Genomic DNA, 67,568 nt, shown 5'->3' with positions numbered 1-67,568 from the left:
TTTCCCCATAAAAAGGTAACTGCGAAGGTGCGCTGCTCATTCACTTGTTCCATCTTCTTCCTTTCACCAACAACAAACCGTCGTCGACACTCGCATCAATCTGGTTCGACCTTAGAGCTCTCCTTCTTCCCGAGCCCTGGATGGCGCCCAAGGAAGCCGCTGCGAAGGGGAAGAAGGCGGCTAAGCCGCTCGACCCCAAGGCAGAGCAGAAGAAGAGGGAGTTGGAGGAACTAGAGAAATGACAGAATGAGAACGTTGTCTTCACTCCGCCCACCTTGATCACCAACACTTTGATTGAGAGGTACGCCTACATGTGGGGGAAAGAGATTGATGGCCATAGAGCTCTCCCTTTTGGCCCCATGACCCCGAGCAACTCTTACCCCTTTTTCTGTGCATACTTTTATTGCGGATTGGTGCCGCCATTTTCAGATTTCTCCCTTGAGCTGATGGCAACTTATGGATTCTGGTTGCTCGACTTCATTCCAAATGTCATGACGTGCATGGCGGTTTTTGCACACTTTTGTGAGAACTTTGTTGGAGTCATACCCAATGTTGATCTGTTCCGCCACTACTTTGTCCCGCGGGTTGAGAATGATGCGTTGTCTGGAAGCGTAACATTGTTCTCGAGGGGAAAGAAGAACCAAAGAGACTACATTCTCGGGGATCTCCACAACAAGTGGGAGGAATGGAGGGGAACTTGGTGCTAGATTTAGGAGGATAACTTCCCGGCATTCTGCTTGTTGCGAACGAGGAAGATTGACTAGGATGATAACTGGCATAAGCTTGGTGCCAGCAAGAAGAAGCTTCGTCCGATTTTGAACAGGTTTGCCCGCCTGCGGGATGCCGGCCTGACTGTAGAGATGTTTGGAGCTGACTTCTTGTGACGCCTCATCGCCCCGCTACAATAGAGAGATATGCCAACTTGGCTGTATCAAAATGTCGGGGACATAATGTGGTTGTACCCAGGCCATGGCTACAAATTGATAGTGCTGGGCCACTCCTAGCTCTGCCAGTAGTTGTTTCACAAATTGGGCACTTTCCACTTGCCGGCCACGGTTGTCCCATTGCACATAAACAAAGAGAGGAGTGACATCTTGGTGTGGATGCCAGACTGCTCTGCTGCTGGGGTCAAAGAAAGCTAGGAACTGCCCTCTTTGTCAGATGATAAGAGGTGGGCTTCTGAGCTAGTGGAGAAGGTCGAGCGAGAGGAGCGCGGCCCGGTCAAGGAAACCACAGAAGAGGAGCAGGCATACATCGCCAGAAGAGTCGCAGAGGCCCCCAGGCTTGCACCTGCAAAGCCTACGGTCCTTGCTAAGGACACTGAAGAAGATGCAGAGGAGGAAGAAGATGATGAAGACGAGGATGACAATGAGGAGCCCGTTGAAGAGGGACGGGAAGGGCCCATCCAGGATGAGGCTGCCGGGGAGGAAATGACAGAGACACCAGAAGATGAAGACTTCTAGGTCAGCAAGCTGCCGTGCCACCTCCGCAGTAGGGGGAGCCAAGAGAGCGTTGAGACGTCCATTTTGCATCATGTTTTCTTACTATTACTTATAATGTTTTTATCCATAATAATTCTTTTTGGAGTAATTCTAATGCGTTTTCTCTCATAATTTGCAAGGAACACACCAAGAGGGAGAATTCCGGTAGCTGGAAATCTGGACCTGAAAAAGCTACGTCATGCTACCTATTATGCACAACTCCAAATAAGTTGAAACTTCACAGAGACTTTTTATGGAATATTTAAGAAATACTGGAGCCAATAACCACCAGAGGGGGGCCACCAGGTGGGCACAACCCACCTAGGTGCGCCAGGCCCCCCAGGCGCGCCCTGGTGGGTTGTGGCCTCCTCGGCCCACCTCCGATGCCCATCTTCTGGTATATAAGTGGTTTTGATCTAGAAAAATAAGGAGATGACTTTCGGGATGGAGCGTCGCCGCCTCGAGGCGGAACTTGGGCAGGAGCACTTTTGCCCTCGGACGGAGCGATTCTTTCGCCTGGGGAACTTCCCTCCTGAAGGGGGAAACCATCATCATCATCACCAACAACTCTCCCATCTTGGGAAGGGCAATCTCCATCAACATCTTCAACAGAACCATCTCCTCTCAAACCCTAGTTCATCTCTTGTCTTCAATCTTGTTACCGGAACTATAGATTGGTGCTTGTGGGTGACTAGTAGTGTTGATTATATCTTGTAGTTGATTACTATATGGTTTATTTGGTGGAATATTATATGTTCAGATTTGTTATGCTATTTAATACCCCTCTGATCTTGAGCATGATTATTATTTGTGAGTAGTTACCTTTGTTCTTGAGATCATGGGAGAAATCATGTTGCAAGTAATCATGTGAACTTGGTATGTGTTCGATATTGTGATAGTATGTATGTTGTTATTCCCTTAGTGGTGTCATGTGAAGATCGACTACATGACACTTCACCATATTTGGGCCTAAGGGAATGCATTGTGGAGTAGCAATTAGATGGTGGGTTGCGAGAATGACAGAAGCTTAAATCCCAGTTTATGCGCTAATCCATAAGGGACCGATTGGATCCAAAAGTTTAATGCTATGGTTAGAATGTATTCCTAATACTTTTCTCGTAGTTGTTGATGCTTGCGGGAGGGTTAATCATAAGTAGGAGGTTTGTTCAAGTAAGAACAGCAACTAAGCACTGGTCCACTCACATACCAAATTATCAAAGTAGCGAACACAAATCGAACCAACATGATGAAAGTGACTAAATGAAATTCCCATGTACCCTCAAGAACGCTTTGCTTATCATAAGAGACCGTTTTGGCCTGTCCTTTGCCTCATAAGGATTGGGCTACCTTGCTGCACTTTTGTTACTATTATCGTTACTTGCTCATTACAAATTATCTTGCTATCAAACTACTTCGCTACTTACAATTTCAGCACTTACAAACAATACCTTACCGAAAACTACTTGTCATTTTCTTCTGCTCCTCGTTGGGTTCGACACTCTTACTTATCGAAAAGAGCTACAATTGATCCCCTATACTTGTGGGATATCAAGGCTATTTTCTGGCGCCGTTGCTGGGGAGTGAAGCGCCTTTGGTAAGTGGAATTTGGTAAGGAAACATTTATATAGTGTGCTGAAATTTATTATCACTTGGTACTATGGAAAACAATCCTTTGAGTGGTTTGTTCAGGGTATCTTCACCTGGTCTGGAACCACAATTAGCCACCCCTCAACCTACTACACCTACTGAAAATATTGAATATGAAATTCCTTAGGGTATGATAGAACAACTGCTAGCTAAGCCTTATGCAGGAGATGGAACCGAACATCCTGATATGCACTTGATATATGTGGAACAAATTTGTGGATTGTTTAAGCTTGCAGGTTTACCCAGGGATGAAGTGATGAAAAGGGTTTTCCCTTTATCTTTGAAGGGAAAACGCATTGTCATGGTATATGCTATGTGATGATATTGGATCATGGAATTGGAATCGTTTGAAATTGGAGTTCCACCCAAAAAATTATCCTGTGCATCTAGTTCATCATGATCGGAATTATATATATAATTTTTGGCCTCATGAAGGAGAAAGTATCACTCTAGCTTGGGGAGGCTTAAGTGAATGTTATATTCATGCCCCAATCATGAGATCTCAAGAGAAATTATTATTTAGATTTTTTATGCTCAACTTTCTCGTAATGATCAAACCATGCTTGATACTTCTTGTGTTGGTTCATTTATGAAGAAGACTATTGAATTCCGGTGGGATATTTTGGCAAGAATTAAATGCAACTCTGAAGATTGGGAACTTGACGAAGGTAAAGAGTTAGGTATTAAAATTAAATATGATTGTGTTAAATCTTTTATGGATATCGATGCTTTTCAAAAGTTTAGCACTAAATACGAACTTGACTCTGAGATAGTAACCTCCTTTTGTGAATCATTTGCTACTCATGTTGAACTCCCTAAGGAGAAGTAGTTTAAATATCACCCACCTATTAAAGAAGAAATTAAAAACCCAGTGCCAGTTAAAGAAGAAACTATACTTTATAATGTTGATCCAGTTCTTCCCTAAACCTGATGAACAAATTAAAGTTGAACCTAGTATTGCTATGGTTAAAGATCTCTTAGAAGAAGATATGGATGGGCATGTTATTTACTTCTGTGAAGAAGCTGCTAGAATTGCTAAATCTGACAAAAGAGATAAACATAGACCTGTGGTTGGCATGCCTGTTATTTCAGTTAAAATAGGAGATCACTGTTATCATGGTTTATGTGACATGGGTGCTAGTGTGAGTGCTATTCCTTACACTTTATATGAAGAAATCATGAAAGACATAGCACCTGCTGAGATAGAAGAAATAGATATTACTATTAAACTTGCCAATAGAGACACCATATCACAAATTGGGATTGTTCGAGATGTTGAAGTCTTGTGTGGGAAAATTAAATACCCTACTGATTTTCTTTTTCTTGGTTCCCCACAAGATGACTTTTGTCCCATTATCTTTGGTAGACCTTTCTTTAACATAGTTAATGCTAAGATAGATTGTAAGAAACAAATTGTTGGTGTTAGCTTTGGTGACGAGTCTCATGAGTTTAATTTTTCCAAGTTTAGTAGAATTCATCATGAAAAAGAATTGCCTAGTAAGGATGAATTAATTGTTCTTGCTTCTGTTGTTGTTCCAGCTACTGATCCTTTAGAACAATATTTGCTAGACCATGAAAATGATTCACATATGCATGAAAGAAATAAAATAGATAAGATTTTCTTTGAACAACGTCCTCTACTTAAACACAATTTGCATATTGAAACTCTAGGAGGTCCTCCTCCACCTAAAGGTGATCTTGTGTTTGAATTAAAACAATTGCCAGACACTTTGAAATATGCTTATCTTGATGAAAAGGAAATATATCATGTTATTATTAGTGCTAACCTTTCACAACATGAAGAAGAAATATTATTAAAAGTTCTAAGGAAGCACCGAGCTGCTATTGGATATACTCTTGATGATTTAAAGGGCATTAGTCCCACTCTATGTCAGCACAAGATTAATATGGAGCCTGATGCTAAACTCGCTGTTGATCACCAACATCGGCTAAATCCGAAGATGAAAGAAGTGGTAAGAATGGAAATATTAAAACTTTTGGAAGAAGGTATAAATGGAAGTAGATGGGTAAGTCCTATTCATTGTGTCCCTAAGAAAGGAGGTATAACTATTGTTCCTAATGATAAGAATGAACTTATTCCACAAAGAATTGTTACAAGTTATAGAATGGTAATTGATTATAGAAAAATAAATAAAGCAACTAGGAAAGATCATTACCCTTTGCCTTTTATTGATCAAATGCTTGAAAGATTATCTAAGCACACACACTTTTTCTTCCTTGATGGATATTCTGGCTTTCCACAAATACCTGTTTCTCAACCTGATCAAGAAAAGACTACTTTTACTTGTTCCTTTGGAACTTATGCTTATAGACGTATGCCTTTTAGTTTATGTAATGCACCTACTACCTTTCAAAGATGTATGACTGCTATATTCTATGATTTTTGTGAAAATATTGTTGAAGTTTTCATGGATGACTTTTTTGTTTATGGGAAGTCTTTTGATGGTTGTTTAAGCAATCTTGAGCGAGTTTTGCAGAGATGTGAACAAACAAATCTTGTCTTGAATTGGGAGCAGTGCCACTTTATGGTTAATGAAGGTATTGTCTTGGGTCATAAAATTTCTGAAAGAGGTATTGAAGTGACCAAGCTAAGGTTGATGCAATTGAGAAAATGCCATGTCCTAAAGATATCAAAGGTATTCGTAGTTTCCTAGGTCATGCTGGTTTCTATAGGAGATTTATCAAAGACTTATCTAAAATTTCTAGGCCTCTTACAAATCTTTTGCAAAAGGATATTCCTTTTGTTTTTTATGATGATTGTCTTGAAGCCTTTGAAACACTCAAAAAATCCTTAATATCTGCACCTATTGTTCAACCACCTGATTGGAACTTGCCTTTTGAAATTATGTGTGGTGCTAGTGATTATGCTGTTGGTGCTATTCTAGGACAAAGAGTTGATAAGAAACTTAATGTTATTCATTATGCTAGTAAAACTTTAGACAATGCTCAAAGAAACTATGCTACTACTGAAAAAGAATTCTTAGCATTGGTGTTTGCTTGTGATAAATTTAGACCTTATATTGTTGATTCCAAAGTAACTATTCACACAGACCATGCTGCTATTAAATATCTTATGGAAAAGAAAGATGCTAAACCTAGACTTATCCGTTGGGTTCTCTTGTTACAAGAATTTTATTTACACATTATTGATAGAAAAGGAGCCGAGGACCCAGTAGTTGATAACTTGTCTAGGCTTGAAAATGTGCTTGATGACCCACTACCTATTGATGATAGTTTCCTGATGAGCAGTTAGCTGCAATAAATGTTGCTAATAATACTCCTTGGTATGCTGACTATGCTAATTACATTGTTGCTAAATATTTACCACCTAGCTTTACATACCATCAAAAGAAAAAATTCTTCTATGATTTAAGACATTACTTTTGGGACCCACATCTTTATAAAGAAGGAGTAGATGGTATTATTAGAAGTTGTGTACTTGAGCATGAACAGGGTCAAATCCTACGGAAATGTCACTCCGAGGCTTATGGAGGGCATCATGCTGGATATAGAACTGCTCACAAGGTATTGCAATATGGATTTTACTGGCCTACTCTCTTCAAGGATGCCCGTAAGTTTGTCTCTTCTTGTGATGAATGTCAAAGAATAGGTAATATCGGTAAGCGTCAAGAAATGCCTATGAATTATTCACTTGTTGTTGAACCATTTGATGTTTGGGGATTTGATTACATGGGACTTTTTCCTTCCTCTAATGGGTATACACATATTTTGGTTGGTGTTGATTATGTTACTAAATGGGTAGTAGCCATTCCAACCAGTAGTGTTGGTCACAACACCTCTATTAAAACGCTTAAGGAAGTTATTTTTCCAAGGTTTGGAGTCCCTAGATATTTAATGACTGATGGTGGTTCACACTTTCTTCATGGTGCTTTCCGTAAAATGCTTGCCAGGTATGATGTTAACCATAGAATTGCATCACCCTATCATCCTCAGTCTAGTGGTCAAGTTGAACTTAACAATAGAGAAATAAAATTAATTTTGCAAAAGACTGTCAATAGGTCCAGGAAGAACTAGTCTAAGAAATTAGATGATGCACTTTGGGCTTATAGAACAGCTTATAAAAATCCTATGGGTATGTCTCCTTATAAAATGGTTTATGGAAAAGCTTGTCATTTGCCTCTTGAGTTAGAACATAAAGCATATTGGGCAATCAAAGAACTCAATTATGATTTCAAACTTGTTGGTGAAAAGAGGTTATTTAATATTAGCTCTTTAGGGGTGTGTTTTCTTGGAGTCATCAAGTGGAATGGAATAGGTCCGACCCGTCCCTGGGCCTCATTCCCGTGTTTGGTGGGCAGCTAGTACCCGGAACCCACTCATTCCCAAAAAATGAATATTCGGCCCAGATCCGGAACACACCCATACCTCCGATTCAGTGGAATCACGCGGAACCGCTCGCTCTCGGTCGCGAAACGCTATCGTCTCTCCCTCTGTCAAACTACGCCGCTTCTCCCTTGTCTCTCCCTCCATTGATCTGCACCGAATCAACAACGCAGGAGATGGTTGAGCGGCTGCAGGGTAGAGGGCTTGCATCGGGGCAACCCCACACGGTGGCGGCTCACGAAACAAGACGCCGCGGCAATGCACCTCACACGGCGGCGGAAGGAACCGAGCTCGCCTCAAGCGGCAACGAAAGGGGAAGCACCCGATCGTGGCTAGTCCTTGCCGACGGCGGCGTCCAATTTTGCAGGCAGTTTGACCTGTTCCAAATTGTTTGTGCTGCTATGCTAGGTGATGCGATACTATCCTGGCGGCCCAAACTTTATAGATCCATATACGTTCAGTTTATGCATAGTGTTCATGTGGTGAAGCATGAACTAGAGGGGAAGAATTTATTTTGTCATGCTTCACATTGTCAAATTGTTTGTGTTCCAAAGTTTACCGATTACATCTCTTCAGTTCGTTCTTGTGACACTGTCAAATTTTTGTCATTCAGTTCATGCTTGTGACACTATCAAATTTAGAAGGGGATAATTTATTTTCCATTCAGTTCATGATTGTGACACTGTCAAATTCGGTTGTCATTCAGTTTATGCATAGTGTCATAGTTTATGTGCTGATGCATTGACAAATTTACCGATTCCATCTCTTCAACCAAACGCAGGAACAAAACCATCCGTTCCAGCTTTTGACACCAACCAAACACATGATCGGAATCGACCCATTCCACTGGAATGGAACGGAATGGAACCATTCCATTCCACTTGGCTCCTCAACCAAACACACCCTAGATGAATGGATAACCCAAGATTATGAAAATGTAAAGTTATTCAAAGAAAAAGTTAAAAGATGGCATGACAAAAGAATCCAAAAGCATGAGTTTAAAGTCGGAGAATATGTTCTTTTGTACAACTCTCGTTTTAGATTTTTTGTAGGAAAGCTCCTCTCAAAATGGGAAGGCCCATATGTCATCGAGGAGGTTTACCGGTCTGGAGCCATCAAAATAAATAACCCTAAAGGTACTGACCCGAATGTTGTCAATGAGCATCGAATAAAGCATTATATCTCAGGTACTCCTATTAATTTTGAAAGTAGTATTATCCAAACCATGACACCGGAAGAACACATAAAAGAGTCCTTCCAGAACACTCCAGAATCGTGAAAATAAGGAGGTACGTGACACGGTAAGTAAATGGACTCCGAAAATTCTGCAAAAATATTTTTCATCGGTTTTGGAATATTTTAGAATTTTGGAAATAAATAAAATTCTAGGAAGCATCCCCTGGTGGGCACAAGACACCATGGCGCGCCAGGCCTGGCGCGCCCAGGTGGGTTGTGCCCACCTGGGACACCTTCCGTACTCCCTTTTTCTACCATATACTTGTCATCCAAGATAAAAAAATATTTATATACTTCCCGAACCTGTTGATCACCGTATCGCGAAGAAATCCCCTGTTCTCTTTTCTTGTTGCTTTCTGCGTAGATCTAAAAATATGTCTTCCCAAGACTCTGAGGGTGAGAGCTATGTTGCTGATCTCGTCGCAAACCCCAAGTCCTATGGGGATGAGGGGCACTATAGCTGGACCTCCAAAGAAGAATATGATGAATCGGTTCCTCCCCGGTTAAAAAAGGAAAGCATGGAGGCGTTATGCAAGAAGATAATAAGACTCGAGATAGATAATTTCGAGTTGATGATGGAAAATTTTATTCTCCGTCAGAAGCTGGAGGAAGCGAAGGGCAAACCTTCTACCTTCTCACCACCACCATTACCTTCTTCTTCATCACCATCACCTTCTTCACCACCGAAGGAGAATTGAGTATCGGGTATGGGCACTCCCCTTGGCTTCCGCCAAGCTTGGGGGAGGTGCCCCGGTATCGTATCATCCCACTATCTTTTGCTTTTACTTATCTTGGTTCAATCTTTTCTTTTAGATGAAATAAAAGTTTAGTTCGATCCTTTCTTCTTTGAGAGTTTGCTTAGTGATCTATCCTTGTAATCGTGTGCAAGTTTGGAACATCCCAAAATTCTAAATTTTCACATGTTATATTAAATAAATAGTTTTGATTGATTGTTTGATTTGTGGTGTGGTTACTTGAGTGCAATTGAATGAAATTTGAAACTTTTGGAAGTTAAATGAGAGGGAATAAAAAGACTTTCCCAAACTTTCACTTTTCATTTTGATCTCCATGAATTCAAATTATTTTCATCACAAAACCCTGGAGAGAAGATGACATGACTTCTTCCATTTAAATAAATGTAAGGGGTTTTAAAAACATTTGAATTTTTATTTGGAAATATTTTTTTCAATTCAGAAACTTTAAGCAACTCAATGATTTTCATGAGAGAAGATAAAATGACTTCTTCAAATCATATGAAATATGAGTTGGGAGTTTAAAAGAATCAAATTGGAAGTCCCTTTTGAAATTATTCTCATTTTGGAGTTATTTAGATTTTATTCAAATTATTTTTCTCCAAAAATAAAATATATGGAAATTAGGGTAAAATGATTCCCTACATTAGAAAATTGGAGATAAATAAATTTGAATTTATTTTAGTATTTTAAAATGGTTTTTATTGGGTTTTATTGCAGCAGTAACACTGTTTGCTTTATTTAAAATTTTGTGGAATTTATTTGCCACTGAAAATATGTTCATCATTTAGGAAATATTTTTATGAAATTTTTTATATATAATATTCCTACATAAAATTTTATTTTTATTTTCGTTATTCAGTTTATCTTTTTCTGTTAAAAAAACAAAAACTGCGCGTGCGCCTGGAACTAACTGTCGCCCACGTGCGCAGCATAGTGGCAGCGGGCACCCCATCTTTCTTTTTCTTTTTCCTAGATGGTCCAGGCCCAGCCAGCCATAATCCTTCTCAGTTTTTTTTCTTTTCTTCTTTAGCCAAAAAAAAACCTACAGCTTGCAGTGTACGCCTATGCCCCGCCCGTGTTGCTTCTTAGCCCATGCGGTTCCTCTTTTCTTTTCTTTTCGTTTACTTTTAGCCCCACATTGCCCAGTTATATATCTCTAAGTCTCTTTTCCACCTATAAATATAGATCTATAGAGCCTCCAAAAATCATTCAACTCGGATTAAATCAATATATTTTGATTTGACTAGATTCACTAAAAAAATTCTTTTCTTTTCTTCGACGGGACTTCTGAAAGTTGTCTACTCTCTTCGAAATCGTCTTTTCTCTATACTAGTACGGTAAAATAATTAGATTATCAATTAGTCTCTATATTTATACATTAGACCTAAAATTCTTTTAGACGTAACTATTTTTCTTCCATAAAACAGCTTGGCCCTGATTTTTCAAATAGCCATAACTTTTTTACTCGTTCATCCAAATTAGATGAAACCAGCGTCTATAGTTTTGTCTTGTTTTCACCTATCCAGTGAACCTGTCACATCAACTTTTTGAAATTTTCAAATTTTCAAATTTGTTTAGATTCATATTCAAACTTCTTTTGATCATACTTGAGTTTGGTAACTCCGATTGGGTTGATTCTTTTTACAAATCGAAGCTCTTGACCTAAAATTTCTGATAAGACCAAATCCACCTAATTTTGGTACTATTATAAATTGTTTTCTGTTACAAGAGTTAATTGCTTGTTTTTGAAGTTTTCCGAAGTCTTTTCTTCGATTCTTTTGCATGATTGCTTATGTGTGGTTACTATTGCTTGCTTACGAAAGATTGAACGGAGTGTGACGAGTAGAACTATCAGGAGTTATGAGTGCGAATCATCTTCATCAATAGTACAAGGCAAGTTCACACTTTGATCATACATTTTTCATACCCAGTTTTACTTGCATTAGTTTCACCCTCAAACATTGCATGGTTACGATTTGATTAACATGTGGGTATTGGGAAGTAGTTGATGAGGTAGGAACCTATTGACTTTTATTCAAACCCTGGGAATTCTACTTTATGCTTATACTGCTATGCTATGCTAGTAGACGTGGTTGGTTTGAGTGATCCATGACAGCTTTGAGATTTATTATTAATGGTTAAACTTAAGGTGGCTACTTTAATACACATCTGGTGGATTGGTTGGGGCACCCTAGAGCACCCAATGGTTTGCCCGGGCACCTAGAAAACCCGGTGCTTGCCCAAGGGGATCCCGGAGTACCCGTGTGATCACCCTATGGAATGCCACCCAGGCTCAAAGGGATCATAAGATTATTCATGCTAGAAACTTCCGTGTGCAACCACAAGACGCTAGCAGATGTAGGGGGAAAGTAGGTGGTACTGTCTACCCAGAGTAAAGAGTTAATTCTTTGGAAAGATTGTGTCTCGGTCATCCGTTTCTCAAACAACATGTAGTGCGAGAAATTCAACGGAGGAGATCGAGTCTTGCGGGGGAAAGTGCGCAAACCTCTGTAGAGTGTACAAACTAATCATGATTAGCCGTGTCCCCGGTTATGGACATCTTGAGTATCTGGTTCTTGAATTATCGATTTTATCTCATCACTTTACTTAGTTAATTTGTGGGGTTATAATTATTATTTTGGGATTGAGTTGGAGGAATCTTCTCAATAAGTTTTAATCAAATTGGTAGTTAAATAAAAATATTCCTTTGTTGTAGGGGAAAATTAGCTTTATGCAAAATTAAACTTAGAGCCTCCACCAGCCAAATATGCATGTAGTGATAGCCATTATTTAGTATTGCTATATAGTGTGAAATTGCCAGTACATTCAATATACTGACCTACATGGTTGCAACGTCTCATGTTGCAGGAATCTTACGACGAGTAAGTGATACGTTAGGTTATGATTTCCACACTCAACTTTGCCGTTGGTGTTGATGAGAACCCACAACCTTATTGTTACTTCCACTATATGGATTGAGGTAATAGTATTTACGTTAATTTATACATGTGATTTACCTCTGTTATAAATCCTCGAGTACTGTGTGTGTCAGTATACCGATCTATGGATGACACTTAAGCACAGAGACTTGACCGTTTCAGGTCGGATCGCTACAAAGTTATATAATAAAGTTTAGTATGAGTTTTACTTTCTTTACTTTCATGTTGCAAATAAAAGAAAATAAATAAGAAATGAAACAAATATAAGAAGGAAAATAAATAATGAAAAGATTATATACTAATCCTATGGTAGGTGATAGCACTACATAAGGAAAAGTATAAGTAGAAAATTTTATTAGAGATTGACAAACATAGTATTATTCAATGATGCAACTCATGAAAGAATTAATAAGGGAAGAGAAGATTCGCATATAAATATACTATCCTAGAAATCTTTTATGATTGTGATCCCTCATCAAAATATTATATGCCAAAATTGTTGACGTTGGACGAGGAAGACAACTTAATGATTTATGTTTGTTCATATTCACATAGAAGCCATATTGTCATAGATCATTTAACATGTGATGCTTGCCCCCTATCTTTTCTAGCCAAAAATTCCGCGCTAAGTAGAGATACTACTTGTGCATCCAAAAACCCTTAAACCCGAATCTTTTTCAAGTGTCCACCATACCTACCTAGGGATTGAGTAAGATCCCTCAAGTAAGTTGTCATCGGTGCAAAAAGTCAATAAAATTTGCTTCTAAAAGTGTGTGATCATTTAGTGTAAGAGAAAATTGAGCGTTGTATGAACTTGGATGACAAAGAATAAAAGCGAGAGACTGCATAATAAAGGTTGTCATCTTAAGGGGCAATACAACGTGATGTTCTCTTGCACTAAGGGATTGAGCATACAAACAAATAAGCGCATGGCAACCTCTGCTTCCCTCTGCAAAGGGCCTATCTTTTACTTTTATGCAAAGAGTCAAAGTTTTTCTCTCTATTCCTTTTATTTTTCTCCTTTGGCAAGCATCACATGGTGAGGAAATATCTAGGCACATATGTCCAGTTGAATATGGGTGACATGAGTTATTATTGTTGACATCACCCTTGAGGCGAGTATGTTGGGAGGCAAAATCATAAGCCCCTATCCTTCTATGTGTCTAGTTGAAACGTTTTTCTCATGGGTACGAGGTGAGTGTTAGTAATCACAGAATACTATATGATGGTTGAGTATGTGGACTTGCCTAAAGGCTCCGACACGTGACTCTTCCTAAAAAGATGATGAATTGTAGTTGCAAAGTTGACTGAGAACATAGTTTGTTGGTTTCTAATAGAGTTTTTGCTTTATACTTTGAATGTGTGATGAACTATTACTTATTCATGAGAAGTATATGATAAAAGTTTTATGATAAAAGTCATGTGTTTAATTTTGTTGCAGTTATAATAATCAACATGATGCTTCTATGTCCGTATTTTGTTTTTATCGACACCTCTCTCTCCAAGCATGTGGACATGTTTTTTGATCTTGGTTTTCGCTTGAGGACAAGCGAGGTCTAAGCTTGGGGGAGTTGATACGTCCATTTTGCATCATGTTTTCTTACTGTTATTTATAATGTTTTTATCCATAATTATGCTTTTTGAGTAATTCTAATGCCTTTTCTCTCATAATTTGCAAGGAACACACCAAAGGGAGAATTCCGGCAGCTGGAAATCTGGACCTGAAAAAGCTACGTCAGGCTACCTATTATGCACAACTCCAAATAAGCTGAAACTTCATGGAGAATTTTTATGGAATATTTAAGAAATACTGGAGCCAATAACCATCAGAGGGGGGCCACCAGGTGGGCACAACCCACCTGGGCGTGCCAGGCCCCCCAAGCGCGCCCTGGTGGGTTGTGGCCTCCCCGGCCCACCTCTAGTGCCCATCTTCTGGTATATAAGTGGTTTTGACCTAGAAAAAAAATAAGGAGAAGACTTTCGGGACGGAGCGACATCGCCTCGAGGCGGAACTTGGGCAGGAGCACTTTTGCCCTCCGGCGGAGCGATTCCGCCGGGGGAACTTCCCTCCCGGAGGGGGAAAACATCGTCATCATCATAACCAACAACTCTCCCATCTTGGGGAGGGAAATCTCCATCCACATCTCTTGTGTTCAATCTTGTTACCGAAACTATAGATTGGTGCTTGTGGGTGACTAGTAGTGTTGATTACATCTTGTAGTTGATTACTATATGGTTTATTTGGTGGAAGATTATATGTTCAGATCCATTATGCTATTTAATACCCCTATGATCTTGAGCATGATTATTATTTGTGAGTAGTTTCCTTTGTTCTTGAGGTCACGGGAGAAATCATGTTGCAAGTAATCATGTGAACTTGATATGTGTACGATATTTTGATAGTATGTATGTTGTTATTCCCTTAGTGGTGTCATGTGAACGTCGACTACATGACACTTCACCATATTTGGGCCTAACGGAATGCATTGTGGAGTAGCAATTAGATGGTGGGTTGCGACAGTGACACAAGCTTAAACCCCAGTTTATGCGCTAATCCGTAAGGGACCGATTGGATCCAAAAGTTTAATTCTATGGTTAGTATTTATTCTTAATACTTTTCTCGTAGTTGCGTATGCTTGCGGGAGGGTTAATCATAAGTTGGAGGTTTGTTCAAGTAAGAACGACACCTAAGCACTGGTCCACCCACATACCAAATTATCAAAGTAGCGAACACAAATCGAACCAACATGATGAAAGTGACTAGATGAAATTCCCGTGTACCCTCAAGAACGCTTTGCTTATCATATGAGACCGTTTTGGCCTGTCCTTTGCCTCATAAGGATTGGGATACCTTGCTGCACTTTTGTTACTATTATCGTTACTTGCTCGTTACAAATTATCTTGTTATGAAATTACTCCGCTACTTACAATTTCAGCACTTGCAGACAATACCTTACCGGAAACTACTTGTCATTTCCTTCTACTCCTCATTGGGTTCGACACTCTTACTTATCGAAAAGATGTACAATTGATCCCCTATACTTGTGGCTCATCAAATGCGAGCACTCCACAGCCATGATACACCTCCGCGGCAAGGAAGTTCACCTCCAAGACCGGGAAGCAAAAGAAAATACGTCAGCAATCCTCTCAGCTGGTCAAGCTCAAGCCTCCATCTTACCGGGAAGAACTTCCCGAGGACGACGAGGTTCTGCCCCCGCAAGGTCACTACCACCAACCATCAAGAGGGCCAGGGAGTCTCCACTGCCATCCCAGTATAAGATGGACATGCTCATCGAATCCAATGAAGAGTAAGAAATTCCTTACTTCGCCATGTCTCAATTTGTTTTACTTGTTGATTCTGATCTAGCCTCTTGTTGTATCAAGGAGGAAGAGACACTCACGCAGCGGGTGAAGCGGGCCAAGGCATCGGCGGCGCGTGGCTCGTCGTCAGGGGTTGGGCAGGTGGCACTGGTGGACGACCCCATGGTCTCCAGCCCCTGCGCATGGACGTGCCCCTACCTTAGCTGGCTGATTCAATTGTCATGGACCGTTCTTCTCGTGAGGGTAAGGAGGCCGGAGGGGAGCACCAAGCCAAAAAGGACCAAGAAGTAGATCCTGCCAAGGGTCCCCCGTCAACCACCATTCTTGGGAGTACTTCTCCGGCAAGGGCCTCCAACAACGACATTGCTCACATCGGCTCTTCTCCAATGACGGAAATCGCCAAGGGCCATGTGCCGACAATGGAAGTTGCCGGGAGTGGGGACGCCCCCACCCAACAAGTACAGCCAGGTAATCCTCTTGTCGCAAAGTTGCTTCTACAAGAATCTTTTTCCTTTGTTTTTATCAGTAACTGAGACCTCAATCCTTTTGTTTTATCTTGTCTCGGCTTTCCAGCCCCAACCCTTCTCGTAGAAGGGGATGAGCTTGTGGAGGTTGCCGGGATTGCCAAAGCCGCTGCTGAAGAGGCCACTAAAATTGCTACCGCGAAAAACCCCGACCGCACTGATGGTAATATCCAGGAAGCAGACGTGGCGATGGAGGAGGTCACCGTCAACCGATCCAAACCCACCAAGATGGACGTGGACGCAGCGCAAACCACAGACCTGCATCCCATACTTGTCGAGCCGCTAGTGTCGGTGGCCCCTCCGATCCTGCCCACGAGCACAGACATGGTGCCTTTCTAGTCCAATCTTGGAGCCCCCAGCTCGTCCACCACCGCAGGACTGAACTTCGAGGAGGAAATTGCATGAATCCTGCTCCCCTTGGCTCAGAGGTCCACTGATGCAGAAGACATTGCCAATGAGCAGGAGGACTACGCATTACCGCAGACCGTGGTTGTCGGGTTCAAAGATACCTAGGAAAGGTATGGCAAGAGATGGAAGTAGATCGAGGAAGAACGCAGGGCCCAGGACATGGCTGACCGTCAACTGAAGTAGAAGGCAGAAAAGTTGTGTACATGGTACAACAACCGATCACGCGAACTCAGGAGCCAGGAAGAGAAAATGGCAGCTGCTGCAGAGAGAACAAGAGCTCGCGATGGCGGGCTGAGGGTGCGCGAGGCGCAGCTCAACGCCAAAGCCAAAGATCTTTCCATTCAAGAACAGGCTATGGCTGCCACTCTTCGTAGCAAGGATAATGATATTTAGGAACTTGTGAGGCAGCGAACCCAAAAGTTGGAGGATGATCACCAGAAGGCCTTGGAGGCACAAACTTTGAAGCATGCCGCCAAGCTCAAAGAGGCCTATGACGAGGTTGCAGCCGCTACGACCGCCAAGCTCAAAGAGGCCTATGACGAGGTTGCAGCCGCTACGACCGCCAAGCTCAAAGAGGCCTATGACGAGGCTGCAGCCGCTACGACCGCCAAGGTAGAAACGGAGGCTCAGGTCGGCAAGCTGAAGGAGGAACTAGCCACCAGTGGCAAGGACATTGAGGCTCTCAAGGTTGAGGCGCAGAAAGTAGTCAACGCCTTGGGGGAGCTGCAGACACAGCTCTCGTCCAAGAGCCAGGAACCGGCCACTGCTAATGGTGTATTCCAATATCTGAAATCCAAACTTGACGGGCAAGATCAGAACCTCAAATCGTACAAGGAACGGGAGAAGACTTTGTCAGAGAAGCTCACTACTGCAGAAACCCTCCGAAAGGATGCTTAAGATGCATTGGACAAACTGCAGAAGATGTACTCCCTTTGTACAGAGGAGTTGGTCTATACAGCCGAGCGCATCTCCTTCCAGCTTGCAGTCATGGAGATGAAGAGCTGGTGTTTCCCTACTTCAGAGCATGAGGTTGCCAGCGCCAAATTGTCCAAGTTCTTCAATGGCTTGATCGAAGCGTTAAAGATGTATCACGAAAATAGGGATGCAGCTTTTGCCAACGAGTCCCGGAAGTTCGCCCACGACATGCTCCACACCGCGCTAGTCAGTCTAGTTTGCCACAATCCAGGGCTCGATGTCTCCAAGTCCTTCAAGAAGTTGCCACCGAACACAGACACTTCCTTCACCGACAAGATCGTCGCCCTCGTCTATGACAAGGTTCTCCAGGTCCCTAGGGTTCAGGGCGGCCACACCAATTAAGCTTGTCATCATATGAACTCTGCTGATCACAAGAACATATTCGACCTTATGTTAGGTCTTCGCTATTCTTGGGATGTAATAGAAATTTTAAGTAGGTGTATGAACTGATGCTATGCTTTTAGTTTATTTTGCTCGTTGTTCTCATACGATTGTGCACCCCACGCATGATGGGAGCTCGCCGAGGCTGACACTAGCCGCGGTGCTTCGGAGGCCAACCCCTAGCAGCCTGCGAGCATATGTGCCATCGGCAAGTTTCCCTTCAATGTTTTCGATGCAGCCGCCCGAACTATTGAGCGGACTCGAAGCAGACAAGGGCGCAAGCGATCACGGAAGAGTCCCTTCACGTTGCGGGTTCTCCATACGAGTACCAGGGCTTAAACTAAAGGCGTCGCAAAGAATAAACAAGATTTCGGAACCAAAAAGGTTTCACAACTTATCCTTTTCTTTAATTCACGATGGTTGCTGTCGCGGAGACGCGAACCCCCTCCTTTGCGCTGAAGCCTTGCACGTGGAGATCGGTCTTTGACCCACACACATTGTGGTCGTGACGTATTGCGACACGCGGTGAGGCTTGTCGGGAAAAGACAAAACTTGCCTTGTCGCGGTCCCCTTCTGCAACAATGTTTATTCACATAATTGGGCGGAGATCCGATGCACTTGCCGCGGCCCGTGGTCCTGCAAAATGTTCCCCTCGTAGGGCGAACGCTCGAGCCATCGGGCACGACTTATCGATGGAGTTGCGATGGGGTCGGCCTGTAGGTCCGACGTGGTGGACGCGCCCGGGCGCGCCCAAATTTGGGCTGGATATAAGGGGTGCCAATCATCCCAGGCATTTGAGGCCTATTTAAGAAGGCCGTCTGGGTCAAAATTTTGTGACCGGGCAGGCCGCCCATGCGTTTGGGGCCGGTTTGGGGCGCACAACTGTAGATGACTAATGCACCGATATGAAGGAAGGGAGTAATGAAATTGATTGTTCATTTTCGATTTTTTTTTAGGCTTTTTCAGGAGGGAAATGCTTGTGTGCGGCGTGCCGACGGAAACATCGCGCCACACACACTACGCGTCGGATCGTTTTCTTTAGATCGCCCCCGATCAAGCGTGCACACATTTCTCGGCGGCCCCACTTCTTATCCAAAACCCCACGTCCCATCCCTTCCTCCCCTACTTTTCAGCCACACATTGCACGCCCGCAACCTCCGTCTTCTCTTTTCTCTCTCTGTGCATCCCCTACCTCTCGCGCCATGGAATCCATTTTTAAGCGATGTTGCGAGCAAATGATGAAGACGGCGAGATGCATAGTGATGGAGAGACTGCAATCGCATCACCATGTGCTCCGCTGCTGGTTGCGCTATGCTGGGATGCGGTGGTCGCAAATGTTGCATCCAGTGGCGAGGGGTGCTGGAACCGGTGGTTCAGAATGATGCATCCAACTTTTTACTACGATCAGTCGACCCGTGGTTGAGGATGCTACCACCAGCGACTAGTCTTTGCTACAACCATGCAATAGAAATCTTCAATGGGTGGTGGGAGCTGCAACCGACGGACAGGAGCTGCATGCTAGCGGCGATGGCTGACGTCGAGCTGCAACCTAGGGCAACAAGAGCTGGATCCAGCAGAGCTGCAACCGGATGTTGGTGGAGCTGCATCCAGCAATGGCAGAAGCTGGGACTGGCATTTTGTTTTGCTGCAGCCCGATGGGAGTGGTGCTGGGGCAACGTGGGGTGGCATCTATTTTTTGCTGCAACCGGTGACCGAATTGCCGGAGCCGCGACCATCGCCAGTGAGGGAGTTGCAACCAACGAGGGTGAAAGCTTGCTGCATGTGTGGATCCGCGGGAGAAATTCAGGAGACGACGGCGACGAGGGCGGCGACAGGTGAGCACGCGGAGTGGTGCTTCGAGGTCGGTCGTGTGCTCGTCCATGGAGAGTGCGATGTCAACTGTTTTTCTCTGAGAGGAGTCATCACGATGAGGAAGAACGAGTGGGGAGGAAAGAAGATCGTGCGACTATCAAGCGTTTTAACACGCCGACGCCTATCAGTGCCCTTTCAGGTGACACCGCAAGACCAACTTTAGGTTCATGCGCTGCTGTCCGAACTCATCTTTCATCTAGAGAATGTGACCCCAGAGTTTCCCCTAAAAAAAGAAATTAACCCCCGAAGTAATCCGGATGGGTTTTATTGATGTAAGGGTCGATTTCACTCCACGTGAATGTAATGTTCCTGTTCACAAACTTGCTAGCCATGGTGCTAGGGCACTGACCGGAAGCCAGCTTGTGTGGCTTACTAATGGATGTTAATGGCTAGTTAATGGAATGCATGGTGTTCCACATAAAAAAAGGGCAAGGGTAAATGTGTAAAATGCAACAGGCAAAATTAAAAGGTTGGGCGAAGGACCGAATCATTCCCCCCACCCCCACATGGGGACAACTACAATAGAATCTGGGCTTGTGATAGAAAAATAGAAAAACGGATCTAGACCATTGGATTGAACATGCATGGTACATATTGTACTGGAGGGAACCAGACCTCTTACAGTACTTTTTATGAAAACCCCCCTACGAACACTTAGATATAAAACAGGAGTTTTGAAGTAACCACCTCAAGTTTCTCACATCAAATCATTCTGTCCTTAGTAAAAGCAATTATTTTCAAATCTTCACCTCATTGATGCCTCCTCCCTTAGTTTTATATAAAATCTATTGCATGAAATCTGCAGTATATTTGATTTCGCTAGCAGCTTGTGCTACATCACAAATCATACAAGAAATCCAAACATGTTTTTTTAGAAGAAGTCCAAACATGTTAGTCACTAACGAGTAAGTGAACCTCACCACAAATATTTGAGTATATGGTCCTTAATACTCCACTTCAAGCAAACATACATTCTGAACTGCACGACTCCAGACAGGACACAACAAAATAGACAGACATACATATTACATTGCTTGAGAGGATAATTTTGCGTACATCATGGGTAAGACTAAGTATGAATGACTAAACTAATCACAGCTCAAGAAGCGTTGCCATTAAAAAACTGCATCAACTTTGCTAGCTTGCCTCCAGCCTTTGCCTCCAGTTCTAGTACTTTTTGCTCATCAAGCTTCTTCTGTTGTGATGCACACGTCACAGCACCACCCCGACCCTGCAGCCTGCTCCACGCCGTTGCGCCAGCCATGGGTACGATTTGCTACTTACTATGGTGCACTGCAGGTGATCTTTGTTTCGTCATACCAACGATCACACCCACCCAACCACGGCCACTGCAACTCTCTCTCCATAACCAATCTTTTCTCTGTGCTGGGCCAGAATGGTTAGCAGTAAAAATTATTTAGTAAAAAATACATGTTATGCACTTATGAGATCTCATTTTCTATCACAACCAAAACATATACTTTCAACCAACCTAAATTCAATTACTATTCGGTATTCACCACATGTAATGCCTATCTAGCGAGTATTACAGGTTGTGACCAGCGATAGAAAACAACAGGGACCTTATAGTTTTAACCATGGACATGGAAATCTCTCAGTTGTTTACTTTATCTCGTACTAGTTCGGCACCTATGGCCGGCAATAGACATGACACATGATAAGGTTGTATACTGTCCTATCACACATGACTGAATCATGGACTTTAACATGGAAAAAGGTAAGAAATTATATTGCATAATATTCAAAAGTGTGTGTACCACTTGAGAGAACGATTGTTTCTTTTTCGGTGTACTGGAATCATCAATGAGAAGCATTGGGGAATTAATCTCTGCAAATAAGGTAGAATCGCTGAAATCTTGATTTTGAGAACTATTGATCAATTGCACTGCTGCAAACAATTTTTTGCAAAAAACATCAGACAAGGGATTATCAGAATCATAGGTACATCAGCGTATTCCTTACTTCCTTACACCAATGTTCTTTCCTGATAGTGCTGGTCCTGGTGTGCTAATGCCGACATTTTTACTTGGCACTCCACTCAAGGTGCCTCAGATTACAATTAAAATGGATGTATATTATCGGCTTTAATACTTTGATAGCCAGTGTATTTGTCGTGGCTATTGTTGGAACTGGGAATACTATTCTTGCTTGCTGGCCTGCTTAATGCCACCGATCATGTTGCTGTGGTTGCACATCTAAAGGTGCTTGGGACAAGTAAAAACCTTCGTGGTTGTTTCATGGTACCTCCCTTTGCAACATTGCTAGTGATTCTGTTTTCCTCATAATCTGAGGCGGCTTCTGTATATGCATATACCAAAGTAGTACCTACCTGATCTACATATCAAAGATTTAAAGAGAGCTTCATAGTTTTCATCTTAAAGATAAGATCATTCTATTAGTGGAAAAATCCGAAGTAACATGAATCAAAATTGCGATATGCTGACAAATGGGGCCATTTCAATTTGTTTGCCAAGTAAAATGAATTACTTTCTTTACAGCTTGTCAAGCTATTGACCATGTATCCGTACTACAGATACTAAGGTTTTTAGTGATTGTCCTAAACTTCAAGGCCCTATGATTATCCAATCATCCTCAACCTCCCAGCTTGGTTCTCCAAAGTACTTATCAATGAAACAAAAGTTGCAAATTAGAGTACCAAACCACCACGGACAGTAGAAACACACCTTCAAATCGAAGTTACTAAAATGTATCATTTACACAAGAGCAGGTTTGATATGAACAAGTAAAGGAAAATAGAACTATAGAGATGAATAAATTTACTTGAAAGTAAACATCGGAGTATTTACCAGGAAAATGAATCACCATGTTGAAGATTTGTAGGTTCGCACGACGTCGCATAACCGGTCGGGAAGGAGCTGGCAACCGGCTTGCCGCCGACGAGGTGGGAGGAGCACACGAGCTGACCTGGAGCCTGAGAGAGAGAGAAAGGATGCGAACAACTGACTGCTGCTGGAGATTCAGATCAGACGAACTCCGATCTGATCTACCTCAAACAGCGCCTCCAGCGATACAACGACCAGGAGCCATCGGAGAGATGGTAACTCCACCATGCATACTCGCCCAGCTTAGGGGAGGGATATGGGCCGCCGCCGCCGTCGCCGCAGTCGGGGGAGATTTTGTGTGCTGCCGCTGCGTAGGTCATTTGGACTTGAACGACGAGGACAGCAGGACCAAATTAGCTTGCAGCGAGGGACCTTTTTACAAATTGTGCGCACAAACTGCTCCACTCCTATCTGGGCCATCAATCTCGCATCTGAGGCCAACTCCACCGCATGACCCCATTTTGTCCGGCCCCGTCCATTTGAAGTAAAACGGACAAACGAGGCGGCCCAGCGCGCGACGGCTCGGACCCATCTGGTCCGTTTTGTGTCCGAACCGACCCATTTCGAGCGCAAATTTGCGCCGGGTTTGGGTCGTGGCGGACAGCGAACGGACACTTCGAACGTCCGTGTCGGGGCCGCGTGGCAGGCGGCCACCTACCTCCCATCCACCAACATAAATGCGCACGGGCGGGTGGCCTCACCTGTCATCCGCACTGTGAAGGGTCGCCGTCCTTCTTAAATAGGAAGCCGTGGACCGGTCATCGTCCACAGTTCCCACTCCGGCCCCTCTTTGCCCCCTCGAAACCCTACACCCTCGAAACCCTAGCCGCTCCCCGTCGTCGACCTCGCCGGCCGGCCACAGCCATGCGCCTTTGGAAGCACGACCGCAAGGGGAAGCACGACCGCGAGGCCGACTCCTCCTCGGGACGCCACCACGGCTCCGTCAAGAAGGAGGAGCCCGCATCACCGCCGCGCTCCTCCATTCAAGCCCATGCGCCTGCCCCCTTCACTATCGCGCCTAGGGCCGCCGGCGAGCGCGACCGGCGGTACCTGGCCCTCGATATGTGCTGGCGGTACTGGGAGACGAGGACGCCGGTCCCATGGAGCGACGTGCATCTCCCCAACAACTGGTACCTCTCCGCGGACCGGGTCCCCGTCCCGCCGGTGCTAGCGAGCGGTCGAGCCAGGCGCAATGAGATCGAGCGCCGCCGCCGCCTCCTCCCCGATGATCTATTCCACGATGAGAGGTACGCCCCCGACTCCGTCCTGTGGGACACTTGGCTTCAGGACGAGCACGACGTGCGACGCGCGTCGTACTTCGCCGGCACGGTGGCGGGGCCGCGGCAGGCACGTCGGGAGGTGCGCGGGTGTACGCGTGTGCGCGGCCTGACGCCCACGCCGTCGCCTTCCCCATCGCCACCTCCACCACCTCGCATGACAGCGGAGGAGGAGGCCCGGATCATGGCGCATGTCATGGACGACTCCATGCACACGCACGATGAGCGCCAATGGCCAGGCCTCGAGGAGACGATGGCCCTCTCTGCGGCCGGTGACGTCGCCATCCCCGAGCCAAAGGAGGAGGTGATGGAGGAGCCGCTGGTGGCCGCCTTCCAGCTGGGCCTGGTGGGCCAGGGGTGGACCTGGTCATGCACGGCGGAGCAGATGGCGGCCGCCGTGGGGGGCAACTGGTGCCCCACGCCGCCGCGGGCGCCGGAGCGCGACGCCTCGCCTCGAGAGGAGGTGGTGCAGGCACCGGCCACCTTCTAGCCCACCGCCCCCGTGCACCGCGGACTGCCGGCACATCTCTAGACGCCGCCGGACTACGTCGACCTCTGCAGCGACAACGACGACACCGACGGCCACTGAAGACGGCGACGGCCAGGGCATGGACAGGCGCGGCAGCAGCGCGCGGGTGGCTTTTTGTTATTTTGTTTTTATGTTAATTATGAAACTGGGCCATTTGAGTGCGGCGTGAAACTGGGGCCGTTTTGTGGCTGTGACCTTTATATATTTTTTAAATTTTTTTAAGTGCATTTATTTACTTTTTAGGCATTTTATTTAAGTTTTTTGTTTTTTTAATCACGTCCACCCCGGACATGATTTGGGGTGCGGCCGCGCGCTGGGCACACCCACAACCCAATGGACAAACGCGGACATGGGCGATCGCATCGCCGCCCCAAGGGTGTGTTTGGTTTCTGTCACTGAGTGGAACGGCACGGGTCGGTTCCGTTCCCAGACCCCATTCCTGCGTTTGGATTGTCAAAGGAACCAGAACCACTCGATTCCAGGGAATGGCATATTCGCTGTTTATGCCGTTTCAAGCGGTACCTCGAAATCGAGCGGACCACGCGGAACCGCCCACTCCCACGACCTCCTTCCTCCCCCGCTACAGCAGCAAGGAGCCGCAGCCACCAATAACCACGGGGCATCCAGCATGAGCTGCCGGGCGCGTCCCATCCAACCGGCCGTCGCGCTTGAGCACGCGTCGCCGGGAGACGCGGTCGTGCGGTGTCGGGAGCGCCGCATCCAGCTGGCCGTCGCGCTTGAGCACGCGTCCCCGGGAGTCGCGGTGGTGCGACGTCGGAAGCGTCGCATCCAGCCGGGCGCCGCGCTTGAGCACGCGCCGCTAGGAGCTATGGTCGTGCGGCGTCAGGACTCAGGAACCGCTAGCTGCGGGGGGCGTCGCATCCAGCGGGCCGGCGTGGCGGCGTACAAGGACGCAGGATCCGCCCAGCGTCGGAGTGAGGGACAGGATGGATGGGGGTGGGAGGAAGCCCGAGGCGAGCTCCAGCCTCCCGACATCCTCCTCTTCAGCTAGCATGGTTACCGTGCTTTGGCGGCCGGTGCTTGGCTGCTTGCTCAAGGATGGTGTTGGCGTTGTAGGCAGCAGCAAGTTCAGATAAACTGCGCGGTTGTTGGTTCAGACTTCAGATTCATTAGCGTTCTGTCCATGGGAACCATTCCATCCTATCTTATTCTCTTCTAGCTAAACACTGAGATGGAATCATTCCGTTCCTTAGAAATGGAACGGTTCCATGACATTTCATTTGGTTTCGAAACCAAACACACCTCAAAGGGACAAAATCCCGTCAAATTGGACGTCGGATCATGCGGTGGAGTTGGTCGGATGGTTCAGATCCATTTTTTTTATTTTTCTATCACAGGCCCAGATTCTAGTGTAGTCCCCCCAAGCCCAATGGTCGGATGGTCGGATGGTCGGGAGGAGTACATATCCGTTTATCTGGAGTTGATGAGCAAGTATGTGGAGGCTTTGGCATTCGTAGACCTGAGACTGATCAACCAAGTCACTGGAGATGCGTGTACAATATGTGCAGAGAACAGGGTGCCGAATCAGTTCAGGTCTAGCAGCTTCGAAGAGGCTTCCTGGGGGCGTGAAAAGTTTATCAGTAAACGTGCTTTGAAAGATTCAGGGTATATCCGAGATAACCGCCTTGTTATTGAGTGTGTCATTACTGTGGTACACGAACTAAGGGTGTCTGAAAACAAAGAATCCTGCGAAATTGAAGTCCCTCCCCCAAATGCATTAGAGCATTTTGGCAAGATGCTGAAGGATAAGTCCAGAGCAGATGTGACCTTCGAAGTTAGAGGAGAAATGTTTCCTGCCCACAGGGCAGTGCTCTCTGCCAGGTCGCCAGTTTTCAAAGCGCAGCTAAGTGAACCCATGAAGGAGAACAAGATGCGGCACATAACCGTTGATCGCATGGAACCGGTGGTTTTCGAGGCTCTGCTCCATTTCGTTTACACTGATTCTTTGCCTACAATGGATGATCTTGACAGATCTGAAAGAAATGCCGTGGTCCAGCATCTATTTGCAGCAGCGGATCAATATGGTCTAGATAGGTTGAAGCTTATGTGTGAACGCATCTTGTGCCTGAACCTTGATGTCAATAATGTGGATGTTGTACTGCGTCTAGCTGATCGATACGACTGCCAGAAGCTCAAAGAAGCATGTGTTGACTTTTTGGTTCCTTCAGAGAGAATCGATGCTGTTGTGGCAAGCCGAATACGAGTCAATAAAGTTGGTTTCTCCCTCTCCATTAGCAGACTTGTGGGAGAAGAATACTCGTCCCCCCAAACGTTCCTTTTAGAACATGTGTAAGCTTCGGAGGAGAAGCAAGTTCAGTCAGCAGATGTGTTATCAGTACTTCTGTCAACAAAACCACTTGTATTGGTGATCGTAATTCCACCAGTAGAGTATTATGCTTATCCAGGCCCTAAGTGTCTCTGCCCCCCAAAAAAAGTCTCACGATGTCTCTTTTGTCTTTTGGTTGAAACTGTTAGTGATATGTTGCCCATGCATGTTTAAGCGTGTAACTGGAGTATGTAGGTCCCTTTTAATTCTGCCTATCTTGTCAATGGTGTGGACTAAGAGCATCTTCAGCCGTTGCCCCCCCCCCCCCAGGAGGCATAAAAATCGCCGCCTGGGGGCGAGCCGGCGGTATAATCGACTCTGGGGGTGGTTGGGCACCCAGCCGTCCCCCCAGGCGCCGATGTCGGCCTAGTTTTCGGCCCACTTTCGGCGAAAAATGGCCCAATATCAGCGAGAATCGGCCCATATTCAGCGTGGTTCGGCGTGAATTCTCAACATAAATATTTTTTTATCACAAAGTTCATCACAAAAAATCAAAAGAAATCAAATAGTGCAACAATAAATAGTTCAATACAAATTATATAGTCAATAAAAACTCATATTTCATCACACGTCGAGCTAGGGGTCGCCCTTGATCCTCCACAGATGCTTCACCAGATCCTGCTGCAGTTGTTGATACATCTGTGGGTCTCGGATCTCCTGACGCATATTGAGGTAGGTAGTCTAGGTTGCCGGTAGCTGGTGATCAACTTCGGCAAGAGGACCCTGCCTGTAGTATGATTCAGTGTCAAACACTGACTCTTTCTGCTCGCTCTCAATGATCATATTGTGCAAGATGACACGGCAAGTCATGATCTCCCACATTTGTTTTTTCGACCAGGTCTGAGCAGGGTACCGGACAACAGAAGTCGAGATTGGAGCACACAAAATGCCCGCTCGACATCCTTCCTGCAAGCCTCCTGAACCTTGGCAAAGTGGGACTTCTTGCCTCCTGGCACATCGTTTGAGATAGTCTTCACAAATGTCGACCATCTCGGATAAATGCCATCAGCTAGGTAGTACCCCTTGTTGTAGTGCCGCCCATTGACCTCGAAGTTCATCGAAGGAGAATGACCTTCAACAAGCTTGGCAAAGACAGGGGAGCACTGCAGCACGTTGATGTCATTGTGAGTTCCTGGCATACCAAAGAAGGAGTGCCAAATCCAGAGGTCCTGTGTGGCCACTGCCTCAAGTACCACACTGCAACCGCCTTTGGTGGCTTTGTACACCCCATGCCAAGCAAATGGGCAGTTCTTCCATTTCCAATGCATGCCGTCGATGCTTTCAAGCATCCCAGGAAAATCCTCTTGTTGTATTCTGTGCTAGGATCCGAGCAGTGTCTTCCGCATTGGGTGTTCGCAAGTATTGCGGTCCAAACACTGCCACCACTGCCCTGCAGAACTTGTAGAAACACTCAATGGTGGTGGACTCGGTCATGCCCATAGTCGTCGAGTGAATCACCAGGAGCTCCATATGCAAGCATCCTCATCGTTGTCGTGCACTTCTAGATTGAGTCCAAGTTTGCCGGTGCAATCCTTCTTGCACTTGAAGTAGCTGTTGAACTCCCGGATGGAATTCACAATCCTGAGGAAAAGCTTTCGGCTCATCCGATAACAGCGCCGAAATACTTTGTCGTCGTGTAGTGGAGCGTCGGCGAAGTAGTAGGAGTAGAGCATGCAGTAGCCTTCCAGACGATGCCGGTTCTTTGCTTTCATCCGCCCCGGTGCCGAGCCATCTCTATGCGGCTTTTCATTGCTCGCGAGCAGGCCGGCGAGGACCATGAGATGTTCCTCTTCCTGGACGTAGGCATTGGCTTACTCCTCCATCAGCACGGCGAGCGCCTCCTCGTTGTACGAGTGCATTCCCGAGTAGGCAAATCGCTGAACACCTTGCGGGCGTGGTGGGCGCACACCTACCGGTACACTGCCCCTGCATGACCGGAACGCCGGAAAAATCGCCCGGAAGATGATGGAGAGGCTGCCGCGGCGAAACCTCTTCTCTTTTTCTGGCGGGGAATGGCCTATCTAGCGGTGGTGGGCGGTGGGCGGCGCCGGGATCGGCAGGGTGGTAGCCGAGCGCGCGGGGGGTGGGAGGCGAATCTGGACGATTTGGCTTGACTTTTTCGCCTGACCGTGTGGGCCAGGTGTGTTTTTCCCTTGCGTCGGAGCCCCGAAGAGACCCCTAGTGCGCCGGGTTCGGCCTGCGATCGCCGGACCCAAAAACGGGCCGAGCCGGCGGATTTCGGCGTCTCGGGGGCGCGACTGGGGCGGTTTTTCGGCGCCAGCGCATAAAAAGTCGTCTTTGGCCATTTGCTCTGATTCGCAACTTTGGGAGCAGTGGATTTAGTTCACGGTCGATCTCACAAATGTGAGAGAATCTCTAGCAGACCCATATAACCCCGACCCGCAAAACTCGCTTATATCTCGCGGAAAAACAGTTTTGCAGGCCGGCGCGGCTGCCGGCCGAGCAGACCCCGCATAGCGGAACTGTTTATAGTTTCACTTTACAGTTTCGCTATGCGGGGTCTGCTCGGCCGGTGCACCCGCAAAATAGATGAGTTTTTATCTGAATTTGACACATATACCACATATTCAGAATTGTTAATCCAATATAAGATAAAATGTCAAATATTATAATAATTATTGAAATCACCGAAGCAAACTAAATAATTCAATACAAAACTTGTCCCAAATAACATATGAATTAAATGAAATGAATGCAAAAATGGAATGTGTTACTGCCCAGCCTTTTGCCAACGGTGCTCAATGAGATCCTCCTGAAGCTGAAAGTGGGTGTTTGCATTTTCATTCTCCCAATAGGTCTGAAGTTGGTTTCTAGTTGGTTTGACACGGCTACCCACATTATCGTAGAAGAACTCGATGTTCATGCCTCTCTCATCTTCAAGAATCATATTGTGAATAATAACACAACATGTCATGATGTTTTTCAAGGATCGTTTGTCCCAAAAATGAGCAGGACCACGAACAATGGCAAACCTAAATTGCAAAACCCCGAATGCTCTTCCAATATCTTTTCGGACAGCCTATTGTACCCTTGCAAATTCACATTGTTTCCTAGTTTTGGGGTCTTTGATGCTCTTGACAAATGTGCACCAAGAAGGGTAGATATCATCTATAAGATAGTACCCCTTTCTGTATTCATGCCCATTGATAGTGTAGTGATGACCCACAAGTATAGGGGATCTATCGTAGTCCTTTCGATAAGTAAGAGCGTCGAACCCAACGAGGAGCAGAAGGAAATGATAAGCAATTTTCAGTAAGGTGTTCTCTGCAAGCACTGAAATTATAGGTAACAAATAGTTTTGTGATAAGGTAATTTGTAACGGGTAACAAGTAATAAAAGTAAATAGGGTGCAGCAAGATGGCCCAATCCTTTTTCTAGTAAAGGACAAGCCTGGAGAAACTCTTATATAAAGGAAAGCGCTCCCGAGGACACATGGGAATTATCGTCAAGCTTGTTTTCATCACGCTCATATGATTCGCGTTTGGTACTTTGATAATTTAATATGTGGGTGGACCGGTGCTTGGGTACTGCCCTTCCTTGGAAAAGCATCCCACTTATGATTAACCCCTCTTGCAAGCATCCACAACTACAAAAGAAGTATTAAGGTAAACCTAACCATAGCATGAAACATATGGATCCAAATCAGCCCCTTACGAAGCAACGCATAAACTAGGTTTAAGCTTCTGTCACTCTAGCAACCCATCATCTACTTATTACTTCCCAATGCCTTCCCCTAGGCCCAAACAATGGTGATGTGTCATATAGTCAACGTTCACATGACACCACTAGAGGAAAGACAATATACATCTCATCAAAATATCGAACTAATACCAAATTCACATGACTACTTATAGCAAGACTTCTCCCATGTCCTGAGGAACAAACGTAACTACTCACAAATCATATTCATGTTCATAATCAGAGGGGTATTCATATGCATAAAGGATCTAAACATAGGATCTTCCACCAAATAAACCAACTAGCGTCAACTACAAGGAGTAATCAACACTACTAGCAACCCATAGGTACCAATCTGAGGTTTTGGGACAAAGATTGGATACAAGAGATGAACTAGGGTTTGAGATGAGATGGTGTTGGTGAAGATGTTGATGGAGATTGACCCCCTCCCGATGATAGGATCGATGGTGATGATGTTGGTGATGATTTCCCCCTCCCGAAGGGATGTTTCCCCGGCAGAACAGCTCCGCCGGAGCCCTAGATTGGTTCCGCCAAGGTTCCGCCTCGTGGCGGCGGAGTTTTGTCCCGAGAGCTTGCTTATGATTTTTTTCCAGGGCGAAAGACTTCATATAGCCAAAGATGGGCAGCGGAGGCCTGCCAGGGGGCCCACGAGATAGGAGGATGCGCCCAGGGGGTAGGGCGCGCACCCCCACCCTCGTGGATGGTGGGTGGCCCCCCTCTGGTGCTTCCTTCGCCCAATATTTTTTATATATTCTAAAAATGACTCCCATGGAGTTTCAGGACTTTTGGAGTTGTGCAGAATATGTCTCTAATATTTGGTCCTTTTCCAGCCCAGAATTCCAGCTGCCGGCATTCTCCCTCTTCATGTAAACCTTGTAAAATAAGAGAGAATAGGCATAAGTATTGTGACATAATGTGTAATAACAGCCCATAATGCAATAAATATCGATATAAAAGCATGATGCAAAATGGACGTATCAACTCCCCCAAGCTTAGACCTCGCTTGTCCTCAAGCGGAAGCTGATATCGAAAAATATGTCCACATGTTTAGAGATAGAGGTGTCGATAAAATAAAATACGGATGTGAGGGCATCATGATCATTCTTATAACAACAACATATATATATATATATATACATTGTCATATGATTTCTTATGATAAAGTAACAATTCATTCACAATTTCAAGTATGAATCCGAAACTTCATTGAAAACTAACAAACTATAATCTCAGTCATTGAAGCAATTGCAATTTATCATAACATCAGAAAGAGTCAATATACGAGCTTTTCAGCAAGTCCACATACTCAACTATCATTTAGTCTTTCACAATTGCTAACACTCACGCAATACTTATGGGTATGGAGTTTTAATCGGACACAGAGAAAGATAGGGGCTTATAGTTTTGCCTCCCAACCTTTTACCTCAAGGGTAATGTCAACAATAATAGTTCATGAAAACTCACATCCAATTAGCTATATATACCAGGATCTTTCCAACACACAGTGCTTGCCAAAGGATAAAATGTAAAAAGGAAAGGTGAAGATCACCATGACTCTTGTATGAAGTATAAGACAAGAATAAAAGATAGGCCCTTTGCAGAGGGAAGCAGAGGTTGTCATGTGTTTTTATGGTTGGATGCACGAAATCTTAATGCAAAAGAATGTCACTTTATATTGCCACTTGTGATATGGACCTTTATTATGCAGTCCATCGCTTTTATTTCTTCCACATCACAAGATCGTATAAAGCTTATTTTCTCCACACTAATAAATCATACATATTTAGGGAGAAATTTTTATTGCTTGCAATAACGACAACTTACTTGAAGGATCTTACTCGATCCATAGGTAGATATGGTGGACTCTCATGGCAAAACTGGGTTTAAGGATATTTGGAAGCACAAGTAGTATCTCTACTTGGTGCAAAGAATTTGGCTAGCATGAGGGGGAAAGGCAAGCTCAACATATTGGATAATCCATGACAATATAATTTATTTCAGATGTAAGAAAACATAACCCATTACGTTGTCTTCCTTGTCCAACATCAACTTTTTAGCATGTCATATTTTAATGAGTGCTCAAAATCATAAAAGATGTCCAAGATAGTATATTTATATGTGAAAACCTCTCTTTCTTTATTATTTCCTATTAATTGCAACGATGACCAAAACTATGCTTGTCAACTCTCAACAACTTTTATTCATCATACTCTTTATATGTGAAGTCATTACTCTCCATAAGATCAATATGATCTCTTTATTTCTTTTTATTCTTACTTTTATTCCCTCAAGATCATAACAAGATAACCAAGCCCTTGACTCAAAACTAATCTTTATTATATATGGCTCACGGACTCGATTACATAGAAGGATCACAAAGAAAAACTCAAAACTAGATCATACTAAACTTTATTCTACTAGATCAAGATATTACCAAAAGGATCGAACTAGAAAAACGGTAAAGATAAAAGTGTGATGGTGATACGATACAGGGGCACTCCCCTAAGCTTGGCAGTTGCCAAGGGGAGTGCCCATACCCGATACTCAGTTCTCTTTTGGTGGTAGTGATGATGGAGTTGTTGATGATGTAGGCTTGTCGTCCATCTTCCAAGGCATAGGCTCACCATCATAGAAAGATGATCGAGTCTCTGGGATCCTCGAATCTACAGCCAAACTCATCCTCTTGAATCTATATTCATACTCACAGTTTTGGTTTTGCAGGTCATAGATCTAGGCTTGGAGGTGCTCGATTTTCTCGTGAAGCTTGAAGATGGTCTTCACAATGTCCTTGCCATCCAGCTTGTGCTTGCTGGTGAACTCCGCGATCATCATGTGGTTGGCGTCGAGTCTGCGTTCCACCATCCCCTGGCACTTGAAAACTTGTTGCTCCATTACTTTGAGTCTTGTATCCACGCTTCCATCCCTCCTTGGTTCCTCAACATCGCGGATGTGCAGCACCCCCTCATGCAACTCAATGGTTTCAGGGTGTTGCAGCAGCTCCGCGAGGTAGGGGTTGATGACCCTCTCGAAAAACTTATCCTTGGGGGCACTTGAAGACGTCATGGTGATCTAGATCTGTCATAAAAACAACTCGAAACAAAGACAGGAGATATTTGCGTGGTAAGGTGGTCAAAACCTCCGGGAGATTATATAATGATTTGTTACCGACCAAAAGAAGTATCGTGCAAGAAAATGGAGTCCGGAGGGCACACGAGGTGCACACGAGGCAGGGGGCGTGCCTTCCACCCTCATGGATGACTCGTGTCCTTTCCGGACTGCTTCTTATTTTCCTATTTTCTTAAATATTCCAAAAAGGAGAAAAAATGCCATTTGAACTGTTTTGGAGTCGGTTTACTTACTGTACCACATACCTCTTCCTTTTCAGAAGCTGAAACGTTCGGGAAGGTGTCCCTTATATACTCCTCCGGGGTTACGGTTTCAATTACATTAGTTTCAACATTTATAGGATTACCTGAGATATAATGTTTGATTCTTTGACCATTCACTACCCTCGGATTTGTGCCTTCGAAGTTGTTGATTTTTATGGCACCGAAATGATAGACCTCCTCGATAACGTAAGGACCTTCCCATTTAGAGAGGAGTTTTCCTGCAAAAAATCTTAAACGAGAGTTGTATAACAATACATAATCACCTACATAAAACTCACGTTTTTGTATCCTTTGTCATGCCATCTTTTAACCTTTTCTTTAAACAACTTGGCATTTTCATAGGCCTGGGTTCTCCATTCATCAAGTGAGCTAATATCAAATACTCTCTTCTCACCGGCAAGTTTGAAGTCATAGTTGAGCTCTTTAATGGCCCAATATGCCTTATGTTCTAGTTCGAGAGGTAAGTGACATGCTTTCCCAAAAACCATTTTATATGGAGACATACCCATAGGATTTTTGTATGCAGTTCTATAGACCCATAATGCATCATCAAGTTTCTTGGACCAATTCTTTCTAGATCTATTAACAGTCTTTTGCAAAATTAATTAAAGCTCTCTATTACTCAGTTCTACTTGACCACTAGACCGAGGATGATATGGAGATGCAATTCTATGATTAACATCATACTTAGCAAGCATTTTACGAAAAGCACCATGAATAAAATGTGAACCACCATCAGTCATTAAATATCAAGGGACTCCAAACCTCAGAAAAATAACTTCTTTAAGCATCTTAACAGAAGTGTTATGATCGGCACTACTAGTTGGAATAGCTTCTACCCTCTTAGTAACGTAATCAACAACAACTAAAATATGTGTATATCCATTAGAGGAAGGACACGGTCCCATATAATCAAAGCCCCAAACATCAAATGGTTCAATAACAAGTGAATAATTCATAGGCATTTCTTGACGCCTACTAATATTACCAATTCCTTGACATTCATCACAAGACAAGACAAACTTAGGGGCATCCTTGAAGAGAGTAGGCCAATAAAAACTGGATTGCAATACCTTATGTGCAGTTCTATCTCCAGCATGGTGTCCTCCATAAGCCTCGGAGTGACACTTGCGTAGGATTTGTTCCTGTTCATGCTCAGGTATACAATGTCTAATAACCCCATCTACTCCTTCTTTATAAAGGTGTGGGTCATCCCAGAAGTAATGTCTTAAATCATAGAAAACCTTTTTCTTTTACTGGTATGTGAAACTAGGTGGTATAAATTTAGCAACAATGTAATTAGCATAATCAGCATACCATGGAGCAGTACGAGAAGCATTTATGACAGCTAATTGTTCATCAGGAAAGCTATCATCAATAGGTAGTGGGTCATCAAGAACATTCTCTAACCTAGAAAAGTTGTCTGCAACGGGGTTCTCAACTCCCTTTCTATCAATAATATGCAAATCAAATTCTTGTAGTAGGAGAAACCATCTAATAAGTCTAGGTTTAGCATCTTTCTTTTCCATAAGGTATTTAATAGCAGCATGATCAGTGTGAACAGTTATTTTAGAATCAACAATATAAGGTCTGAACTTATCACAAGCAAATACAACTGCCAAAAATTCTTTTTCAGTAGTAGCATAATTTCTCCGGGCACTGTCTAGAGTTTTACTAGCATATTGGATAACATTTAATTTCTTATCAACTCTTTGTCCCAAAACAACACCTACAGCATAATCACTAGCATCGCACATAATTTCAAAGGGTAAATTCCAATCAGGAGGCTGAACAATAGGTGCAGAAATCAAAGCTTTCTTAAGTATTTCAAATGCTTCTACATAATCACCATCAAAGACGAAAGGAACATCTTTTTGTAAAAGATTAGTCAGAGGCCTAAAAAATTTCGAGAAGTCTTTAATGAACCTCCTATAAAAACCGGCATGACCAAGGAAACTTATTATACCTTTAATGTCCTTAGGACACGACATCTTTTCAATAGCATCAAATTTAGATTTATCAACTTCAATACCTCTTTCAGAAATTTTATGCCCCAACACAATGCCTTCATTAACCATAAATTGGCACTTCTCCCAATTCAAGACAAGATTAGTTTCTTCACATCTATGCAAAACTCAATCAAGGTTGCTTAAGCAATCATCAAAAGAAGTTCCATATACAGAAAATCATCCATGAATACCTCAACAATCTTTTCACAAAAGTCAGAGAATATAATAGTCATGCATCTTTGAAAGGTAGCAGGTGCATTACTAAACCAAAAGGCATACGTCTATAAGCAAAGCTACCAAAAGGGCAAGTAAAGGTGGTCTTTCCTTGATACTCTTTTGACACGGGTATTTGAGAGAAAACCAGAATAACCATCTAGAAAGCAAAAGTGTGTATGTTTAGATAATCTTTCTAGCATTTGATCAATAAAAGGTAAAGGGTAATGATCCCTTTTAGTAGCTTTATTTGGTTTGCAGAAATCAATTACCATTCTATAACATGTAACAATTCTTTGTGGGATCAATTCGTCTTTATCATTAGGAACAACAGTAATACCTCCCTTCTTAGGGACACAATGGACAAGACTTACCCACTGACTATCAGCAACGGGATAAATTATACCTGCCACAAGAAGCTTTAATATTTCTTTTCTTACCACTTCTTTCATCTTAGGATTTAACCGTCGTTGGTGATCAACAACCGGTTTAGCGTCTTTCTCCAATTTTATTTTGTGCTGGCATAGAGTGGGACTAATGCCCTTAAGATCATCAAGAGTATATCCAATAGCAACACGGTGCTTCTTCAGAGTTTTCAATAATTTCTCCTCTTCTTGCTCTGAAAGGTTAGCACTAATAATAACAAGATATATCTTCTTTTCATGAAGATAAGCATATTTAAGAGTATCAGGTAGTGTTTAAGCTCAAACATGGGATCACCCTTGGGTGGAGGAGGATCCCCTAGAATTTCGACAGGCAAGTTGTGTTTCAAAATAGGTCCCTGTTTAAAGAATACTTCATCTATTTCCCTTCTTTCATTCATAAACATATCATTTTCATGGTCTAGCAAATATTGTTCTAAAGGGTCATTAGGAGGCACAACAATAGAAGCAAGACCAATAATTTCATCTTTACTAGGCAATTCTTTATCATGGGGTTGTCTACGAAATTTAGCAAAATTAAAATCAAGAGACATATCCCCTAAACCAACAGAAACAATATCCTTTTTGCAATCTATCTTAGCATTAACAGTATTCAAGAAGGGTCTACCAAATATAATGGGACAAAAGTCATTTTGTGGGGAACCAAGAACAAGAAAATCAGAAGGATATTTAACTTTCCCACACAAGACTTCAACATCTCTAACAATCCCAATCGGTGAAATAGTATCTCTATTGGCAGGCTTAATTGTAACATCAATACCTTCTAACTCAGCAGGTGCAATATCATGAATAATTTTTTCATATAAAGAATGAGGTATTGCACTCACACTAGCACCCATATCACATAATCCATGATAGCAATGATCTCCTATTTTAACAGAAATAACAGGCATGCCTACAACAGGTCTATGTTTATTTTTAGTATCGGGTCTAGCAATTCTAGTAGCTTCATCACAAAAGTAAATAACATGCCCATCAATATTATCAGCCAAGAGATCCTTAACCATAGCAATACTAGGTTCAACTTTAATTTGCTCAGAGGGTGTAGGTTTTCTAGTATTAGTCTTATGAACCACAGTTGAAGATTTAGCATGATCCTTTATTCTAACAGGGAAAGGTGGTTTCTCAATGCAAGCGGTAGGAACAATAGGATCAACATTATATGTGATAGTATTTTCTTCAACTTTAATAGGTTAAACTACTTTTACTTCAATGGGAGGATGATATTTAAGCCACTTCTCCTTAGGGAGATCAACATGAGTAGCAAATGATTCACATAAAGAAGCTACTATCTCCGAGTCAAGTCCATATTTAGTGCTAAATTCACGAAAAGCATCAGTATCCATAAAAGATTTAACACAATCAAACTTAGGTGTTATACCTGACTCCTTACCTTCCTCGAGTTCCCAATCTTCAGAGTTGCGTTTAATTCTTTCCAATAAATCCCATCTAAATTCAATAGTCTTCATCATAAAAGATCCAGTACAAGAAGTCTCGAGCATGAAGCGATTATTGAGAGAAAGCCGAGCATAATTTTTTTGAATAATAATTTCTTTTGAGAGCTCATGATTGGTGCATGAATATAACATTGACTTAAGCCTCCCCCAAGATTGAGTGATGCTTTCTCCTTCGTGAGGCCAAAAATTATATATATAATTACAATCACGATGAACCAGATGCATAGGATAAAACTTCTGATGAAATTCCAATTTCCATCGGTTGTAGTTCCATGATCCAATATCATCACATAGCCTAAACCATGTCAATGCATTTCCCTTCAAAGATAAAGGGAAGACCTTCTTATTGATAACATCCTCGGGCATACCTGCAAGCTAAAATAATCCACATACTTCATCCACATATATTAGATGCAAATCGGGATGCAATGCTCCATCTCTTGTAAAAGGATTATCTAGCAGTTTCTCTATCATACCCGAAGGAATTTCAAAGTAAACATTTTCAGTAGGTTCAGTAGGTTGAGGAGCAACTCTTTGCTCTACTGGTCGAGGTGAAGATACCCCGAACAAGCCCCTCAAAGGATTACTTTCCATAGTAACAAGTGACAGTAAATTTCAGCACACTATATAAAATTTTCCTTACCAAATTCCACCTACCAAAGGCGCTTCACTCCCCGGCAACGGTGGCAGAAAAGAGTCTTGATGACCCACAAGTATAGGGGATCTATCGTAGTCCCCTCAATAAGTAAGAGTGTCGAACCCAACGAGGAGCAGAAAGAAATGATAAGCAGTTTTCAGTAAGGTGTTCTCTGCAAGCACTGAAATTATAGGTAACAGATAGTTTTGTGATAAGGTAATTTGTAACGGGTAACAAGTAATAAAAGTAAATAAGGTGCAGCAAGACATCCCAATCCTTTTTGTAGTAAAGGACAAGCCTGGACAAACTCTTGTATAAAGGAAAGCGCTCCCGAGGACACATGGGAATTATCGTCAAGCTAGTTTTCATCACACTCATATGATTCGCGTTCGGTACTTTGATAATTTGATATATGGGTGGACCGGTGCTTGGGTACTGCTCTTCCTTGGACAAGCATCCCACTTATGATTAACCCCTCTTGCAAGCATCCGCAACTACAAAAGAAGTATTAAGGTAAAACCTAACCATAGCATGAAACATATGGATCCAAATCAGCCCCTTACGAAGCAACGCATAAACTAGGGTTTAAGCTTCTGTCACTCTAGCAACCCATCATCTACTTATTACTTCCCAATGCCTTCCCCTAGGCCCAAACAATGGTGAAGTGTCATGTATTCGACGTTCACATGATACCACTAGAGGAAAGACAACATACATCTCATCAAAATATCGAACGAATACCAAATTCACATGACTACTTGTAGCAAGACTTCTCCGATGTCCTCAGGAACAAAAGTAACTACTCACAAATCATATTCATGTTCATAATCACAGGGGTATTAATATGCATAAAGGATCTGAACATAGGATCTTCCACCAAATAAACCAACTAGCATCAACTACAAGGAGTAATCAACACTACTAGCAACGCACAGGTACCACTCTGAGGTTTTGGGACAAAGATTGGATACAAGAGATGAACTAGGGTTTTGTGTTGGTGAAGATGTTGATGGAGATTGACCCCCTCCCAAGTAGAGGATCGATGGTGATGACGTTGGTGATGACTTCCCCCTCTCGGAGGGATGTTTCCCCGGCAGAACAGCTCCGCCAGAGCCCTAGATTGGTTCCGCCAAGGTTCCGCCTCGTGGCAGCGGAGTTTCGTCCCGAGAGCTTGCTTATGATTTTTTTTCCAGGGCGAAGACTTCATATAGCCAAAGATGGGCATCAGAGGCCTGCCAGGGGGCCCACGAGACAGGGGGACGCGCCCAGGGGGGTAGGGCGCGCCCCCACCCTCGTGGATGGTGGGTGGACCCCCTTTGGTGCTTCCTTTGCCCAATATTTTCTATATATTCTAAAAAAGACTCCCTGGAGTTTCAGGACTTTTGTAGTTGTGCAGAATAGGTCTCTAATTTTTACTCCTTTTCCAGCCCAGAATTCCAGCTGCCGGCATTCTCACTCTTCATGTAAACCTTGTAAAATAAGAGAGAATAGGCATAAGTATTGTCACATAATGTGTAATAACAGCCCATAATGCAATAAATATCGATATAAAAGCATGATGCAAAATAGACGTATCATGTAGTTGCAAGCAGGAGCACCTCTAGCAAGCCTAGCAAACAAATGAGACCGTTGCGACACATTGATATCATTGAGAGTACCCGGCATACCAAAAAAGTAATGCCAAATCCATAGATCCTCGGATGCTACGACCTCTAGCACAATTGTTGAATCACGAGACATGCCACAATACATTCCCTGTCATGCCTTCTCGCAGTTTTTCCAAGTCCAATGCATATAATCAATGCTTGCTAGCATGCCAGGCCAACATATTCTCTCACTTGATGCCATCAAATTTTTTGTGTCTTCCTCGTTGGGTGCCCAGAGATATTCAGGACCAAAGACACAAATGATCACTTTAGCAAACATACGCACTGATTCAGTTGTAGTATCTTCACCAATGTGAAGGTACTCATCGGCATAGTCAGCCGGAATGCTGTATGCAATTACCCGCATAGCTGCCAAGATTTTTTGCTACGCACTAAATCCCTTCAAGCCCCCAGCATTTCTTCTTTGAGTAAAGTACCGACAATTGGCCTCGCAAGCTTGCACTATTTTTACAAAGAGGAGTCAGCGCACTCAGTACCTTCTCCGAAAGAGGTGCGGCGGATATGTTGGATTGTCCGTGAAGTATTCTTGCATCAACATCTCGTTCCCGAGATGGCGATTTCAAGGAATGCAAAGACGGCCAACGGTCGATCCTCGCCGTCTCTTTCGGTTCTCATCTTCAGGCTCCTTCACGGCGAGGGCCATCACCAACATCTGTTGCCGATGGTTCTCAAGTAGCGTCTCAATATCCGAGTCGTACGAATCGGACAGATCCTCGAGCAAGAACCTCATGTGAGGGCTCAATTCCATCTAAATTCACAAATACGAACGCCCCATGAACCAACTATGCATAGCGCATCCCAAAGCACAAGCAGAAGTACTCACCGGCGGCTCGGGCGGTGGATCTCGGGGCGACTCGACTCGGCAGATCCAGGGATCCAGTGAAGCGGCTAGGTGGAACAGGGTGAGGGGCGCCCCCATGGTGTGATTTCGTCCGCAGATTTGGCCAGAATCGCCTATGGTGGATGGGCGGAACCAATGGTGGGCGGCTGCGGAAGGGGGTAGGGAACGGACGCGGGCTGAAATGTCCCTCCCTCCAACCACTTTTCTGGGATACGGGGCACCATTGGGTCGAGGGGGAAACCTGCACTTTTGCGGGTTGGAGATGGGATTTTACCGCGCCCGTCAAAAAATTTTACGGGTCCGACGCGTTTACAGTGTCTGATCGGGCAACATTTTTCGCGTGGACCCATATTTTGGAGGTTATTTTATGGGCCGGGGCATTATACGTGATCTGCTAGAGATGCTCTCAGAAGTGGTAATCCTTGTGATTCAGGAGATTTGCTAGCATGTGGTAGTGCTGAACTGATGACCGTTCAGTTCCTATTGTCATCTGTGGGTTGCAAATACTTTTGTTGTTGGGCTGTTTCGTGGCATCCTTTTTGTTTGATTTAGGCCTCCTTGATTTGTAGGAATTTTGTAGGTATTCTATGGGATAGAGTTTTCAAAGGAAAAGTTCCTTTCGAGACCTTTGGTTTGTAGGAACGAAGGAATCAACCCTTCATATTTCAATGAAAAATAAATATTAGTCTAGACTCAATGAAAAAATTTCTATGAAATGTCATCTCAATTCCTATGATCCTTTATTTCTATGATATTTCTATCCTATGAACCAAAGGATGCCTAAAGGGTGGATAATGTGAACTTTCGTTAGAGCATCTATAGTCGGACTTGGCAAATCCGACCCCTCAAACGCCCGCGGACGTGCCCGGGCGTGTCCGTGGACAGTGGCCGGTCACGCCTCAAATATTTGATTCTACAACCAGACACCTCAAATTAGAAACCCCAAATCCATATTATTGAATGCAATGTGAAACCTAATCTAAGCAAAGCTCGCTTGGTTCCGCCGTGCGCATGTCCGGCGGCTGGCTGTGCTCCCTAGAGTATTGGTCCAGTCACCGGCAAGGTAGAGTAGAGCATGGGACACGATCCGTCTCACAGAACTAAGGCGCTGCCGTCTCCAATGCACATACTCTTCCTCGTTGGAGCCCGAAACCTGAACGGCACTGGTGGATGTCAGATCGAGATGGATCTGTCCTGGGACGAGCCGACGACATCCACCACGATGTGGTTGCGACGCCCAGACTACTGCACCATACGGATCACCGGAGAATGCGACTCTGCCTCACCGACGTCCACTGCCACGAGGGCTACCGCTACCTCCTGCACCCGGTCTCCATCACCAAGACGCTCGTCGATGGCGGCACCGGCCTCAGTGTGCTCTCCGTCGAGGCCTTCAGCCTCTTTCACGTACCATTCGAGTGGCTTCGCCCCAGAAAGCCCTTCTCGGGAGTTGGCGGAGGCCCCGCCCGCTCCCTGGGGCAGATCCGCCTCCCCGTGACCTGATACGTCCATTTTTCATCATGCTTTTATATTGATATTTATTGCATTATGGGCTGTTATTTCACATTATGTCACAATACTTATGGCTATTCTCTCTTATTTTACAAGGTTTACATAAGGAGGGAGAATGTTGGCAGCTGGAATTCTGGGGCTGGAAAAGGAGCAAATATTAGAAACCTATTCTGCACAACTCCAAAAGTCATGAAACTCCACGGAATACCTTATAATAAATAATGAAAAATCCTCGCCAAAGATGAAGACCAGGGGGCCCACACCCTTCCCCCTGGTGGCTCTCCGATGACCATCTTCTGCTATATGAAGTCTTTCGTCAAGAAAAAAAAAGAAGCAACCTTTCGGGACGAAACTCCGCCGCCACGAGGCGGGACCTTGGCGGAACCAATCTAGGGCTCTGACAGAGTTATTCTGCCGGGGAAACTTCCCTCCCGGAGGGGGAAATCATCGCCATCATCATCACCAACGCTCCTCTCATCGGGAGAGGGCAATCTCCATCAACATCTTCATCAGCACCATCTCATCTCAAAACCCTAGTTCATCTCTTGTATCCAATTCTTGTCTCCAAGTCCGGGATTGGTGCTAGTAGGTTGCTAGTAGTATTAATTACTCCTTGTAGTTGATGCTAGTTGGTTTAATTGGTGGAAGATCATATGTTCAGATCCTTTATGCATATTATTACCCCTCTGATTATGAACATGAATATGTTTTGTGAGTAGTTACGTTTGTTCCTGAGGACAAGGGAGAAGTCTTGCTATTAGTAGTCATGTGAATTGGGTATTCGTTCGATAATTTGATGAGATGTATGTTGTCTAGCCTTTAGTGGTGTTATGTGAACGTCGACTACATAACACTTCACCATTATTTGGGCCTAGAGGAAGGCATTGGGAAGTAATAAGTAGATGATGGGTTGCTAGAGTGACAGAAGCTTAAACCCTAGTTTATGTGTTGCTTCGTAAGGGGCTGATTTGGATCCATATGTTTCATGCTATGGTTAGGTTTACCTTAATACTTTTGTTGTAGTTGCGGATGCTTGCAATAGAGGTTAATCATAAGTGGGATGCTTGTTCAAGTAAGAACAGCACCCAAGCACCGGTCCACCCACATGTCAAATTATCAAAGTGCCGAACATGAATCATATGAACGTGATGAAAACTAGCTTGACGATATTGCCATGTGTCCTCGGGAGCGCTTTTCCTTATATAAGAGTTTGTCCAGGCTTTTCCTTTGCTACAAAAAGGATTGGGCCACCTTGCTGCACCTTATTTACTTTTGTTACTTGTTGCTCGTTATAAATTATCTTATAACAAAACTATCTGTTACCACTTATTTCAGTACTTGCAGAGAATACCTTGCTGAAAACCGCTTATCATTTCCTTCTACTCCTCATTGGGTTCGACACTCTTACTTATCGAAAGGACTACGATAGATCCCCTATACTTGTGGGCCATCAAGACTCTTTTCTAGCTCCATTGCCGGGGATTGAAGCGCCTTTGGTAGGTGGAATTTGGTAAGGAAAAATTTATATAGTGTGCTGAAATTTACTGTCACTTGTTGCTATGGAAAGTAATCCTCTGAGGGGCTTGTTCAGGGTATCTTCACCCTGACCAGTAGAGCAAAGAGTTGCTCCTCAACCTACTGAACCTATTGAAAATGAAATTCCTTATGAGTATCCTTCGGGTATGATAGAAAAACTGCTAGCTAATCCTTTTTACAAGAGATGGAACAAAGCATCCTAATGAATACCTAATATATGTGGATGAAGTTTGTGGATTATTTAAGCTTGCAGGTATACCCGATGATGTTGCTAAGAAGAAGGTATTCCCTTTATCTTTGAAGGGAGACGCATTGACATGGTATAGGCTATGTGATGATACGAGATCATGGAACTATAGAAGATTGAAATTGGAATTTCATCAAAAGTATTACCCTATGCATCTTGTTCATCGTGACCGCAATTATATATATAATTGTTGGCCTCGCGAAGGAGAAAGCATTGCTCAAGCTTGGGGAAGGCTTAAATCAATGTTATATTCATGCCCCAATCATGATCTCCCAAGAGAAACAATTCTTCAAAAAAATTATGCTCAACTTTTTGAAAATAATCGCACCATGCTTGATACTTCTTGTGTTAGCTCTTTTATGATGAAGACTATTGGATTTAGATAGGATTTATTGGATACAATTAAACGCAACTCTGAAGATTGGGATCTCGACGAAGGTCGGGAGTCAGTATGACACCTAAGTTTGATTGTGTTAAATCTTTTATGGATACCGATATTTTCCGTAAGTTTAGCACTAAATATGGACTTGATTCTGAGATAGTAGCTTATTTCTGTGAATCTTTTGCTACTTATGTTGATCTCCCCAAGGAGAAGTGGTTTAAATATCATCCTCCCATAGAAGTAAAAGTAGTTGCACCTATTAAAGTTGAAGAAAAGACTGTCACTTATAATGATCCTATTTTTCCTACTTGTTATGTTGAGAAACCATCTTTCCCTGTTAGGATAAAGGATCATGCTAAAGCTTCAACTGTGGTTCGTAAAAGCAATATTAAAACATATACACCTCCTGAGCAAGTTAAAGTTGAACCTAATATTGCTATTGTTAAAGATCTCTTGTCTGATAATATAGATGGGCATGTTATTTACTTCTGTAATTAAACTGCTAGAATTGCTAAACCCCGTGATATAGATAAACCTAGACCTGTGGTAGGCATGCCTGTTATTTCTATTAAAATAGGAGATCATTGTTATCATGGCTTATGTGATATGGGTGCTAGTGCTAGTGCAATACCTATTGACTTATACAAAGAAATTATGCATGACATTGCACCTGTTGAGTTAGAAGAAATTGATGTCACTATTAAACTTGCTAATAGAGATACTATTTCACCAATGGGAATTGTTAGAGATGTTGAAGTCGTGTGTGGGAAAACTAAATATCATGCTGATTTTCTTGTTCTGGGTTCCCCACAAGATAGCTTTTGTCCCATTATATTTGGTAGACCCTTCTTGAATACTGTTAATGCTACCATAGATTGCACAAGGGATGTTGTTATTGTCGGCTTAGATGATATGACTCATGAGTTTAATTTTTCTAAATTTAGTAAACAACACCGTGAAGAAGAATTGCCTAGTAAGGATGAAATTATTGGTCTTGCTTCTATTGCTGTACCTCCTAGTGATCCTTTAGAACAATATTTTCTAGACCATGAGAATGATATGTTTATGAATGAAAGAAGGGAAATAGATGAAGTATTCTTTAAACAAGAACCTATTCTGAAACACAATTTGCCTATTGAAATCCTAGGGGACCCCCTCCACCTAAGGGTGATCTCGTGTTTGAGCTTAAACCGTTGCCTCATAATCTTAAATATGCTTATCTTGATGAAAAGAAGATATATCCTGTTATTATTAGTGCTAACCTTTCAGAGCATGAAGAAGAATGATTATTGAAAACTCTGAAGAAGCACCGTGCTGCTATTGGATATACTCTTGATGACCTTAAGGGCATTAGTCCCACTCTATGTCAACATAAAATAAATTTGGAAGCAGATGCCAAACCAGTTCGTGATCCTCAATGACGTCTAAATCCTAAAATGAAAGAAGTGGTAAGAAAATAAATACTAAAGCTTCTGGAGGCAGGTATAATTTGTCCCGTTGCTGATAGTCAGTGGGTAAGTCCTGTTCATTGTGTCCCTAAAAAGGGAGGTATTACTGTTGTTCCTAATGATAAAGATGAATTGATTCCACAAAGAATTATTGTAGGTTATAGGATGGTAATTGATTTCCGCAAATTAAATAAGGCTACTAAGAAAGATCATTACCCCTTACCTTTTATCGATCAAATGCTAGAAAGATTATGCAAACATACACATTACTGCTTTCTAGTTGGTTATTCTGGTTTCTCTCAAATACCTGTGTCGGTGAAAGATCAATCAAAGACTACTTTTAAATGCCCTTTTGGTACTTTTGCTTATAGACGTATGCCTTTTGGTTTATGTAATGCACCTGCTACCTTTCAAAGATGCATGATGGCTATATTCTCTGACTTTTGTGAAAAGATTTGTGAGGTTTTCATGGACGACTTTTCCGTCTATGGATCTTCTTTTGATGATTGCTTGAGCAATCTTGATCGAGTTTTGCAGAGATGTGAAGAAACTAATCTTGTCTTGAATTGGGAAAAGTGCCACTTTATGGTTAATGAAGGTATTGTCTTGGGGCATAAAGTTTCTGAAAGAGGCATTGAAGTTGATAAACCCAAGGTTGATGCTATTGAAAAGATGCCATGTCCCAAGGACATCAAAGGTATAAGAAGTTCCCTTGGTCACACTAGATTTTATAGGAGGTTCATTAAGGACTTCTGAAAAATTTCTCGGCCTCTGACTAATTTATCACAAAAATATATACCATTTGTCTTTGATGATGATTGTGTAGAAGCATTTGCAATACTTAAGAAAGCATTAGTCTCTGCACCTATTGTTCAGCCACCTGATTGGGATTTACCCTTTGAAATTATGTGTGATGCTAGTGATTATGCCGTAGGTGCTGTTCTAGGGCAAAGCGTTGATAAGAAATTAAATGTTATCCATTATGCTAGTAAGACTCTAGACAATGCTCAAAGAAATTATGCTACTACTGAAAAAGAACTTTTAGAAGTTGTATTTTCTTGTGATAAGTTCAGACCTTATATTGTTGATTCTAAAGTAACTATCCACACTGATCATGCTGCTATTAAATATCTTATGGAGAAGAAAGATGCTAAACCTAGACTTATTAGATGGGTTCTCTTGCTACAAGAATTTGATTTGCATATTGTTGATAGAAAAGGAGCTGAGAACTCCGTTGCAGACAACTTATCTAGGTCAGAGAATGTTCTTGATGACCCACTACCTATTGATGATAGCTTCCCTGATGAACAATTAAATGTCATAAGTACTTCTCGTAGTACCCCTTGGTATGCTGATTATGCTAATTACATAGTTGCTAAATTTATACCACCTAGCTTCACATACCAACAAAAGAAAAAGTTCTTCTATGATTTGAGACATTACTTTTGGGATGACCCACAACTTTATAAAGAAGGAGTAGATGGTGTTATTAGACATTGTGTACCTGAGCATGAACAAGAACATATCCTACGCAAGTGCCACCCCGAAACTTATGGAGGACACCACGCGAGAGATAGAACTAGACATAAGGTATTGCAATCCGGTTTTTATTGGCCTACTCTCTTCAAGGATGCCCGTAAGTTTGTCCTATCTTGTGATGAATGTCAAAGAATTGGTAATATTAGTAGACGTCAAGAAATGCCTATGAATTATTCACTTGTTATTGAACCATTTGATGTTTGGGGCTTTGATTATATGGGACCTTTTCCTGCCTCTAATGGATACACATATTTTAGTTGCTATTGATTACGTTACTAAGTGGGTAGAAGCTATTCCAACTAGTAGTGCTGATCATAACACTGCTATTAAAATGCTTAAAGAAGTTATTTTTCAGAGGTTTGGAGTCCCTAGATATTTAATGACTGATGGTTGTTCACATTTTATTCATGGTGCTTTCCATAAAATGCTTGCTAAATATGACGTCAATCATAGAATTGCATCTCCATATCACCCACAGTCTAGTGGTCAAGTAGAATTGAGTAATAGATAACTCAAATTAATTTTGCAAAAGACTGTCAATAGGTCTAGAAAGAATTGGTCCAAGAAACTTGATGATGCATTATGGGCCTATAGAACTGCATATAAAAATCCTATGGGTATGTCTCCGTATAAAATGGTATATGGAAAAGCATGTCACTTACCTCTCGAACTAGAGCATAAGGCATATTGGGCTATTAAAGAGCTCAATTATGATTTTAAACTTGCCAGTGAAAATAGGTTATTTGATATTAGCTCACTTGATGAATGGAGAACCCAAGCTTATGAAAATGCCAAGTTGTTTAAAGAAAAGGTTAAAAGATGGCATGAAAAAAGGAAACAAAAGTGTGAGTTTAATGTAGGTGATTATGTACTGTTATACAACTCTCGTTTAAGATTTTTTTGCAGGAAAACTTCTCTCTAAAGGGGAAGGCCCCTATGTTATCGAGGAGGTCTATTGTTCTGGTGCCATAAAAATCAACAACTTCGAAGGCACAAATCCGAAGGTGGTAAACGGACAGAGAATTAAACATTATATCTCAGGTAATCCCATAAATATTGAAACCAATATTATTGAAACCGTAACCCCAGAGGAATACATAAGGGACACTTTCCAGAACGTTTCACACTCCGAAAAGGAATAGGTATGTGGTACGGTAAGTAAACCGACTCCAAAACAATTTTTAAGGAAATATTTCTCTGTTTTGGAATATTTAGAAAAATAGAAAATTAAGTAGCAGTCCGGGAAGGACACGAGGGCCCCACGAGGGTGGAGGGCATGCTCCCTACCTCGTGAGCACCTCGTGTGCCTTCCGGACTCTGTTTTCTTGCATGATACGTATTTTGGTTGGTAAAAATTCACTATATATTCCCCCGAAGGTTTTGACTCCCGTATCACGCAAATATCCTCTGTTCTTGTTTTGGTTTGTTCTCTGTCAGGGTTGTCAAGGCCAGGCATCATGTCGTTCACCTCCTCCAACAACGGTGACAAAGATGTCTGGCTAATGAAGATAGAGCTAAAGACGGAAGAACCCATGGAGATCAACAAGGATGAAGGGATCAAGAAGGCCACGAAGAACCAAGCTCCGGCAACAGAAGACATCCTTCAACTTGATCACAACCTTCTTACCCCAACTGAGATTGAAGCTTTCGAGATGATTGAGTTAACTCGTATTCAAAACAAGTATCTCACAATTGAAAATATTTTGTTGAAGGAGCATATATTTGCACTCAAGGGCATTATTCGCATGCTAGAGGACCTCTTACGCTCGATGCGCGACTATCCATCACCTCCTTCTTCACCAACCAAGGAGATATAATCACATGGGTATGGGCACTCCCCTTGGCAACCGCCAAGCTTGGGGGAGGTGCCCCGATATCATATCACAATCACAACTCCTATCTTTACCGTTTTCCTTAGTTCGATCCTATTAGTAGTATTTTCATCTAGTAGAATAAAGTTTATGGCATGATCTAGTTTTGAGTTTTGCCTTATGATCTATCTATGTAATCGAGTCCGTGAGCTATATAATAAAGATTAGTGTTGAGTCAAGGGCTTGATTTTCTTGCTATGATCTTGGGTGAATAAAAGAAAAGAGAAAAAGAATAAGAAGAAACAAAAGTTCATATTGATCTAATTGATAGTAATGACTTCACATAGAAAGAGTGTGATGATTAAAAGTTGTTGGGAGTTGGCAGACATAGCTTTGGTCATCGTTGCAATTAATAGGAAGTAATAAGGAAAGAGAGGTTTCACATATAAATATATTATTATTGACATCTTTTATGATTGGGAGCACTCATCAAAATATGACATGCTAAAGAGTTGATGTTGGACAAGGAAGACAATGCAATGGGTTATGTTTTCTTATATTTGAGATAAAGTATGTTGTCATGGATCATCCAACATGTTGAGCTTGCCTTTCCCCCTCATGCTAGCCAAATTCTCAGCACCAAGTAGAGATACTACTTGTGCTTCCAAATACCCTTAAACCAGTTTTGCCATGAGAGTCCACCATATCTACCTATGGATTGAGTAAGATCCTTCAAGTAAGTTATCATCGGTGCAAAGCAATAAAAATTGCTCTAAATATGTATGATTAGTGTGGGAGAAATAAGCTTTATACGATCTTGTGATGTGGAAGTAATAAAAGCGACGGACTGCATAATAAAGGTTCATATCACAAGGGGCAATATAAAGTGACATTCTTTCGCATTAAGATTTTGTGCATCCAACCATAAAAGCGCATGGCAACCTCTTCTTACCTCTGCAAAGGGCCTATCTTTTATTATTATCTTCTACCTTATGCAAGTGTCATGGTGATCTTCACCTCTCCCTTTTTCATTTTATCCTTTGGCAAGCCCAGCATGTTGGAAAGAACCTGATATATATATATATATATCTAATTGGATGTAGGGGGCATGGGTTATTATTGTTGACATTACCCTCGAGGTAAAAAGGTTGTGGGGCAAAACTATAAGCCCCTATCTTTCTTTGTGTCCGATTAAAACTCCGTAACCACAAGTATTGCGCGAGTGTTAGCAATTATGAAGGACTAGATGATAGTTGAGTATGTGGACTTGCTTTTTAGCTCTGACATATACTCTTTCTGATGTTATGATAAATTGCAATTGTTTCAATGACTGAGGTTATAGTTTGTTGGTTCTCAATAAGGTTTCCGATTCATACTTTTGCATTGTGAATAGATCATCACTTGAACATAAGTAATCATATGACAATATCTATATATGTTGCTGTTATGAGAATAATCATGATGCCTTCATGTCCGTATTTTATTTTTATCGATGCCTCTACCTCTAAACATGGGGACATATTTATTGTTACCGACTTTCACTTGAGGACAAGCGAGGTCTAAGCTTGGGGGAGTTGATACGTCCATTTTGCATCATGCTTTTATATCAATATTTATTGCATTATGGGCTGTTATTTCACATTATGTCACAATACTTATGGCTATTCTCTCTCATTTTACAAGGTTTACATAAGGAGGGAGAATGCCGGCAGCTGGAATTCTGGGCTGGAAAAGGAGCAAATATTAGAGACCTATTCTGCACAACTCCAAAAGTCCTGAAACTCCACGAAATACCTTATAATAAATAATGAAAAATCCTCGCCAAAGATGAAGACCAGGGGGCCCACACCCTTTCCACGAGGGTGGGCCCCCCAGGGCGCGCCCCCTACCTCGTGGGCCCCCTGGTGGCTCTCCGATGACCATCTTCTGCTATATGAAGTCTTTCGTCGAGAAAAAAAATAAGAAGCAACCTTTCGGGACGAAACTCCGCCGCCAGGAGGCGGAACCTTGGCAGAACCAATCTAGGGCTCCGGCAGAGCTATTCTGCCAGGGAAACTTCCCTCTCGGAGGGGGAAATCATCGCCATCGTCATCACCAACGCTCCTCTCATCGGGAGAGGGCAATCTCCATCAACATCTTCATCATCACCATCTCATCTGAAAACCCTAGTTCATCTCTTATATCCAATTCTTGTCTCCAAGTCCGGGATTGGTGCTACTAGGTTGCTAGTAGTGTTAATTACTCCTTGTAGTTGATGCTAGTTGGTTTAATTGGTGGAAGATCATATGTTCAGATCCTTTATGCATATTATTACCCCTCTGATTATGAACATGAATATGCTTTGTGAGTAGTTACGTTTGTTCCTGAGGACAAGGGAGAAGTCTTGCTATTAGTATCCATGTGAATTTGGTATTCGTTCGATATTTTGATGAGATGTATGTTGTCTAGCCTCTAGTCGTGTTATGTGAATGTCGACTACATAACACTTCACCATGGCCTAGAGGAAGGCATTGGGAAGTAATAAGTAGATGATGGGTTGCTAGAGTGACAGAAGCTTAAACCCTAGTTTATGCGTTGCTTCGTAAGGGGCTGATTTGGATCCATATGTTTCATGCTATGGTTAGGTTTACCTTAATACTTTTGTTGTAGTTGCGGATGCTTGCAATAGAGGTTAATCATAAGTGGGATGCTTGTTCAAGTAAGAACAGCACCCAAGCACCGGTCCACCCACATGTCAAATTATCAAAGTACCGAACGCGAATCATATGAACGTGATGAGAACTAGCTTGACGATATTCCCATGTGTCCTCGGGAGCGCTTTTCCATATATAATAGTTTGTCCAGGCTTGTCCTTTGCTACAAAAAGGATTGGGCCACCTTGCTGCACTTTATTTATTTTTGTTACTTGTTGCTCGTTACAAATTATCTTATCACAAAACTATCTGTTACCACTTATTTCAGTACTTGCAGAGAATACCTTGCTGAAAACTGCTTATCATTTCCTTCTGCTCCTCGTTGGGTTCGACACTCTTACTTATCGAAAGGACTACGATAGATCCCCTATACTTGTGGGTCATCATGACCTTCGGCACGCGCGGCAACTACCGCACTTAGCTCATCGACTCCGAGTTCGCCCGCATTGGCCTCCCATACAACGCCATCCTCGGGTACCCAGCTTTGGCCCAGTTCATGGCAGCAGCCCATCCAGCTTACAATCTCATGAAGATGTCAGGGAGCCAGCGTGTCCTCGCCATCAAGGCGGACGCCAAGGAGGCCCTGGAGGTACTCAAGCTTGCCCTCAAGGCTGCCGCGACAGCACGACCCGCCGACGCGGATACCTCCAAGGCCAAGGGAGCTGCACCAACCAAGAAGAAGCAGTTCTTCACTCAGGACAAGGAAGAAACCAAGCAAGTGTTGGTCGAGGAGGACGAGTCCTCAGGGGCAACCTTTACCATAGGCGCCAACCTCGAGCCTGCTCAGGAGGAGGCGCTAGTGAAGTTTTTGCGTGCAAACAAGGGAGTGTTCGCCTGGGAGCCCGATCAGCTGGTAGGGGTCCCAATAGTGGTAATAGAGCGCCACCTGAAGGTGTGCCCCAACGTACTCCCTGTGAAGCAGAAGGCAAGGCGGCAGTCCATGGAGAAGCAAGCTTTCATCGTCCAAGAAACCCGCAAGTTGGAGGCTGCGGGTGTCATGCGCGAGGTTCGGTACCTCGAGTGGCTGGGGAACCCCGTCATCGTCCCCAAGAAAGGCGGGAAGGAGAGGATGTGCGTCGACTTCACCAACCTCAACAAGGCCTGCCCCCAAGATCCGTTCCTGCTTCCACGCATCGACCAGATCGTCGACTCCACCATCGAGTCCGCCTTGCTATGCTTCGTGGACGCGTTCTCAGGATATCACCAGATCAAGTTGGCGGTAGAAGATGTGGATAAGACGGCCTTCCTGACCCCGTGTGGGGTGTACTACTACACCTGCATGCCGTTCGGGCTGCGCAACACGGGCGCAACCTTCCAGCGACTCATACACATCGCCTTAGGGCGGCAGCTCGGTAGAAACGCTGAAGCCTACGTCGACGACATCGTGGTGAAGTCTCGGGAGGCGGGGACCTTGATCCAAGACCTAAAGGAGACCTTTGAAAGCCTTCATCAGGTGGACTTGTGGCTCAATCCAGAGAAATGCGTGTTTGGCGTCCCTTCCGGCAAGCTGTTGGGTTTCCTGGTGTCCCATAGGGGGATCGAGGCCAACCCAGAGAAGATCAAGGCCATTGAAGACATGAGTCCACCACAGACCCTCAAGGAAATGCAGAAGTTGGCTGGTCGGGTGACTGCGTTGGGGCGCTTCATGTCCAAGCTAGAAGAGCGCACCCTACCCTTCTTCAAGCTGATGAAAAAGAAGGGCTCGTTCGAGTGGACCCCGGAGGCCAACCAACCTTTTCAAGACCTCAAGAGATACCTGACCAGCCCCCCAGTGATGGTGGCGCCACGACCTCGCAAGCCCCTAGTGCTCTATCTTGCCGCCACCCCGTACTTAGCCAGCGCGGCTCTACTGGCGGTTCGGGAAGAACACCAAGCCAAGGGCGCATCACATCATGCCGCGCCTCCAGCAGAGATGATGCAAGACCAGAAGGGCGCCACAAGGGCCGCAGCAGTAGCGGCAGAGGATCAGGCTCAGCAGGGCGACGCCCCCATGCTCGCGAAGACTTCGGCACATGACCAAGCGTTGGGGGCTGTACCTCCTCAGGAGGCACCATAGCTTCTAGAAGACGCAAACCTCATCAGCACGCCTACCCTCGTCGAGCACCCAGTATACTTCGTCAACACGGTGTTGCGGGACACAAGAGCATGGTACCCCATGCCTCAGAAGCTCCTACTCGCGCTCCTAGTGGCCTTGTGAAAGCTGCGGCACTACTTCCAGGGCCACCCCATCAAGGTCATCTCGGCTTACCCATTGGAGAGAGTGCTCAGGAGCCCCAACTCTGCCAGAAGAGTCGCTGAATGGAACATCGAGTTGCAAGCATTCCAGCTAGAGTTCAGTACTACCAGGGTCATCAAGGGAGCCGCGCTCGCTGGTTTCATGGCAGAATGGACATACGCCCCGACGCTTGAAGAAGGTGAAGACTGGTCCCTCTCACCGGGAAGCGAGGCGCCTGATGGCTGGGTCATGTATTTCGATGGTGCCTTCGCGCGCCAGGGCGCGGGGGCTAGAGTAGTACTCATCTCGCCCACTTAGGACAAGCTCTACTACGTCGTGCAGCTCTGCTTCCAGCAGGGCGAGAAGGTTTCCAACAACATTGCAGAATACGATGGCCTCATAGCCGGCCTGAAGGCTGCGGCGGCGCTGGGGGTGAAGCGTCTCACTATCAGGGGCGACTCACAGCTCCTCGTAAACTTCTCCAACAAGGTATATGAGCCGAAGGAAGAGCACATGGAAGCATACCTCACGGAGGTGCGCAAGATGGAGAAGCAATTTCTAGGCCTGGAGTTGAAGCACGTGCCCCGTGGCACCAACAAGGAAGCAGACGACATCGCCAGAAGAGCATCCAAGCGACAGCCCCAGGAGCCTGGCATCTTTGAGGAGCGTCTCTTCAAGCCATCAGCAACGCTGCCGCTTTCAAGAACAGCTCAGCCTCGGGAGGAATTCCCGCAGCCGCCTGCCTCAGGAACCCTAGCCCATGGCCCGACCTCAAGAGCGCGCCTACTCCTGGCGCTCGAGCCCCAGGAGGGATGCTGGACCAAGGAATTCAAGGAATACCTGATGCAAGGGGCATTGCCAGAGAAGGAGGAGGACGCGGAGCGCGTGGCCCGTCAGGCCACAACATACTGCATCCAGGATGGTGAGTTATATAGGAAGCGACCAAATGACGTTACATTGTGTTGTATCTCCAGGGAACAGGGGAAAGAGCTGATAGCTAACATACACGGCGGAGACTGTGGGCACCACTCGTCGTCGCGAACCCTCGTTGGCAAGGCATTCCGAAGTGGATTCTACTGGCCTACGGCACTCAACAACGCGACCGAGCTGGTGAAGTCCTGCGAGGCCTGCCAATTCCATGCCAAGCAGATCCATCAGCCAGCTCAGGGGCTCCAGACCATCCCACTCTCATGGCCGTTCGCTGTCTGGGGGCTGGATATTCTGGGCCCATTCCCTCGGGCACCTGGGGGCTATCGATACCTCTACGTCGCCATCGACAAGTTCAGTAAGTGGCCAGAGGTTGAAGCATGTCGGCGTTCTGGGAACGGGGGTCCCCAGACTTGCCTGCCTGCGGCCCGCTGTGTGGCTAAGCCAGCAGGCCGTATGGCCCATCTTCATCAACAAGGCATCCAAGACCCTCGCGAGGGGCCAAGCCTTGCCAGGCGGATGACACAAGACCTCCTCTGGAGTGTCCTAGTCAGGCAGGCTCATGAGGAGCGGAGATATCAAGGCAAGGCGAACCTCACGAGGCTCTCGTGACGTGAGCCATGACGATCGACACCAGGTGGGTGCCAGCGCGTGCAGCGTCCTTGTTTCCTCTTTGGTGCTAAGGTGACCAGCGCAGGCGAGGAGTACCGAGGCATCAAGCAAAGGTTGCAATTTTGGTGCAACAAGATCAAGACCAGAAGGACGGCAAGACAGAGGTCATCGTGGAGCCCAAGACAACATCACCACTGGAGCCTTTGGCAGGTGAAGACCACTTTTATCAGGATGGCTTGTTCTAGTTGTCCCCCTTCAAATTAGCCCGCCGTTGTTGGCTCACTTCCCGCTCAATTTTTGGGAAGAGGACCATGGCCTCTATAAGTAGGACTAGCCACCACCATAGGCAAGGGGAACCATTTTTTAGATCATCCCCAGCCACACAAGTTAGCCAAGCACAAGAACACCTCAACCTCAGGAGGCTGTTCTTCCCCTTGTATTGTTGATCATCAGCCCAAGAGGCAATCCACCACCACCACCACACTGGAGTAGGGTATTACACAACAACGGTGGCCTGAACCAGTATAAATCTTGTGTATTTCTGTGTTGCGAGTTTGTCGAGTTCGTTCGCGAGATCTTAGCGAGCTAGGGCGTAGATCGATGGGAGGAAAAGACTTTGCGCGCACCCCAGTGTTCGAACCTTAAGGGTTTGCCGAAACCCCACATCCGACATTTGGCGTGCCCGGTAGGGGTGCGCTGTAGCTTTCCCACCATCAGTTCGTCGCTCCGTCGCCCCATCGTCTCCATGGTGGACGCTCACCGTGCGCGAGCTGAGCGTCGGGCTGCCCTCACCGCCCGCGTTGCTCATACGGCTCCCATCGGCGGGCCACCACGTTATTCTTCGTCTCCCACCGCCAACAAAGCCATCGGCCCGGTGGGGAACGAGCAGCAAGCGTCTTCGCTGCATCCTTCGGTGCGGCAGGACGGCCACACTGCCACTCCATCGCTGACCCCAGACGGTTCTTCATCTCATGCACACCGCACTCCCATGGAGGCGCGGGCCGCACTCCTCGCCGCAAACGAGCTCCTGCGCTACCGCCCAGTCGACGACCTCTACGAGGAGTGGCTCAACCGTGTCGCCAAGCTCCTCCGCGCCACAGGGAGCTCCCCGGCGCTATCCGTCTCTCTGCCTCACCCGCAGCCAGCCACGGGCGACGAGGCCCGAGGCGCGCCTCCACCACCCCAGCCCAAAGATGGCGCCTTGGCACCAAGGCGTGCGGCCCCGCGGTGCGATCCGCCACGCCCGGTGCCCGCGCGCGAAGAGAGAAGCTGCCAAGAAATCCCACGGCCGCAAGAAGCTGCACCCGCACTTCCCGCGCCGCCTCGTCAAGACCGTGCGCCGCTTGCGGCGGTGCCGCGCAGACCTCGACAAGACCAAGCTCCACCTCCAAGGCAGGCCCTAGTAACCACGGCTGGCTGCCGCGCCTTCACCCCAGAGCTACGCAGCATTGCCTGGCCAGGCAAGTTCAAGCCGGATCTGCCTCCTCGCTACGATGGCACTGCCGACCCCGTAGAGTTCCTACAGCTCTACGAGCTAAGCATCAAAGCAGCCAACGACGACGAGAAAGTCATGGTGAACTGGTTTCCCATGACTCTCAAGGATGGGGCCCGCTCCTGGCTCCTGAACCTACAGCACGGCTCGATCTCCTCCTAGGACGAGATGCGCGACCGCTTCGTCGCCAACTTCCGGGGCACTCGTGACCACCGGCCGGCCACAGGCGACCTGCGCCGCATCAAGCAACAACCAGGGGAGACCCTCCAAAAGTACATCCAGCGCTTCAACAGCACCCGCCTCAAGATCCCCAAGGTCACGGATGAGGCCATCATCTCCGCGTTCTCTGACCCTGTCCGTGACGTCAAGATGAAGGAAGAGCTCGCTATCCATGAGGAGCGCTGCACGTCTCAGGAGCTGTTTAACCTGGCGACCAAGTGCGCAAGAGCTGAGGAGGGGCACCTTTCCCTCCTTGAGCTGCCAGTCGCGGGCACAGAGGAGAAGAAAGCCAAGGCCAAGGACGTGAAGCGCAAGGAAGCGACAGTGCTAGCTGCGGAGCCGACACCAAACGGGGCAGAGATCAGCCTGAGTCATCCAAGAACAGCCGACCGTTCTGCGCCTTCCACAACCTGAACACCCACAACACTAGCGACTGCCTAGTGCTCCGAGCCCTATGCGAGGGACGCTACAGTCGACGCCCCGAGCGCAGCAACCGGGGCTATGGCCGCGGAGGAGGACGAGGAGGCAGACGCTGGGACGATCGTGGACCGTGCCAGGAATGGCGCGACAGGCCTCGTGAGGACCGCTGGCAGGACCATCCTCGTGAGGGGCCCTGGAGGGACCAGCCTCGTGAGGATCGCCCCCAAGGCAACACCGGTCTTCCTCCACTGCCGCCACCAAGAAGGAACGATGACCATCATCAGGATGAGGGGGCTGGGGGCTTTCAGGAGCCCCGTGCAATCGCCTGCATCTTGGGCGGCACCCAGGCCCCAGCCTCTCAGTGCATCTTCAAACGGTTCGCTCGCGAGGTGAACACGGTGCTCCCCAAGCTTGAGGTCGCGCGCCTGCTCAAGTGGTCCCAGTGTGCCATCACTTTCGACTCGGCAGATCAGCTCAAGTGCACGGCCACCGCCGGCGTCCTCCCGATGTTGTGTTCCCCGGTCATCAGCAATTTGCAGGTCACCAAGACCCTCATCGACGGCGGTGCAGGGCTCAACGTCCTGTCCGTCGACACTTTCGACAACCTCCAAGTGCCATATGAGCAGCTCCAGCCTACCAAACCTTTCTCAGGAGTGACTGATGGCTCCACCACACCGATAGGGCAGGTCCACCTGCCTGTCACCTTCGGCACGCGCGACAACTACCGCACCGAGCTCATCGACTTCGATGTCGCGCACATCCGCCTGCCGTACAATGCCATCCTCGGGTATCTAGCCCTGGCTAAGTTCATGGCGATCACCCACCACGGCTACAACGTCCTCAAGATGCCTGGAAGTGGCGGGGTCATCACGGTCCCATGTGAAGTAAGGGATGCGGTGTGCTCCCTCGAGCGCGCCTTCCTAGCTGCAGCAATCGACGACCCCGATAGTAGAAGTGAGGGCCCTGCGGAGGCCACCCCCAAGAAGAAGCAGCTGCGCCGCGCAGAACCTCAGGAGGATGGCGTCGCGGCAGGAGCCTCATCAGGATCAGCGTCCATCCCAGGGGCGCCTCCCTCCATCGCATCGGAAGGCGCGCCCAGTGCCCTCCTCGGGCAGGGCTCGGGGGTTCTCTTCTGGAGGGCCTCAGGCCTTGCCAACCACACGAGGGAGGCGCTTGGGCACCATTTGGAGGCGTGCTACGACACACGTTTTCCTCAGGAGAACGCAGGGCAAGGGGTGCCCACTGCTCAGGAGTTCATTACCAAGATGCAAGAGCCATGCGCGGCGACAGCCGCTCACAGGGCGCGGCTCACCACCCAGGCGAGGGTGCTGAGCTGCGTGTCTGCATCGATGTCCCAGGGCTCAACAGGGCCGCGTCTCAGGAGCACTTCTGGCCTTCGCGTGTGGGCCGTTGCGAGGGCCCGCCACATAGCTACGTTCGCAAGCCCCTCGGCTTGCCGAGCATGGCGTCGGCCTATCAGTGTGCCATGCGGCGTGACCTGGCGGCTCAACAGGCCAGGTACCGCGTCGTTCTGGAGGGAATGGAGACGGTCTTCACGGAGCCTCCCGAGGCTCAGGGCTCCGATGGCTCATGAGGAGTCCTTTCTTCGATGCACGCCTTCAGTTGCACCAACTCTGCTTCGTCTACAGAACCAGGTGACACCTTCCAAGCTCGTTAAGCTGGGAGCGCCCCTTGGGCTGCATTATTCCCAGGCCATGTGGGTCCGTCCCTATGGCATGTATCCCATTTTCTTATGTCTTTAGCTTACCTTGCTAGGGGCGCCCGTCGGGCTGCATCATCCCCAAGCCGCTCGGGCTGGACCCAGTGGCATGTATCTTCCTGCATTTACCCAAGCTGATTTTCCTTCCCTATTTAACCTGCCTACGGTTATCACCTGCTCGATCATCGCCTCCCATGGGGCCTCAGGCACGGTGCTGGTGCATGGGTCCGTCCCTGCCACGTCGACAAATCTGAGCGGTCGAGCTCTGGCTCGCGGCACGCCCCGCACGCGTCACCTCAACAGGCCCTCAGTGCCTTCACTTCATCCAGACCAACCAGCGGCAGGCTCACAGCTGTAACGGCAAACCATGTTCTTCTTCTGCCTGTTCACAGGGACCCCGTGGGGAGGATAGCAGGTGGCACCGCGAGTTTCATTTTCTCTCGTGCAATTCGCTTGCGCGTTAAAAGCGGTGCTCCTGAGCATCGCGACTTAGGAGCTCTTACTGGCTCTCCAGCCCTCACCCCCTGGCCTTGACCACGGCATCGTGACCTGGCATACAAGCGGTGGCTGAGCTTGCTCGAGGGCCGGGACCTGAGGACGCAGATCACTAAGGAGAGCATGGGAGGAGGGAAACTTGTATGGGCCAGCCTGGCTATGCCGCACAAGTTGGCGCGCAGCCCCAGCGCAACGTCAAGAATCTTCACGAAGTTCACAAGATAAGTCTCGCCCTCGGATCGGCTAAATGCCCGGGCCTTATGGACACTCACGCCTTGCAGCAATCCCGTTGCGCGCACGTCAACTCCCTTTCTTCCCTTACCATGGCCGCTTGAGCGCTAAGGGGGACCTCCTGAGCATCGCGCCTCAGGGGCTCTTACTAGACCTCGGGCCGCACACCTCCTGGCCTTGACCACGGCACGCGACCTGGCATACCAGCGACGACTGCAGCCTGCCTGGGGACCGGGACCTGTCGGCTTAGAGCAACAAGCTATCGCAAGGAAAGAAAGGGGGACCGAGCCTTAACGGGACGCACGTTCATCAAATCTTCATAACAGGGAAGATAAGCACAAAAGACATTACAGACCCTTACATGCCTCCACGGGGCGCTTCATGATTCTTCATAGGAAACAAAAGCTAAAACTAAGGAGGATCCTATCAACACACCCCCCGTTGTAGATGCCATCATCAACAGTGGGCCACGGGAGGCCGGCGCCAACCCCATCCAGATCAGCGGCGGCGACGGCCGGACACGGCAACACTGCTCCGAGCGCGGCGAGAGCACGGAGGCATGTAGCTGTCGTCACTCGTCTCCGGAGTCTTGTAGAGCTCAGGAGAGCTGCTGGACTCCCAAGGGCTGTTGTTGCTGGAGTGGTCGCGAGCGGAGCGCGCATCAGCCTCGCGCTCCTCTCCGGAGCAGCACTCCAGGCGGCGACCCTCAGTGTCGAAGACCTTGAAGAAGAGCGTGGAGACGCCGTCGTACTCAAGATGGATCGCGAGGGCACCCCTCGCGCGACAGACCCGCGCGATCTCACCCCGCCACGAGTCATGAAGATCTTGCCGGTGGGGACCGCTTCGATCTCTGCTCCAGTCGCCGGAGTGCCGCAGTCGGCATGCTGCAACCATAGCTCGAGAGGCCCCCTCGGCGGCATCATGTCAGAGAAGAACCGCGGGAAGCGGATCCAAGAACTTGGGGGCATCGACGCCCACAGCACCAGCTCGCGCGAGGAGTCCGCGGCGTGGATTCCGGGGGCAACGGCGCGCGTCGCCGTGGCACGACGACCCCGGGCGCGGCACGGACGACGCTTGTCGGAGTAATGGGCCAAGGGTAGGCTAACCCAAGGCCCAAAACCTTTCAAGACATTGGGGCTGACTGCGCCCCTCAAGACAACAGATGAAGAGCCGCCTTCTGGAGGACGGCTGAAGGAACAGTCGGCTGCCCGCATGCGTCCGAGTCCTAGAGGCGAGGTCAACACCGGCCGACTCCCGCCTGGCGGCTTCCAGAGAAGCCGGCCACGGGGAGTCGGCCCACGGCACCAACAAAGCCCATGCCCTCATCAGGGGGGATGGGATAGGGAGTGGCAATAGTGAAGCCCACTCCCTCCCCTTTTCCAGGAGATGGCTAGGCCACAATGCGTTGTACCCACGGAGATCTCCGTCTGGCGCGGCACTGTTGCCATGCCATCCCTGACATCAGCAACAGTGGGCGGAGTCCTGTGCCCACGACGGCCTGTTAGTACGGTCCATGGATGACGGGCCCTACCAGTCAGCGAGAGTCCGGAAGACGGCAAGAGCGCCACCAGTCGGACCCGCGGGGAGCCGGCCCCAGGAAGTCGGCCTGCCCCTCCTGCGGGTTCCCCGCGCCATTAACCAGACAAGACGGGGAGTGGCTACAGTGATCACCCGCCAGGCGGCGGGGCTGTAGCCACGACCCCATGACCAAGCCCACATCATTAGAGGCACGACTACAGTAATCAGCAGCCGGCAAGACCCGCAAGCGGCGGGTACGGCTTGTCGGCTCCATACCAGACCGGTCGGCAGGGCCCACCAGTCGGCGGGCCCCAGCAGTCGGCGGAAGGGCCGACAGGCAAAGAGACTGACGGCTGGGCCCTGCGCCCAGACAATTTACCATTGTACCCCTGGGGGTAGGCCCTGTATAAACCCCCCAGGGCACCCATGCAAAGGGTTCCGATCCATTAGAACTAGACCAGATCCTAGAGGGGGGAGAGAGCTGGCCCTGCCTTCTCCTACCTTCAGCATACAACTCGAGGAGCACCCTTGTATTCGCTTCGCCTTAGTGATCATGCGGAGACCCGCAGAGCAGGACTAGGGGTGTTATCTCCTAGGAGAGCCCCGAACCTGGGTAAAGTACTTCGGCATTCGTGTCTACGCCTCATCCCGTTTCCAAGCACCGGCGACGTTCTACTCGCCCCCACCATGATAAGCCATCCGTTGGCATATGTCGCACCCAACCCCCGACAATGCTGCTCGTCGCTCCGCCTTCCTGAGTCCTCGGCTTGGGCATACAGGGGTAGCGGATACCATGGGGGAGGCCGCTCGCACCAAGGCCTCGTCACCACCTGCATCGCTGCTTCTTCATGGCGGTAGATCAACCTCTTCTTCGGCGGAAGTTGCTCCGGGACATCTCAGGGGGCCTTCCCCTTTTCTTCGGTGGAGAACCTTCTGATAGGCGCCATAAGTGCTAGCAATGAAGCGAGGAAGAAGAAGCTAGCAATGGAGCAAGGAGGAAGAAGCAAGCAAGCAAGGAAGAGATGGGCCACGGGGGCTCCGCCCCTCCCCATTTATAGCAAGAGAAGGCCAACCGGCACCTCCCATGATCGCATCTAATGATGGTTTTCCTTGCATGTCGCAGGGACTCATCAAGTCGTGCAGTTGCTGACGCAGCATGGGGAAGCGGAGACGCCCACGTCCAATCAACCGCCACGCATCAACCGAGGCCGCAGGCTTTTGGGGCCAATGGTGCTCCGTGCTTGACCCTTGGCTTCACCGCGAAGCCAAGCCCGAGCGCACCTTGGGCCCGAGGGCTACTGTCAGTGTTCTAGGAATGGGGGTCCCCAGACTTTCCTGCCTGAGGCCCGCTGCATGGCTAAGGCAGGAGGCCGTATGGCCCATCTTCATCAACAAGGCATCCAAGACCCTCGCGAGGGGCCAAGCCTCGCGAGGCGGACGACACAAGACCTCCTCTGGAGTGGCCTAGTCAGGCAGGCTCACGAGGAGCGGAGATATCAAGGCGAGGCGAACCTCACGAGGCTCTCGTGACATGAGACATGACGATCGACACCAGGCGGGCGCCAGCGCGCGCAGCGTCCTTGTTTCCTCCTTGGTGCTAAGGAGACCAGCGCAGGCGAGGAGTACCGAGGCATCATGCAAAGGTTGCCATTTTTGTGCAACAAGACCAAGACCAGAAGGACGGCAAGACAAAGGTCATCGTGGAGCCCAAGACAGCGTCACCACCAGAGCCTTTGGCAGGCGAAGACCACTTTTGTCAGGATGGCTTGTACTAGCTGTCCCCCTTCAAATTAGCCCGCCGTTGTTGGCTCCCTTCTCGCTCTATTTTTGGAAAGAGGACCAGGGCCTCTATAAGTAGGACTAGCCACCACCATAGTCAAGGGGAACCATTTTTTAGATCATCCCCAGCCACACAAGTTAGCCAAGCACAAGAACACCTCAACCTCAGGAGGCTGTTCTTCCCCTTGTATTGTTCATCATCAGCCCAAGAGGCAATCCACCACCACCACACTGGAGTAGGGTATTACACCACAACAGTGGCCCGAACCAGTATAAATCTTGTGTCTTTCTATGTTGCGAGTTCGTTGAGTTCGTCCTCGAGATCTTAGCGAGTTAGGGCGTAGATCGACGGGAGGAAAAGACTTCGCAAGCATCCCAGTGTTCGAACCTTAAGGGTTTGCCGGAACCCCACATCCGACAAAGCCGTTCGTGCCATCCCAGCTGGCTCTGTAGTCAAATTCACCAAGGCCTCATGAGCAGTTTTGGGGTCCCCAACCGCATCATCACAGATAACGGCTCACAGTTCACTACTAATCTCTTCAAGTCATATTGTGCTAACCTTGGAACGCAGATCTGCTACGTCTTAGTAGCACACCCTAGGAGCAATGGCCAGGCCGAACGCACCAACGCGGAGGTCCTAAAGGGCCTCAAGACCAGGACCTTCTAGAAGAAGCTCGAAGTCTGCGACAGGGGCTGGCACGACGAGCTCTAGTCTGTGCCGTGGTCGATCCGCACCGCCGCCACCAAGCCAACGGGCGAAACCCCGTTCTTCCTCGTCTATGGAGCAGAAGCAGTCCTCCATCACGAGGTCGAGCATCGCTCCGCACGGGTCCTGTCATTTGATGAGACGCAGCAGGACGCCATGTGGGGGATGGACCTCGTTCGGGGGGAGGAACGACGCCGCGAAGCTGCACTACGGGCGGCAAGATACCAGCAGGCGCTGCGGCGGTACCACTGCCGCAACGTCCGCTCTAGGACTCTTGAGGTGGGTGACCTCATCCTGAGGTGGGTGCTCTCCAGGGAGGGGCTACACAAGCTCTCACCCATGTGGGAGGGCCCGTTCAAGGTCGTCCACATCTCCAAGCCTGGCACCGCACGCCTGGAGACATAGGACGGGGTACCCGTCCAGAACGCCTGGAACATCCAACACCTCCGGAAGTTCTACCCATGAAGAAAGGCCTAGTGCCTGTGAAGAAGGCCCGATGCCTGTGAAGAAAGGCCTAGTGCCTGTGAAGCAAGGCCCCGTGCCTGTGAAAAATCACCGCCCGTGACACTCTCACGTAATAATGAGTGGGGCTCTTATCGGTGTCAAAGTTGGCGGATCTCGGGTGGGGGGTCCCGAACTGTGCGTCTAAGGCGGATGGTAATAGGAGGCGGGGGACACAATGTTTACCCAGGTTTGGGCTCTCTCGATGGAGGTAATACCCTACTTCCTGCTTGATAGATCTTGATGATATGAGTATCACAAGAGTTGATCTACCACGAGATCGTAGAGACTAAACCCTAGAAGCTAGCCTATGATTATGATTGTTGTTGTCCTACGGACTAAACCCTACGGTTTATATAGACACCGGAGGGGGCTAGGGTTACACAGAGTCGGTTACAAGGGAGGAGATCTACATATCCGAATTGCCAAGCTTGCCTTCCACGCAAAGGAGAGTCCCGCCCGGACACGGGACGAAGTCTTCAATCTTGTATCTTCATAGTCCAACAGTCCGGCCAGAGCATATAGTCCGGCTGTCTGAGGACCCCCTTATCCAGGACTCCCTTAGTAGCCCCTGAACCAGGCTTCAATGACGATGAGTCCGGTGCGCGAATTGTCTTCGGCATTGCAAGGCGGTTTCTCCTCCAAATCCTGAGTACGAGTAGTGTCCAACTTCCCATAAATGTCGCACTCCTCGACTTCTACGCTTTAATAATGGCCATCTTCCATATGTCGAGCGAATGTGAGAAGTCGGGGCATTTTTACATTTGCCACCCTAACCCTGTGAGCAAATCGCCTAATTAAAGAGTCGAGGATCCTCAGATCAGATCACACCATCCTCCCACAACGAGTATCCATCGGAGCGCGCCCAAAAAAGCCCATCCTATCATGGCCGGCCATCGCAGCTCCTCCTCTCGCTCCCATAGTGCTAAGCCAGGCAATTGTGAGAAGTGTTCCCTCCCTCACAGTCAATTGTGAGAAGTGTTCCCTCCCTCACAGTCAATTAGTAGAGTTATAGACCCAGGGGTTTCTCCCTCCTGCGTATATGGTCCCCGTCCGAGCCAGACTAGCCACTTATAACGGCGGGGAACAAGCGGGGAGCTTCCTCAATCCGTCCATGGGGGAGCGGATATGCCTTGTCCCTTACTTATTGAGGGGACTCGGATTTACAATACATCCGTTCCTCCGTGGGCTCCTGGAGTTCTACGGCCTCCAGCTGCATAACTTTACTCCCGCCTCCATATTACACATCGCCGGCTACGTCATATTTTGCGAGCTGTTTCTGGGCTGCGAAGCTCATTTCGAGCTATGGAAAAGGCTATTCTGCCTCGTACCCCGTATACAGAAGGAGTCAATATATCAAGTGGGCGGAGCCGAAATTTGGCGCATCGCCGGGACCAGATACTTGTCCGGTACCCCGAAGAAGACATCCGAAGACTGGCCTTCGGAGTGGTTTTATATGGAGGACATCGCCCTTCCGGACCCTATTCGGATGGGCCTTCCTGAGTTCAATAATGCCCCATTGAAGATACGCCGCAGCTGGCATCCTCGGAGCACCAAGGAGGAAGATAAAAGAGAGGTCCTTTACCTGATGGGCAGGATAGAAACGCTGGCCAAATCAAGACTGACAATAATCGAGGTTATGTCAATATGTATAATGCGGGGGGTGCAGCCACTTCAGTATCGGGGGAAACCCATGTGGCACTTCAATGGAGAAGACGATGCCACCCGCTGTGGCCGTAAAGGTCCAGACTCCGCCGCCGCTCTAGCAAAAGTACTGTCTGATTTATACAAAGGAGAGGCAGAGGAATTCATCCGTATTAAGCCACGGGATGGATTCTCCATGTACAACCCCCCAAACTGGGTGAGCTGCTACCTTTCACTCCAGATCTTCCCGTATTCTTCATTATAAGTATTTACCTTGTTATTTCATAGCAGGAACTACAAAAAGCTGTGAGGGAGGTCCATAACCCGTCTCCATAGCCAGAGGACCCTGATCGGGCCCTCGACCCTGGACTCGAAGAAGATCCGGACATATTCGTGGAACTCATCGACAAGACGTTCTATCAGTTGAGCTGCGATGGTGCCTTGGTGGCTATCATAGCCGATTATCCGGGCCTGCTCCCTGCATCGCATGTAAGTAAAACCGGAGTCCCAACTTCCGAGAAGGATCCCTTTTTTGCACTTCACCCATCACACACATATGGTGTCCTACAGGGAAGGCCCTCGGGACGCCACGCCGAACCTGCAGTGACTCTCCAGCAAGGGGCA

At 46.4% G+C, this 67,568-nt stretch overlaps 1 long non-coding RNA gene and 1 pseudogene across 2 annotated transcripts; one reads left to right on the top strand and one right to left on the bottom strand.

The window, feature by feature from the left end:
* Nucleotides 1–20,814: 20,814 nt before the first annotated feature.
* Nucleotides 20,815–23,121, bottom strand: LOC119332063. Of its 2 annotated transcripts, none has more exons than XR_005160794.1 (2): nucleotides 22,733–23,121; nucleotides 20,815–22,254 (listed from the first exon to the last, which is right to left on the bottom strand). It is a non-coding gene; the product is annotated as an uncharacterized LOC119332063 (long non-coding RNA). The 2 variants fall into 2 exon arrangements; XR_005160795.1 differs by having other exon boundaries at nucleotides 20,815–21,753; nucleotides 22,733–23,120.
* Nucleotides 23,122–24,923: 1,802 nt separating this feature from the next.
* LOC119328074 lies at nucleotides 24,924–27,012 on the top strand (annotated as a pseudogene).
* The last annotated feature ends 40,556 nt before the right edge of the window (nucleotides 27,013–67,568 follow it).

Source organism: Triticum dicoccoides, chromosome 7A, assembly GCF_002162155.2.
Source record: "Triticum dicoccoides isolate Atlit2015 ecotype Zavitan chromosome 7A, WEW_v2.0, whole genome shotgun sequence".
Taxonomy (NCBI): domain Eukaryota; kingdom Viridiplantae; phylum Streptophyta; class Magnoliopsida; order Poales; family Poaceae; genus Triticum; species Triticum dicoccoides.
This window is presented reverse-complemented; position numbering and strand designations above follow the sequence as displayed.